This window comes from Acomys minous (genome assembly GCF_964271855.1).
Source record: "Acomys minous genome assembly, chromosome: 11".
Classification (NCBI taxonomy): Eukaryota; Metazoa; Chordata; class Mammalia; order Rodentia; family Muridae; genus Acomys; species Acomys minous.
The window spans coordinates 77,394,429-77,466,517 of record NC_140492.1 but is presented as its reverse complement, the minus strand read 5'-3'; the positions used below and the strand labels follow the sequence as shown (position 1 = coordinate 77,466,517).

Below are 72,089 nucleotides of genomic sequence, written 5' to 3'. Positions count from 1 at the left end.
TCCTGGAACTCCCTCTGTAGACCAGACTGGCCTCGAACTCAGGGATCCACCTGTCTCTACCTCCCAAGTGCTGGGATTAAAGTGTGCACCACCGCATCCAAATGCCTGTTTGAATTATAATGTGTGGAAATTTTGATTTATTAATGAGTAAGCGTTTTGCCCTGTATTTGTTTCCAAAGGTATCATTGTTAATGAAAGTTGGGATTTATTTATTTTTAATGGTAGGGCTGAGAGTAGTTAAGAGTATGTGTGTGAGTTTTTCTTTGATTAATAAATCAAATGGGAAAACAGAGGTGTTTTTGCAAGGTGAGGGTATGTGATTTTTCTGGAGCAGCAGCCACTGTCTAGAACCAGAACCTTAATGAACAGTTCTAGACTGGGAGAACTCAGGCTGTAAAGCTGATCCATGGCTGCCACAGAGGCTGTAAGGAGCCCTGTGCTTTCTAGGTATCTTCAGCCAAACTCTCAGTGCTAGAGCATCTGTGCCAATTAGCAGAAACACAGACAAGTACACAACCCCCAAAGCTATTCTCCTGGTTGACTCTCAGCTTTGGGCCTATTTTATGAAGGTGAACTAGAGCCTTGAGTTTATCTCTCCCTTTTGTGAGATCCTGTTACCATGAAACACAGGAGGGTGGACAGGTAGGAGGTATAAAGTCACAAATATAGGAGGCAGTTATCAAGGTGCTGAACTGTCAATGCTGAGGTTGAAACACAGGCATGAAGATCCACATGTGGAAGCAGACCTGTGAACTCTGACTCATGTTTTGCATTGTGTAGGAGTGGATTTGCCAGACCACTAGGGAAGAAGGAAACAGAAAACTGCAAAATTGAAGCTTTGAGCTATATTGGCAGCTGTCACACGTATTCTACTTGTAAGCATTCACTTGCCTCAAACTAGTGACAATTTAGCCAAATGCAGTGGTGCATGCCTGTAATCCAGCACTCAGGGAGGCGGAGGCAGGAGGATCGCTGTGAGTCTGAGGCCAGCCTGGTCTAGAAATCAAGTCCAGACCAGCCAAGGCTACACAGAGAGACCCTGTCTAAAAAAACCCAAAGCAAAACAACAACAACAGAACTAGTGGCAACCTGAAATAATAACCACAGAGGACGTGAGCCAGGTCCCTTTTTTTCAGTCAAGGGAGATGGGCTCCAAGCTCCAAGCTCCCATAGCGGTCCTTGAAGCTGCAGATTGTTCAAAGCCTTATTTATACTGTTTTTCATATACATTCATGTCCCTGATATGCAGTTAAGCACAGAAAGACATTACCAATAACTAACAACTAATAAAATGCAAGGAAATTATAATAGAAAGGTATGAATCAATGTACAAGCTCATGAACTTTTATTTTTCTCATAACTTTATTTTTCTCCTAACATTTTCAGAAAATATTGACCACAGGTACCTGGAACCATGGAAAATGAGCTACGGATGGCAGGGAGAGCTACATATCTATTTGTTTTCAGGTTCAAATGCTGGATCTCTGAAAGCATATAAACTCTATGGCGATGAGCCTTTTAAAAAACCAAAAAGCTCTTACTAATGTACAGTCCACTGATTCTGTTGGTCAGGTGGAAAAGGCCTTGAACTGTGCCGAGGCAGCTTTGTCCTTCGTTGCGTGTGGAAACGCAATGGAACAAGGTCCAGTGATCTAACTCTCTATACTTCATGTACTCAGACAGTGGAGCTCATCAGGGAAGCTCTGCTTCCAGCAGGAGGGTGTGTGTGGGGAGAAGAAAGTAATATACGTGAGTACATGCAGAGAATACTAAGTAAAGAATGGCAGCCACACTATCAGCCACTGGGAACTATGCCCCAAAATAGGAATGTTGAGTTGGAAATGACAGGATTTGTTCTGAAGCCTCACTGTGAGGGACACACACCTCTTCACTTCTACCTCAGCTACCCTACGCCTGAGTCTCCTACACTGGGGGATGTTCGAAAAGGGACCACACTGTAAAGTATTTGAAAGAACATATCCACTATTTCAAGGTCCTGTCTAGCAAGTTAGAGCACCATGGCTCCTTGTGCTAGGCTGTCTCCCTGACAGAGGCACCTCTGAGAGGCCTCATCCACCCATTGCCTTGAGGCCAAACCTGCCATCTCTGTTGTCCAGAATCACCCCATTTATGACACACTTGAGGCTTGCAAAGCTTGGAGAACAGGCCTTGAGAGCCTAGCTGATTGGTCCCCTGCCTTGTGTCCTTATAAATATTTATTTATTATTTTGAGATAAGGCTTCTCTGTGTACCTTTGGCTATCCTGGACTCACTTTATAGAATAAGCTTTCCTCAAACTCACAGGAATTTGTCTGCCTCTCTCTGCCTTACTGAGTACCCAAGTGCTAGGATTACAGGCGTGCACCACAGAGGCCAGCTGTGTCCTTACTTTTACCACCTCTAAACAAATAAAGTCCAATTATTCATCCCCAGTATCCCAGGGATCAGCTGGTGGTTTTGGTTTTGGTTTTTCAAGACAGGGTTTCTCTGCGTGATAGCCCTGGGTGTCCTGGAACTCTCTTTGTAGATCAGTCTAGCCTTGAACTCACAGAGATCTGCCTGGGTCTGCCTCCTGAGTGCTGGGATTAAAGGCGGGCACCACCACACCTGACTCCTGCAGCTTAACTGCCGGATGAATTGAACCTCTTATTGTTTATTACTTTCAGTAGTATGTAAACTCCCCAATTGCTTTTAGTTGTTGTATATTAATGAGTAATTGAATAATGAAAACAAGTCAGTTATTTTTGTGCCATGGTCTCACTAGGTTGCATGTTCCTACATTTCTTGCCCTCCTCTAATACCCCCCCTACCCATCATCTACAAACACATTATAATCCAATAGCGTCCACACACTTCCCCTGCCTTGTCCCCACAGAGTATAAAAATGGCATCAAGATTTGGAAGAAGCTGGGTATGGTGGCGCACGCCTGTCATCCCAGCACTCAGCAAGGCAGAGGCAGGCAGATCTCTATGAATTCAAGGCCATCCTGGTCTTCAAAGTGAGTCCAGGACAGCCACGGCTACACAGAGACACCTTATCTCAACCTGTTCCCCCACCCCACCCTCAAAGTTGGTAAAAGCTCTGCAGTCACAAAAGCAGCAGTGGCTGTTCTGGCTCAGAATGAACGTCTGCACCTGTGGCCCCAAGCCCTCTAGACACCTGTGTTTCCTCTTCCTGCTGCTGTGACACTGAGGTCCTAGAGCCACCCAGCTGTTGGCAGTAAATACAGTTCTTCCTTCCTTCCTTCCTTCCTTCCTTTCTTTCTTTTTTAAAATTTATTTATTTATTATGTACACCAGATGAGGGCATCAGATCTCATTAGATGGTTGTGAGCCACCATGTGGTTGTTGGGAATTGAACTCGCGACCTTTGGAAGAGCAAACAGTGCTCTTAACCTCTAAGCCATCTCTCCAGCCCTTTTGTTTGTTTGTTTGTTTGTTTGAGACAGGGTTTCTCTGTGTAGCCTTTACTGTCCTGAACTTGCTTTGTAAACCAAGCTGGCCTTGAACTCACAGTGATCTGCTAATTCTCTTCTTTCTACAATAGCTTTCCTACACCTTTTTTTTTTTTTTTTAGTCAAATGAAGCCTTGTCTAGAGCGTGCTATCCTTAGATCTGGCTGCTGCTTAGCAGACTGGGAGCCACTTGCTGTTCGGTTTGCCTGGTTCTTGCTTTTCTCATACAACGTGCATGTGTATTGAATGTATTTTGTTTTGAGGGATATTTTTCAAGCTTTTTAACAAGCTGCATACAGTGCAGGGAAAGTTATCCTTGTGATGATCACAACTCTGAGTAGCAACAACCAGAGTGTCTTGCTTATATCTTGTGCATCTGGTGTGTTTGTCTTGATCATGGTTTTTTTCTGTTTTTTAATTTTATTTTATTATTGAGTTTATGAACTTGGATTAAATATGTCTGCCTTTCTAAGGCTGTAAATGATACATTAAATGATTTATGTTGTATGCGACAGAAATTGAGTTGCATTTTAAAAAAAGTTAACCAGTTTCTGTTAATACTTTACAAGGAAACTTTAGAATTTAAATACTTTCAAAGCAGTATCCTGTTTCCCAGTTTGAAATCTCTAGAGGCAACCTTGTTTCTGGAATGTCCCCCCCCCTTACTTCCTCCTCCTCCTCTCATTTGTTCCTTTCTTTCTGTTTTTTTCCCCCTATCCTAGATATTGAGCCCAGGGCCTTGCATATGCTATGCAAGCTCTCTAACACTGAGCTGTATCTCCAATCCCCACTAATGTTTCAATGTAGCTCCCGTGGGATATCATGGCTAAGTTTAATATTTTTTCAATAGAACCATAGTTCAGAAAAAGAAAAAAAGAAAGAAAGAATTGTAGTTCAATTGAGCGAATGCGTGCATGCACGCACACACACAAACACACTTACTTTCTCCTCTCTTTCCCTATTTTGTATCCCAAAGACTGATGATGAGGAAACAGAAGGATGCTTGCTCAAGTAGCAGCCCTGAAGCACTGCTCTAATGGATAATCTTCAATGGCATAAGTCTGACTACTTGTGTTAGAGTTTTCCAACTTAAAACAACATATTGGAATAATGTTTGCAATGCTTGCTTAAGGAAGTAAGAGAAGTCTGGATGAAAGAGCAGAAATGTTAGAGCAGTGGCCAGGACATGACCTAGCACCTCTGTAGGTGACGGTCTGTCTGTCAGCCTTATTGTCACTCATCTCTCCCCCTCTTCTCCTTCCCAAGCTGTAGATGCAGAAATAACAGAAGTGCAATGACTTCTTGACCTGATGCAGTTTGTGTCCTCAGGTTCAGAAATCTTTTCCCCACTGACCATCTGACACAATCCACATAGTCTGGAGATAAAACAGATAAGGTTAGACAGTTGAGTTCAGTCTTTACAAACTAAGCAGAGAGCTACAGAATAAATTAGGTGGTTGAGCTCAGTCCTCATAAATTAAACAGAGAGCTACAGAATAGGGTAGATGGTTGAGTTCAATCCTCATAAACTGAGCAGAGAGCTACAGCAAAGGAGCCCACCTGGTCCCCAGAGGTGCCTAGGACAGGGCACTTGTCCTTAGTAGTTCCAGGGAACCACTGAGAGGATGCTCTTTCGGAAGTGGGCTAAGAAATACCCAGCAACCTTCCAAACAAGAAATGTCTTTATGTTGGATAACTTGTTGGCCACGCCTTGAGAGTCTATTCCTATCAAAATTGTGTTTTAAAATGCATTATACTTTCAATCAAGACTAGAACAACTGGAGTTTTTAAAGACATCTTTAATGAGGTGGGGGGTGATCACATAAACTGTGTCTCTACTGTTTGGATCCAGAATTTGTTTCCTGTTCCCAGAGAAGCACATACTAAGAAACAGCACAGAGATGGTCCAATCTGAGAACCCTGTTCTCCTTGTCCACATCATTGTGTGCATCTTCATATGGTTTAATTTGTTTGCTTGGCATGGCATGAGGTGCATTGTAAAACTGTATTCTCAAACTAATTAGGTCTGACCAATGTTTTGGTTATTATTACTTAATTGGCACTTTTAACACCAAGGGGTAAATTTGGGGTCAGCTGCAGAGGGACCTACAGTCACAGCCCTTGGTGGTAATGTTCATCAAGGTATTAAACCTGTTGTTTGGAAAGCTCAATCTCTTACAGCCAATTTCTGAGTCGTTTTCCAGTAGAGAGAGGGATGTCGACACTAATTATTCATCCCTTAGAGTTCCAGGGCTTCCAATCCAATTCCAAAATGTCCCCATTTGAGAACTGGATTTTGTTCTTATTCTTGGAGTATAAATACCCTAAGTTAGGTTTACTATCTTGTCCCTTTAGTAGAGCACTTCCAAGAGACAGTGAAGTTTAAAGAAACAAAGCTGCGAAGCAGGAAGTCACTGATGCTGGAGATGCAGAAGGGCAGTAACTGGTCCCTGAGCACTTTCTTCCAGCTACACACATCCCTTGTAGAAAGCTACCCTTCTCGCCTCACTGGCTCAACATATTAACTCCCCTGCTTAACAAGCATGAGGGTCAGTCACTAGATTGGGATGCACACGTTCAGGTCCACTGCTGTCACTCAGCAGGGTTCTGAAGGAACCAGGCCCCTTAAGGACCCCCATTAAGGCCAAAGTTGGGGAAAATGTAAAAGTCAGCCTACTCAGTCCTCCATTAAAGACCCCCATTAAGACCAAAGCATGTAAATTTCTAGAGGGTCCAGCTTGAACCAAGGGCAGACAGATATCAAATCAATGTGTGTGTGTGTGTGGCAGGGACAGGAAAAACCCTGAAGAGTCCAACTTGACTCAAGGTCTCAGTCTGTGCTCAGGGTCCAGCTGGACTCAAGGACAACCAGCTGTGTTTAAAATTTCCACTACCCCTCCCCAACTAAAAAAGTTCCTAAATGCCCCTTGTGACTACTTCAATCAATCTTTTCCATAGGCTAACTTGCCCCTCCACCCATTATCCAAACACCAAACACTAAGACTTGTAACTCCCTGCTTGCAGCTTTTCTGCCCAAATGCCAACCAATCACATACTGTAAAACTCATTTCTTTGTCTAAAACCTATAAAAGGCCCGTGCCTCTGTTTCTCGGGGTCTGCAGCTTGAAAGAGCTGGACAGACCCCATCGTGATGGCTCAATAAATTCCTATTCCTATGCATTTGCATTGACAACGGACTCTGTCTCTTAGTGGGGACTTTGGAAATAGACTAGAGATCCATCTAGAGGTCTCAGTCTTCCATTGGAGGTTCCACCGAGATCACCGAGTCCCCTCCAAGATCTGGACTCCAGTCGAGGAATTAGGTAAGGTGGCTGCCACTCTTCTTTGTCGGTCTTCTTTATCTGTCTCTCTGTCCCTCTTAGTTTCACTTCAGAGCTGGAGCATTTGGGTTAGTCACAGTGTCAAGGTGGCTCCTTCCTGTGCCAGGAGATGGTGTACCTCCTGTCGGGGAGGCTGGAAGACGTTCCGGACCTCCAGGAAGGGAGTCTGTCCCCCTCCACTTGGGCAGTGCCCTCGGCCTGCCTAATCACTGGGTCGACCGCTCATTTGGTTCTGGTTTTGGTATAGTCCGGACTACTATGACTTTCGGGGTGGTTTTCTGTCTTTGTTTATTTGTATCTATTTGTGTGAGTAAATGGACACTTGACAGCTGGATATAATCTGGGCCTCCATCCACGGGTCTGGTTTTCTTCCCCACTGCCAGTGGCAAAGGCTTTTCTGTATCTGTCTATTTGTTTATCTGTTTGCTTGTGGACTGGGACTGACAATATTTTTGGATATGGGACAAGGCAGGTTGCTCCCGCAGCCGGCATGAGGTCGGTATTATTTTATAGTTTATATTCTGGTGTAAAAAGGGCTAAATTTCGTCTGCTGGCCATTAGTTCTAACTCATTTCAAATATTCTCAGAAAAGGCAGTAAAAACTGATAAACTAGCTCTGTCCTTGGAGCCGGACTGGGAGTCTCCTGCTTAGATCAAACTGGCAACAAGCCCAGGGCTGCCTGAACTTCTAATGATGTGCTCCGAACTCTAGCAAGTCTAGAAGCCTCAACATGGTGAGTGCAGGGTCACTACACCCAACAGGAAAAATAAAAGACTGAACCGTGGGAGCTAATGTGATGGGTCTTTCCGGGAACTGGGTGGTAAACAGTGACCAGATAAAGCCACTGGTAAGGTCTTTTTCAGTCCTAGTCACTCCTTGGACTCCTTGGTGATGGGCTCTAAACAACTTTCACTATGAGGCTGTGCATTTTCAAAAAAAAATGTTTCATACACAAGAAACATTCTGGGCAAGATGCGAAACTCGGATACTCCTAGTTTCTCTATTATCTTTCACCAGTTCTGCCTTTAACATTTAACATTTAGGTGTAAGATCCTTTTAAATTATGCTATAAAATTAAGAAACATTTTGTCTCTTTTCCACATGTTAGTTTCTTATTGACTTTAAAGGTATTAAAACTACATCTCTAGCATATATCTGTAAACTTTTATCTAAGGATTAATGATTTGCTTATTGACTATGATGTTTAAAATTTAAGTTCAAACTCTTGCTTAAAATATATGAACACATGTGCATTTGTAACACAGATATTATATAATTCAATCCTAGTTGAAAACACTGTAAAAATCTGGTTTTAAGTTATAAAAATTATGGTTATACTCTATGACTTCACTCTTAAACAGATGTAACAGGACTCATTTGTATTAATTATGTTACAGTCAATATAAAGTATTAATAACTTAAAACTTCTATAAATTATATATTAAATATATTAGTAACACTGATAAATTTTCTTTAAAACTGGTGTATTCTATAATAATATGCCATATGGAAACCAAAAACATTTCCAACCCCTATATTTATAGATCTTGATGTTGAAGTAACTTTTCAAGGTCCTATTGTGCATCCTGGTATTATAAAATAAAATTATAAAAAAATTATAGTATATGTAAAACAGAAAATGCAAATTAATACAAGAAGTAAAATTGCTCAGCTGTTACTGTTTCCTTACATTAAAAGTAAAGTAGCCCCAGTAAAATAAATGGGTGCATTTAAAAATACAGAAAAATATATGTTCTGGCAAACAATGGTATATATTTATGTATAAGTAAATATTAGCCCAGCATAGATGTTCTCTGAGAGACTCCACTCAGTGTGGATTGGGACAGATACTGGGAATCATTGCCAAACTCTGGGCAAAGAGCTGTAAGTTACAAAAAAGAGTGGCCCAGATTAAAAAAAAAAAACATTAACAAGTATTTAAGATTGTAGATAAAAGGTAACTTAATAAAAAGCATTAAAAACAGATGGCATGGGATTGAGACAAGGATCCCATATCTGCCCCACTATTAAAAAAAAAAGTTTAATTAATTAATATCTGCTGTGACTCAGGATAACTAAGCCTATTTAAAAATAATAATAACAGGTGTCTATGTCTTGGTTGATTGCTAGTTAAAAATACAACAGTAATAATAATTATAGACATAATAATAAACATTCTTAAGCCATACTGGTACTTTAACTACAACTGGTATGTAAAGTTAAGAGCTACTATCACAACCTGTTTAAAATAATTAAAACGTATGGTTTTGTTAGGTATTAGCTCAGTTAATCACAGGTGTTCTTCCAAAAATAATCAGCCAATGTATAGCTAGAAACAAGCAATTCAGACATACTAAAATTAAACAGATGTGGTCCTCTAGCACTTATGTGCAGACTATAGTTTATAATATTGTTTTATGTTTATAAGATGTAAGTTAAAACAGACAACTGAAGATGGACAAGGACTGAGCACAGATATGCTGGTCCTCAAGCTTATCAGAGATCTGCTGAATATGGCATTAATTATATTTAAACTAATTAAGACAGATTCCCACATCTAGTAGTGACTTCCCAAGGTCTCTGACAAGAGTTTTGACATGGCAGATGACTACAATGCTGGATTCTGGTATTCTAACCACTGGGTAAAACTGCCCCATTGCTTCACCTGGTGCTAGGTCTAACATGTATTGTGGACAACAAACTGGACATCTGGAGAGTTATTGTCTCACGCTGCTGAAAACGAAGTGAGGTTGGTCGCTCATGTTCTTCATCCACAGAAACAGCCTCTCGTCTTCTGTGCCTGATGGCCAGACTGCCTTTGCCCATGATAACCAGGAAACAACAGGAGCCTGGGTGAGACAACTGTCTAGGTGGTGGACTTGCTAGTCATCTCTCTCATTTTGATTAATATATAGATTCATCTAGGTTACATTTTTTCCTTCTCAGGTCTCTGATTATATTGATGGCTGAGCTGATGGTAGCTTAATAGCTAAAGGACAATTAGATCAACTATTAGTACACTAGTCAATTCAATAGCTAGTTAAAACTACTAGGTACTAGGTCTCTTCTCTTATTTAAAAAGACAAACAGGCTTGCCTTGCTCACAGGTTTCATGTTAAATGATAAACAGTTTTTAGTGTAACTCAACTGCCTGTGTCTCTTGGTATATAACTAGATAAAAAAAGATATAGTTTATATAAGGTCTGATGATCTAAAAGTTTAAGTTAAGCGAGTCTAAAATATTTGAAAGTTTGAAAAAGCATTTAAAGGTTGATACATGTTAAAAGGTTAAAAGGTCTAAAAAACTGATCCAAGAAGGTGTTTTAAGGTTGTCTATAAAAAGTGTTTCAAGTTGATAAATGAAAGTGTTTAAAGGTCTGAAAAAATGTTTGATATTTGAGGGTGTAAGAAAGTGTTTAAATGTTGGTAAGCGCAAGTTACAGATTTAAAATAAGATCAATGGTTATAATAAACTGGTAAAGGACTGGCTGCTTATTAAAAACGAGTCTGTCAAATCTATATATCAAGTCTTCTGGACTAAAAAAGTGTTTATGGTTTTACTGAGTTTCAAAGACATAAGCCTACTCTAGCTGTCTTATGGACACAATTTTAACTTCTGTCCCCAGTCTCTATTTGTTTCAACAGATTTTCACCTAGCTAACAGATTCCATCCAAGGCTGCTGAGACACAGACCTGCCAAAAGCTGATGTAAACCAGTCCCATAGAGATGCCTGCTCCCTGTCTCTTCAACTAGATCAGCTGAACAGATGCCCTTGATAAGTGCCCCAGTGGCCTTTGACTAGCTTTTCAGCCTTTCTAGGTTCTGATAATGGCGCCCCTAATGCCAGTAGAAAGAAGCTACAGAAAAAAGAGTGACTCTGCCCAGTTTCCCACTTTATAGGCTGAAATGGTTAAGTCGAGGACAACTCTCTGACATAAGAGACAAATGAGCCTTTAGTTCTGTTTCTCCGAGTCATGCTTGTACCCCTTATATGATAGACTTTATGTTATGTCCGTTCAGTTGTTCTCCTTGACTGACTACCCTAGTGTCTACTGACTTTTGGTCCCTACATTCTACGGTGCAAAATATAGTACTAAGACAAAAATACAAATCTGTAAAAGACTCTCAGATCATGTAGACAATCTCTAGACCTGCTTCAAGACTGAAGCAGTTACAAGAAGAAGGGGAGAATGAAGGAACCAGGCCCCTTAAGGACCCTCATTAAGGCCAAAGTCTGGGAAAATGTAAAAGTTGGCCTACTCACTCCTCCCTTAAATATCCCCATTAAGACAAAAGCATGTACATTTCTAGAGGGTCCAGCTTGAACCAAGGACAGACAGATATCAGATCAATGTGTGTGTGTGGCAGAGACAGGAAAAACCTTGAAGAGTCCAACTTGACTCAAGGTCTCAGTCTGTGCTCAGGGTCCAACTGGACTCAAGGACAACCAGCAGTGTTTAAATTTTCCACTACCCCTCCCCAACTAAAAAAGTTCATAAACGCCCCCTTGTGACTGCTTCAGTTAATCTTTTCCATAGGTTAACTTGCCTGTCCACCCATTATCCAACCACCAAATGCCAAGACTTGTAACTCCCTGCTTGCAGCTTTTCTGCCCAAATGCCAACCAATCACATACTGTAAAACTCATTTCTTTGTCTAAAACCTATAAAAGGCCTGTGCCTCTGTTTCGCGGGATCTGCAGCTTGAAAGAGCTGGACAGACCCCATCACGATGGCGCAATACATTCCTATTCCTATGTATTTGCATCGACAACGGACTCTGTCTCTTAGTGGGGACTCCGGGAATAGACTAGAGATCTCTGTAGAGGTCTCAGTCTCCCAGTTCAAGCATTACCATATTCCAGAAATGCAAGGATAGCCCTATAATCCCAGCACTTGCAAAACTGAAGTAAGGGAATTGTGAATTCAAGACAAGCTTGGGCTCCCTAGTGAGTTTAATGTCACCTCAGATACACAGCAAAAGCATTATCATAAGAAGAGGCGAAGGAAATACACTGTGCAGCCATCAGGTGCATGATGAGGAACATAGGACTTTCTGATGGGATCGAGAGTTGACAGCAGGGTAGCCACCACCCCACACTCAAGCCCATAAGAGAACAGCAAGGACATCCAGGGAAGGCAGTTGCTATGGAAATCTGCATGTGTGCTGTCCAGATTAGGAATCCTTTCTGGTTGTAGGCAGTGCTCACCAGAACAGTAATAGGTGTTACAGGTGAGTTCCCACCCTCTCCATCACTGAGCTCTGGCTTTAGAAATCAGTGGTATCCAGAAAGAAAGCGAAAGAACCAACTTTATGTTCCTGATCTGACATCTGCCATGAAAACTACCTTAACCACTCAATGCTTTAGTTCAGGAATCGTGACAGAGCCCAAGATCCACTGGCCAGTGTCATACATACCCTGTGAAATTGGGCTTTTCCCCTGGAGGTGGGAGGTGGGAGGTGAGCTCTCTTTATGTGTATCTGACATCTCTAGTGCCTGACATGGATCGGGGGCAACAGCTCTGGGAGACCCATCCTCCAGAAAGCTCTGCCATAGGGGACTTGGAAAAGGTAAACTTCTCACAGGGAAGGGGATAGTTTTCTCTAGTAGTCTAGTGCCTGTTCAACATAATCACTTAATTGCAAGTGAAACCTTAGTAGGAGGCAGGAAAGAGAGGAGTGCCAACACGCATGAGAACTCACTGCTTTTTATGGCAGCCAATGAGACACCATTCTGCCCCGCAGCATCTGGGTGACCCATGCAGACCCAACTGGTACTTCACACCACTAGGGTCGAAGCCCCCAACACAGGGAGTTTTAGTTCTTCCCAAACATTAATTAGACTCAGGGCCAAAGTGTCTCCCATGTGTCTCTAAACTAATGCTTTGAGCTTCACCAAAATTGTCAGGAGCCAGTCATGCAGGGGTGGACTTGAGGCAAGCAAGTGAGCAAACTGGAGGTGGCCCGCTGCTGCAGTATCTGTGGTGGGTGTGACCTAGTAAGCAAAGACCCTAGGTAGCTCATCCCTAGATTGTTTCTTCTGCTGATTACCTTTCCATGCTAGTATTTCCTGTACCATTCATATAAATATAAATATATGTGTGTACATACATCTATACATAATGCCTGTGCTCTGATGCAACTGCTTTTCTCTGCCAGGAAGATTCTTGCAGAGACACAATGAGGATGAGATCATGATTCCTGACAATGACTCCTAAGTTGATTCAAGTGGCTTTTTCAGCCCTTCATGCAGAATAACTAAATCTGTCAGGAACTTTGTGTTTTTCACTCGTCACTGACACATAAACATCACTAGAATAGAGACAGGCCTGAGACAGGTTTATCACTCAGGTATGCTTTTACTCTAGCGCTAGAGATAAAGTCCTCGGTCTCTCTGTGCACAGACACAGACATAGACAATTAACTAATATTGGCATTAAAGACAAATAAAATTATTTTCCTGATGTCACCAGAAACTAAGAGATAGCTGGAAAATGTGTAGCCAGGTCAATCCTAATTGAAAAGACGTATATCTTGTAACGTCTTGGACCCTGTTAACCTTTATGCCTTGTCCACCTTTGTCATTCTGAATTTATTATGAACTTATGTAATGGATACATAGATAAGAAATGTTTAATTTGAATGAAAAACATGTAGCCTATTATCCTGTTGCATTCATCTGGTTTTTGTGTGTGTGAGTGTGTGATTAATTGCCTTTTTGTCTATGAGGTAGTTCCTTTTCTGATATAGAGAGCTTTTTCTCAGAAATATAAAACTAGTACCAGACCAAAAAAAAAATGTGGTTTGAAGTCCACTGGAATTTGCTTCATCCATGAGTTGTAAATATGTAAATATGTTTATAGATAAGTGAATGTGTCCAACTGTCAGATTTTTCTACATGTGTTACATACATGTATGCTAATTGTCTGTATTTAAGGAGCTCTTTTTGTATCATCCATTGAGTATAAGTATGAATATGTGCAGGTCTATGTCTGATCTTTTGTCTATGTGTACATACAGAGTTGAAGTTTTTAACTTCATTCACCTTTTCCTCTTGAATGTGTGTGTGTGTGTGTGGTCTGTTTTCTATCTCTCTCTTATTTCTTAATTCCCTGTAGATTCACAAATAAGTTAATAGACCTAGGGTCTTACCATCAGTCTTCTAAGGCAAGCAGGCCAAAGTTTACCATAGCCAGCATGCTCTCTGCAGTGGCCTGCTTCTGCACAGGAGCTGACCTCAGACCTAAGAGCCTTTTTATGACCCCCTTGCAGTTTGGGGATAGAAGCTGCTTTTACAGCTCTAGCTACAGGGAAAAAATGTGGTCGGTTTAAGTTTTCCTCCTTAGCAGTAGTGCAACCAGTCCCACATCACTAGAGAAGGAAGCCCTGTCTCTCTCCCCTCTTCTTTGTCCTTACTGGATACTTTTGCATCCTCAAAATTTAAAAGCTTTTGAATTTGGGTACAGAACTCAAGAAAAAGACACAAGTCAGACTGGCCCCAATCCTCAATCTACATTCACCTGCCTCAGTTTCTCCACCCTGGACAAAGACACAAAGTAAGCATGAAATGCTCAAGAAAGACCTCCTTTCCTCTTTCTAGGAATCCCCTCCCGGTTTTGCCCTCAGGGAGAACAGTGGCTGGAGGAGCTGGGAGACTTAGCCTGATTTAAGTTCAGATACATTCTGCGTTCTTTCCACAAGCCCAAGATGTCATCCCATGTGAATTTCAGACATGGGCTCGGTGTGGGGCATTCTGCGTATCAGCGTGTTCCTGCTGAGAGGAGTTGTACCAGTTGGGTACTTGGTTGGCCGTCACCTTCTCTGTGGCAGGATACAGGGAACGTATTCCCATGAAAGGAGAGCACTACTTGTTTTTATGGATCTATAAAAGTTTAACATTGTGCCCCTGAAGTTGGCCTTAGTGAAGGGATTAAAACTCAGCTCTTTCCCTAATTATGAGGTATCTGCTTATCTTTGAGAAATGACGATTCATGCTTAGTCATACCACACACACATATAATTATATATATATATATATATATATATATATGTACATATATATATTTTTTAAGTTGGTAGCATGTCATAGTCAATATGTTCTTGCTGTGAAGAGACACCATGACCACAGAAGCTCTTTTTTTTCCCCAGAAAATTTTAACAGGTTTATTTATAATTATTATAAAGTTGAACTGTTGAAATGTGTTCACTGAAACATTTTGCTTGCATTAATGCTTTACATCTTGCATTTATATTAAAAATTCACACACAAATGAAAATGGAAAACTGCCAATATCTGATTTCTGTCCCCTATTTTTCCACTTGCAATCATATACTTAGGTACATATACTTTTGACCCCATGGAAAAAATATCTAACATTCAGAACTACTGCTAACAGGAAGCTCTTATAAAAGAAAACATTGAATTAGGGCTGTCTCACAGGTTCACGCTAGTGCATTGTTGTCACAGCCAGAAGCATGGCAGTGTGAAGGCCAGCATGGTACGGGAGGAGCCAAGCCTTCTAAAGCTGGATCAGCAGGCAGCAGGAAGAGACACAGTAGGCCTGGCTTGAGCATTTGAAACCTCAAAGCATGCCCCCAGTGACTCAGTTCCTCCAATGAGGCCACACCTCCTAATAGTGCCCATTAGTGCCTGGTGACCAAGCACTGACATCTCTGAGCCTCTGGGGCCATACCTATTCAGACCACCACAGAGCATGATTAGAAATGGTAAGATGAGTATCTGTCAGACAGAAGAAAAACTCCTTCTTTCTTTGGAGAGTCCCCTCCCACCTGGCCCTATGGCGGACACCATGGAGCAGCCAGGACATTTGCTCCTCAGGCTTTTCCCACTAGATTGATTATGAGAGACTCATTCTGAAAACGGGTAGGTTGGCTCTGAGCCTCCATGTAGCTTCTGTGCCCCGAAACTGCTGCATTGACACTGAAGAGAAGCAGAAAAGGCAAGAGTTCTGGATGTGGACTACACACCAGGCAAGAGGACCAGACAGATTGCAATTCATACTCATGGCTTTGGCATGGAGACTGTCAGTTCCCCAGTACCCAGCCTGCAAAGGGTGTGCACTGTTGTGTTGTTGAGCCAGCAGATAACTGAACAAAGGAATGAGCTGATAAGTTCCTCCTGTCCTATACATTTTTAATATCCAGAAAACTTTTTTCTTATCGTAATGATCTGTTCTAGACTTAGCTTTTAGATCCAGTACTGATAAAGAAGCCTCTTGCCACGTGCAGAACTTAACAAAGCGTAAACGTGCAGGAGACAGAGGCAAAATCACTCAGCAAACTCAGGAACAAAAGGAGCCCTGACCATGGTGTGTTAAATCAAAAGCTGCCTTGATGTCATTTAAAAGAGTGGTTTTAGGTTCAAAGCAAAGCCAAACGGGAAGTTAAGCTATGTCCTATAGAGCCCCTGTGCACTGACTGCCGGAGCCTCTCTGTTATCAGCAGGCTCCGTCAGAGGCCACATTGGTGTGGACAAGGACATGACATATATGCCATAGGGACCACTGTCTGTGTTGTGTGGTCTACATGTCCCCACTGAAGTGTGATATGGAGCTCAGCTTCTAGTGTAGTGTTTTGTCACTTAGAGGATCACTGGGTGGCTCAGGACAATTTTTCCATTGACATTTTTCCGCAGTCCCTTTGCATATGAGGGTTATGTGTACCTGTTAACAAAGCAAGTCTTTGCAGTTTGTGATTTTTCACATCGGTTTCAAATTGAGTGTGGAGAATTCCTAGAACTTGAAACATAAAGCAAAAAGTAGAAGGTAAAGATGAGCTTTTGAAACCTAACAATTATAACAACTGACTATTTTTAAAAATCCCTTGTTGTTTCTTTGTATGTACAGGAGGCATCCGACCTCTCCTGAGACACCAGAAAAGGGTGCTAAGCATATCCCCAGCCAAGTCACCTTCCTCTCCCACCAGCTCCTCACATACACTCATATCACTCATATATTTGCATGCTTGGTTTCCTCTACCTCCCAGTTCCTAATTTAAAACTGCTTCAGGAATTACTAGCTGACATCTTAGTGGGCTATATCAGATTGTTAATTCTAGCTAATGAATTACTACAAATGGACGGGTTTTAAATAGCTCCACTCTATTTTCTCATCCCTCTGTGGGTCAGCCCCCCTCTATCGTCTCATGCCTTTGTGGGTCAGCCCCCCTCTATCGTCTCATGCCTCTGTGGTCAGCCCCACTCTATCGTCTCTTCCCTCTGTGGTCAGCCCCCCTCTATCATCTCATGCCTCTGTGGTCAGCCCCCCTCTATCATCTCATGCCTCTGTGGTCAGCCCCCTCTATCATCTCATGTCTCTGTGGGTCAGCCCCCCTCTATCATCTCATGCCTCTGTGGTCAGCCCCACTCTATCATCTCATGCCTCTGTGGTCAGCCCCCCTCTATCATCTCATGGCTCTGTGGTCAGCCCCCTCTATCATCTCATGTCTCTGTGGGTCAGCCCCCCTCTATCATCTCATGGCTCTGTGGTCAGCCCCGCTCTATCTTCTCATGCCTCTGTGGTCAGCCCCCCTCTATTGTCTCATGCCTCTGTGGGTCAGCCCCCCTCTATCATCTCATGCCTCTGTGGGCCAGCTCCCCTCTATCGTCTCATGCCTCTGTGGTCAGCCCCCTCTATCATCTCATGCCTCTGTGGGTCAGCCCCCCTCTATCATCTCATGCCTCTGTGGGTCAGCTCCCCTCTATCGTCTCATGCCTCTGTGGGTCAGCCCCACTCTATCATCTCATGCCTCTGTGGGCCAGCTCCCCTCTATCGTCTCATGCCTCTGTGGTCAGCCCCCCTCTATCATCTCATGCCTCTGTGGGTCAGCCCCCCTCTATCATCTCATGCCTCTGTGGGTCAGCTCCCCTCTATCATCTCATGCCTCTGTGGGTCAGCTCCCCTCTATCATCTCATGCCTCTGTGGGTCAGCTCCCCTCTATCGTCTCATGCCTCCGTGGGTCAGCTCCCCTCTATCATCTCATGCCTCTGTGGGTCAGCTCCCCTCTATCATCTCATGCCTCTGTGGGTCAGCTCCCCTCTATCATCTCATGCCTCTGTGGGTCAGCCCCCCTCTATCATCTCATGGCTCTGTGGGTCAGCCCCCCTCTATCATCTCATGGCTCTGTGGGTCAGCCCCGCTCTATCATCTCATGGCTCTGTGGGTCAGCCCCCCTCTATCATCTCATGCCTCTGTGGTCAGCCCCACTCTATCATCTCATGCCTCTGTGGTCAGCCCCGCTCTATCGTCTCATGCCTCTGTGGGTCAGCAGTCTTTAGAGATGACTGTGTTCTCTATTCATCATCTGGAATGCAGAGTCAGCTCAGCAGGACTGGAGAAGATGCCACTCCTAAGTTGTTTCCGGTTGTTGGCAGCAGTCTTTTTCATACACCTCTAGCCAGAGGCCTCATGTCCTTGCTGGCTGTTGATTACAGGTCACACTCAGCATGGAGAGGCTTCTCTCAAGCTCATCTTTCTAGATCAGCATCTTCAAAGTCAGCAAAGGCACTTCAAATCTTTCTTATGCTTTGAATCTCTCTGGTCTCTCTTCATATGGCACTAGCCATAGAGAATGCTCTGCTTTTAAAGGAGTGTGATGGGGCTGAGCCCACCTGCATGACCTCCTTATATTTGTAGTTTAAAACCACCACTGCATAGTATGAAGATAAAGGGGGCACCATCTGCTGATAATTTGACATTTATAACTTTTCTCTATTTAGAACAATGCTGGGTAGCAAAAAAAAAAAAAAAACATGAAAAAAGGAAATGATTTTACATAGTTAACTATATGATGTTTGGCTCTTTGTTTCAGGAGACTGAGTCCTGTTATATAACCAAGCTGGCCTCAAACAGGCCATCCTCCTGCCTCAGCCTCCTCAGTGCTGGATTGGATTAGAGGCATATATTTTAGTAATTGTATTGTCATTTTTCTTCTACTCCTTGGGCAATGAGACCCACCATTCCATTCAGTGCTACATCTTATAAGCTCAGCAGTCAACCCTGGTCTATCCACTGTAGAATAGTTAGCAGCAACGTTGATCTGCCTCACACCCACCCAAGGAGAACTCCTGCTTTAGAAGGAAACTCCACCTCTATTAATCTGTGGACTCCTAGCATTCTAACCCTTATCCATGAATCTCATTCCATTCCTCCCCTCAGAGGGCAACGATCATGCCGAGCCTGCTTGGGGTTCCTTCAACAAGCAAACATTTAGTGCTTTCTGGCCTCCTCCTACTCCCTAGATCACCTTTCTCCAGTTTTACTCAAGGAACTCCTTATCACCCACACCTGCTGCGGACTGTCTCAGTTGGGTATCAGTCTCTGGTTCGGGAGTTCTCGAAGTGTCGGTGGACAAAGATAGGAGAGTGACACAATAAAACACAAATGTAAAGGTGCTATTTGATTCTGAGTGTATTTTGGAGACCATCAAACCAGGTTTATATACACATTTTAAAATGGGGGCATTCACATGTGCTTACATTAGTTTTCCATACAAATCAAAATACAGGATGCTGTGTAATTATGTTGTCATTAATCTTGAACAATCATTCATAAGTCATCAGATTGACATCAAAGCATGGACTCTCTTTGTCAAACGTCAATGTTCTCTCATTATGCCAACCATCTGTGAGTCAAGACAGTTTTCTTAGCTCATCTGCCACTATCCGGGGTTTTACTAAAAACTTTTTGTAAGTCATAATGTAAACTACTCATTGGTGACAAATTCTTAGCCATGTTTACATTAACAAGTGGAATGGAACTTAGTGGTAAGCTTGACTGAATGACCCCTAGCTGCAGTTTCAAGTAAAGGGTTGGCTAGCAACACAGGTACGTCTGAAAAGTTCTTTGATAAGACAAGTGAAAACAAAAGTGAAATGTTCCCAAAACAAATGAGGAAGAAAGGAGGGGGCTGCAATCACCACTCCTGGCAAGAACATCAGACCCGCCTTCCAGGAGGCTCTCCCAAATGAGTAGGGGTCGTCGCCTCGGTTCTGCGATAACATTTTGTCACACAGACTCCACTGGAGGGGTGGTGACACACACCCACACTCAACACAACCGTCCTCAACTGCTGTGTCTACTATCTGTGTGTATCAATTACATTTCTCATTGCTGAGACAAATACCTAACAAAATCAACTTATAGATAGATGTTTTTCTTATTCTGCCCACATGTGTGCCTGTCCACCACAAGAAGGCACCACGTCTCTTTACAGGTGGCTGTAAGCCACTACTTGGTTTCCGGAAATTGAACTCAGGACCTTTGGAAGAGCAGATGGTGTTCTTAACCTTTGAGCCATCTCTACAGCCCGAGATATTCTTCTTAAAGTGTAGGCATGACCTCATCTAGAGCGAAAAGTTGGATCCCCTGGACCTAGAGTTGCAAGTGGTTGTAATCTGTCTGCTGTGTGTGCTAGGAACTGGACTAGGGTCCTCTGCAAGAGCAGCAAGCATTTTAACTAATGAACTGAATCTCCAGTCCCAGGAGGATTTATTTTGCCTCATGGTTTAAAAGGGGGCATTGTTCAAATTATGTGACAAACATTTTGAGGGATATGTGTCTACTTACCCCAGATAGGGAACCCACCAACAGATGAAAATATGGGTACCATCAAAGTCAAACTTGCTGAGCCAGTGAGTTTTATTGGAGTCATTTCTTACAGCAGTAGAAATGACACGGAGACAGTTGTATCAGCAAAGCCCATGAGGTCATGGTGACAACTCACAAGAGCTGGAAACTTGGAGCATATCACACAACCTGCAGGCAGCTCAGCTCAATGGGGATAGAGTGTCCTTTCCAAGCAACTCAGTTGGTCTAACCATGTTCCAGGCAGCTTGACTAGTGTCTGCTTCTACCAAGCAGCTGGTGTAGCCTCAGTGTACTTTGCAGCTTGACTTGTCTGAGAGTAACCTAGGGGCTTCTTTATTATTCAGGCAGACAGGGGACTAGAGAATCTGGTCAGTTTCTGGGACTTCCTTAAGCCATATTGAGTCCTTCACCTCCCTGCTTCCCTAGGGATGGGATGTTTCAATCTCAAAGGAAAGTGTTATACAACAGTCCATCGTGATTAGGAGGGAGTCATGGCAGCAGGACTGTAAGATGGCTGGTCAGATTGCATCCACAGTCAGGAAGCAGAGAACAGACAGCTTCTAGAACTGTTCAGTCTAGCAATACAGATCATAGGGAGGGACCAGCCATACTCAGGATGAGTCATCCCTCCCCAGTTAAACATCTCAGGAGGGATACTCACAGACGTGTCCAGAGAGGTACATGTTTCCTGGGTGATTCTAAATGCAGCCAGGCTCAAAAAGATTAACCTCCACACTGGTAAGGTGCATTTGCTCACAAGTTCATCTGCCCCACTCCTGTGCCCACTGTGTACAAACTCTGGGTGCTGTAAGGCTGATCTGGACTCTGAGTGCTTTCTCTTGCTTATTTGCATTTCTAGCCCAAGATCTAGATGGTCAGTAAATGAGTCCAAGGAAAGACAGAGGACAAAGGAGGATGCAGGAGAAAGGAGAGGAAAGCAGCTGCGACTTCTCTAATGTTGCAAGAGTAGTAGATGTAATAGATGTTGCTCTCTGCATTCCATTTTTGCTTCTAGAAGTCCACTAATTACACCCTACAAATAAATGCCAGTCCACCCTGACTGTGTAGGATCTCCTTCTGGCCATCACTATCAGAGCTCGCCCTCCCCCACACCCTCTCCTGACAGCAGACTTGTGCTTGGCTCTCAGCCTGGCCCCTTTCTTCACTGCCCTCTGAGCTGCATTGGCAGTTCAATGTCTCCACCAGTTAAGTGGACGCTACTACAGCAAAGTGATCTTTCCTTTGCCTGCACACCATCCCTGTGGGAGTAGGGAGCTGTCAAGGGTGTTCCTGGGAGAGCTGAATTTAACAGAAAAGCGACACTTAATCCCCTGCCGTCCCTGAGCAAGAGTCACCTTCCTGTGAGATGTGATGTAGTAGAAAAACACAAGCATGGAACTCACGAGACAATGTTTGCCTAACATGCGTAAGGTCTTAGAAGTGATGCTCAATATCACAAAAAATACGGACAAAAAGTATGCAGAAAACCAACAATGCATTAGATGTAATCATCCCTCCATTCTACATCCATGACTCAGCTAAGTGTGGCTCAGTGGTCAGAGCGCTTGTTGCACAGACATAGGACCCGAATTCAGATTCCAGCAGTGTGACCCTGTCTGTGGGTCACCCCAGCAGTATGAGACTCCAGCAGTGTGGCCCTGTGTGCCAGTCACGCCAGCACTATGGGATTCCAGCAGTGTGGCCCTGTGGGCCTGTCACCTCAGCACTATGGGATTCCAGCAGTGTGGCCCTGTGTGACGTTCACCCCGGCACTATGGGACTTCAGCAGTATGGCCCTGTGCGATGGTCACCCCAGCACTATGAGATTCCAGCAATGTGGCCTTTTGTGCGTGTAACCCCAGCACTAGGGTGAGGCCGAGAAACAAAAACTGATGAGGCTTCCTGGCTGGCAGCCAGCCAAACAGTAGTGAGTTGCGGGTTGGGAGACTAGGAGGTCAAGCCCAAGAGTGATAGGGCAGGACCCTTAACATCTTCTGTCCTCCTCACGTGTGCAGATGGACACTAACTGGCAGGGTAGGACACTCAACATCTTCTTCTGTCCTCAAGTGTGCAGATGGACACTAACGGGCAAGAGCAAGAGTGGGGGTTTTTGGAAAACAATCACTTCTACTAGAGACTGAAAAGTATCCCAGACTGTCTGAGGAAGGATATGAGTGTCCCATTGTTCTAGAGAGCAAGCTCACAATCAGTTGCAGATCAGAGCCCCTCACCCACATGCAGCAACAGGGAAGGGTGTAGAGGCCCAGAAATGACCCACAGACAGTCCATCGCCAAAGCCCAGCCCAACATGGATGACAGCTCACAAAGCTGGAGACTGGAGCACACTGCACAGCCTGCAGGAAGCTCAACAGGTTGGAGAGTGTCCTCTCCAAAACGACCCGGTTGGTCTAAATCTTTTCTGGGCTAGTCTGAGAGCCTTCTTTGCAGCTGTTCCTCAGGTCTAAGAAGGACTCTCAGATTTTCTGCTTACTCTGACTAGGAGGTAAATCTGGTCAGTTTCATGAACTTCCTGAAGCTATTTTAAGTTGTTTACTTCCCTGCTTCAGGAGCTTCCCTGCCTGATCTCTGAGGAAACTGTTACTCAATAGAGGGCAGGGCTGGAGTGGGTGTGGCAATGCTCAGCAGGGTTTAGAGTGATGAAACAGAACAGAGAAATGATGTGATTGTAATCTCAAAAAAATTGTAAAGATATGAACAATTACTCATCAGTAAGAAAGAACCAGCTATTGAAACATGCTACAGCTGATAAATCTCCAGAGAATTATGCTGAACAAAGAGGCACTGGTTTCAAACACACATAATTAGGTTTCATTTGTTGCTTCTTAAAAGATTATGTTTTAGATACGGGGAACAAGTTATTTGTTGCCAGAGGCTAGGAGATGTGGGGAACCCCCCTCTCTAACACAGACGTTTACTAGCACCTTTTTATTCCCACCCCTTGGTATTCAGGGATGTGCTGGAGAAACAACCATCTCATCTCAACTAAAATGGAAAAAAACCCCGCTAAGTGTGGTGGGAGAAAACAACAATGCCAGCAGTGTTGAGGAAGCTGAGGCAGGATGAGTGAGAGTTTGGGGCTAGCCTAGGCTACGTACAGTGAGACTCTATCAAGAATGGATTAGAAAGATGCAGCGCCTGTGCTGCAATTACCCCAATGTATCGAGCAAGGGACTGTGGGTTGAAGAATACTCAAGACAGCAGTTGGTCCATTCTAAGAGAATGCCATTTAATGAGGAGGGGCCAAGGCCTTTTATACAGTAGAGAGGCAGGTGGAAAACTACAAGACGATGTAGATGGGAGGTCCCCAGGACAAGAGAAACCATGTAACTAAGGTAACCAGGGTGCAAAACAGGAACTTGTGGTCAGCTTAGTGAGGCACAATGTTCATAACAGGAAGCTGCCAGGACAGAATAACAATTGTGTACTAGCCAAGGCATGGCCCCAAGGGGTTCAAGCCTAACAGTTCCCAACAGGTCCCCCCTTTATATAAATTAAATGAGCTTCTGTATTAGGTTGCCAGGACATTAGCCCTTTGCCTTGCCTGTCCTTGGTATGGCTGTCTCAAAACACAGTAGCCCTGTCTTAGGTTGGCAGGGGCCTCCATGGTCTTACCTGTTACTGGACACTCATTTATCAAGGCTAAACCAATTTTTGGGCAGTGGGATTATCCATTGCCAGGGACACAAGGACCTGTTTGGTGTGGAACTGTTGAATGGCCTGTTGTTTTTTCATGTAGAAGCATTGGTCACCTTAGCTGGGGTAACACAAGCGTGATGATACATAGGATAACAAGTAAGCATATGAACATCCCACAAAATATCACAAAATATCTATTTGCTCTTGCAACAAGGCTGTCTGCTGATTAAGATTCTAAACAGCCAAATGAATCATGAAGTTCAATGAATTTTGAGTAGATAGGGCACTGGCCACCTCCTCAAAAAGTTTGTCCAAAGTCTAAATTCTGGGAGATGGCAACTCTAGTAGCTGTTGAAGTGGTGGCAGCTAACGCAATGGCTCTGATAATGGCGGCAGTGAAGTCAAAGTCTCTCTTCTCTCAAAAGAGGATCAAACCACTCTCTCCTGTATGCTCCACCGGAAATGGAACTACTCCAGGTACTCATACTTGTGATCCTCCTGCCTCTGCCTCCTTCAGCAAATCCAAACCAGCATGCACCACCACAACTAGCATCAAGATCGGAGGATTTTTCACTAGTGCCCATACTGTCTCCTGAAGGCTGGTGGGCAGATGGATGAGAGACAGGACACACACAGCACCCAGGAACCCAAATGGGTACCTCATTGTCCAGTGGAAAAACACAAGCAGAGCCTCGGGCCCACACCAAAAGAGGATCTGGACCCTTCCATACACCAGTAGGCAGATCCTTCCACTTCACCATTCCTTTATGTCTTGTAGGAGGTCTCCAGTGCCTTTCTGCCCAAGGCTATATAAAAAGACAACCCTCCCTCCTCGCTCCTCCCTCCCTCCCCTGCCCCCCCCTCTCTCTCTCACACACACACACACACATACACACAGACACAAGTTCACATTTTCTTTTTCAATGATAGTAAATCATTTGAACCAAATGGTCCCTATTTGTTTCATTCTTCTGCATTGGAATTCTTTTTAAGTGTTCAATCTGTATGTGGAAGAAACTAGCCCTTACTACTTGAAATGGAGGTTGAGCCTGACGTTCACAGCCAGTTCCCACCCAGCTCTTCAAGGGTCCTGGGAGAAGGATGAGCATCACACAGTGCCAAGTGGCTTATGGTGGCGCTCTCCATTATACCAGATATAATGCTAACAATGTAAGTGCCAGCAGTTTTCAGAAAAACCTTTCACATAACTACCGAGAGCACTGGAGTAGTCCTAGGGTACAATGTATGTTGCCAATCTGATGTCTTCCCTTAGTATCCCCATAACATTTTAGATTTCTCTTCCAAGGATGACTAGTAAAACCACATTATAAATATAATATAAATTTTAAGTATTGCTTGTTTCATTTTATGCCATTTTAATTCAGATTTCATATGGTTTATAATCTATATTTTTCATTATTAAGTCAAATGCATGTATTGAGATTCATAACCAAATTAAGCTATAGCCTGAATTCTTCTATCCTGCCAAAACTTCATCTAATGGAATGTAAAGCCCAAAGTGTTGATATTAAGAGACAAAGTCAGCTAGGCTACTGTGAATGGGACTAGAGGCCTGAAGAAGCAGGCTTGTCCTTGCATCCTGTACCATGAGAGGATGTACAGAGAGCACCATTTATGCAGAACAGGTGTTCTGCTGCTAGTAAATCTGCTGGCATTGTGACCTTATGCTTCCCAACCTCCAGAACTCTGAGGAACAAACTTCAGTTGTTAATAAATTACCCAGTGTAAAGTCTGTGTCATAGCCATTGGAACAAAGAGAAGCGGATAATCGGGAAAGTTCGGAGATCACCGTTCTCATGTTATAGAAAGGCGTCTCTTTTCCAGAATCTTGTACAGTAATCAGAAGACAAATGTCACACCAGCAAAGTCAAGACACAATTTAAATAACAAGACAAAACAACAATGGATGCAAGGCACAAAACAGTTAACGTGATTAGTTGCCAAGTTAGTGGTTAAAGCCTATGAGCACAATTAGCTTTAAGAGAGCAGCGACACTGTTTTCAGCTGGGTAATCAAGGAAGGCTGTCTGAGAAAACAGCCTCTCAGAAGGAGTTGGATGTGGTCAAGAAGGGAATTCAGACCACTCCCTGCAACTGCCCTGAAGCAGGAACAAAACACAGGAGGAGACGGGCTTGCTGCAGCTGCGGCTCAGTCCAGCAGCCATCCTCCTGGGACACACCAGACAAGGGGCTGCACAAATACTGTCCTGGAACAAGCTGCAGGGGGAGGGTGCGCACTCACTCAAAGCACACCTCAAATAAGCCACACAAGTGTCGCAGATATGCATGTTACAAAGGCTACTAGGGTCAGCTGACATGTGACTTGTCTGCATTTAATGTACAATATAATTGTGTAAAAAATAATAAACTATTTTCAATAACAATATTCTTATAGCCACTTTAGACCATTTTCACCCCAAACAGGCCCTGAGTAGACACCCATCCTAACAGTGACCTCTGGAGCTTTCCCTTTTGTATTAATTTCACAGTCCATATTTGAACTCCTGGCCTTATGGGCCAGTATTTACCCATGGAGGACATTTCCTGTGACATGCTCTGGGAGCCTGCTCCTGACGGGACTAAACTCCAGGGTGTTGACCTGCTTCCCTCACTAGCTTTCAAGCCATATGCTTTCTTTATGCCGATTATTTACACAGTGCCTCACACCAGGTGCTTAATATAGGTTTTTTAAAATCATTATGAGGGGGGATCTTTTGTTTGTCTGTTTGTTTGTTTTATTGTTTTTCAAGACAGAGAGTCTCTGTGTAGCCCTGGTTGTCCTGGAACTAGCTCTGTAGACCAGGCTGGCCTCGAACTCACAGAGATCCTGCTGCCTCTGGCTCCCGAATGCTGGGGTTAAAGGTGTGTGCCACCACCACCTGGCCCAGGTTGGGGGCGGGGGTTCTTTTTGAGACAGGATCTCATTGAGTAGTCCAGGATGGCCTAAATCTGGGACTCTCCTTCCTCAGTCATCTAAGTGTGCCAACCTTCTTTATGCTATTCTTACAAAAAGGAAATATAAGTGAATACAGACAGTTTAGTACAGTGTTTATGAAAGACTGAATTGAAAACATTCTTTTTACTCAAAAGCATGAATGCATGCTTGCACTTGGGAAAAACCCAGCACCTGGGAAATATGAGCCAGAGAATCAAGAGTTCTAGGTCAACGGCTGGAGAGAGAACTCAGTGGTTTCCAGCACCCACATGGTGGCTCACAACTGTCTGTACCTCCAGCTCCAAGTGATCTGATGCCCTCTTCTGGCCTCCTCGGGCACCAGGCACACACATGGCACACACACACACACACACACACACACACACACACACACACACACTCATGCAGACAAAACACCCAGACACATAAATTAAAATAAATATAATTTTAAAAAAAAGAGAGTTCAAAGTTCATCTCTAACATATAGCAAATTTGAGAGCTGGGCTGCACTAAGACACTATCTGCACACAAAAAACAACAACAAAAGCCACATGTCTTAGTAAAATCCAAATGCACAAAGTAATGATGCTTTCTTAGGTTTTCACTTAGCTAACTAACCAAACTTCTGAGAAGGCTTCCTACTTACAATCATCTACCATGCCTGTTTAAGATTCATTGATTATCCAGTTCTGTCTCTATTCTAATAATTACATTATCTAGTTCTGTCTCTAAGACAAAGTCCTAAAACGGCCAACTTCTAGACTGTCAGAACGGCAAAGTCTTTCTCATGCAGTACTGCTCTAATTAGAGTCCACAGAGCAGCTCTGGTGTGTAAGCTGTTACTAAACACAGAAACTCATGTAAGAGTGATAAAATGCCAAAGCAATGTGTAAAAACAATGTGAGTCTGATGAATCCAATAAAGAAAAAAGTAAAGACAAACCTGGTGGCTGATGGGGTTTCTCTCACTTTGTTTTTCTTGTAATTCATTTTTATCATATATACTACAAAAGTACCAGTAAGAAGCTAGATAATGATTTTCAATTCTGCTCTTTCATCAGAAACCTCCGAGAAACATTTCCTGACTGTTCTTCAATGCCCAAAGTGGCAGGGATATGAAGATGACTTGCTTTTCTTTAATGTCCCATCTCTATTCATTTGGCTCTCTCTCAAGAATCACAAATGCAATTCCTTTATTTCCCAGCTGGCAGCTATATCAGCATAGTCCACAGGACTTACCACCGGATTCTCTGACTGACAGACCCAAATGCAGCCTCCCTTTTAGCACATTCAACACCCTGGCTCCAGTGAGAAGACAAGCACTCACGGGTGACTATTGGAGGAGTCACCAGACCTTACAGTATGTACGCTGGCATCATTCACGGGAATATGTTGTCAAAAATTCTAAAGCTAGCATAGAATCGTGCAGACCAGTACAGACAGTTTAAACTCAGCGCTTTTACATCTTTCTTAAAGTCTTATTAGTCCTCTGAGAAGTCTGTGCACCATGGTTGGATCATCCTCACCTCCTCCCCGAATGGTCCTGGTCCACCTGCTTTTCCCTACCCTCATAGCTGTGTCCTTTCTTTCTGTTGTTTGTGCACCCATCATGTCCAGCCTGGGCTGCCCATGTGTTCTTGAATGTGTCAACTTCACTGGAACATGGTGACCTTTCCAGGGGCTACACTTTTCAAAACCACTGACCCCACCCAGTGGTTGTAGATTTTCAGTAGTTTCTCAGCAGCAGGTGTAGGGAGGCAGTGTGTGATTTTGGGCCCATTTCCCCTCTCCATGCTAGGATTTGGTTTGGCTTGAGAACATCCCCAAAATAAAAAATAACAACGATCATAAAGTAATGGCCTGTGACATCCTGAACTTATGACCAAAATCCTGTTATCTCATTAATTCTGATAATCTAGCTATACTTTTAATTTTCCATTTGAACTATACAACTGTCCTGATTTACAAATTCCTTTGGTTTATTATACAAGTATGCACAAAAGATACGTAGTAAATATATTTATTGAAAACCTGCCAATGATAATTCCAAAAGGTATTTTTATTTCAGAAAAATATAATAAATACTAAGGTACTATGCTCTGACATCACTGTACTAATAACCCGTGACTAGCAAGCCAGCCAACTAGTGATATTGTAAGAAATAATTCTACAATGCTGATAACTACATCATACTTTTAGTTAAGAGCTGCAATAACTTTCACTCTTGTAACTGTTTAATGACTTGTACAATGAAAAAAATAATTGGGATTTAAAAGAGGAAAATAATAGCAGACATAAAATAAATTTATTTGATTTCTGCCTTTGTTCCAACAATAATATTAAATTCCTTCCCCAATACTGCTTAACTTTTAGACATTTACAAATCCTTGTCAAACTACCTATTGCTGAGATTTAGCCCAAATGCAGTAAGCTATCGCACCATCATCATCATCATCATCATCATATTACTACTAATAATAATTTAGCCAGCTACTTCCTTTGAGGTATTCCTTTCTTACATTTCTTTTATTTTAGGGGATGCACCTGCCACAGCGTATGTGTAGAGGTCCGAGGACCACTTGAGGGGTCAGTGCTCTCCTTCCATCAGGTAGGTCCTGGGAACCGAACTCAGGTCTTCTGGCTTCATGCCAGTACCTTAACCCACTGAGCCGTCTCCCCAGCCTGTCCTCAAGTCATTTCTAATACTGAGTTAGTCTTGATCTTTTAGTGTAGATCTCCTAACAATTTTCTATTTGCCTTTTAACCAGTTACTCAGTTTTCTTTAAGTGTCTATACCAAGATATGCCTCATAAATGAAGGTGGCTAGAACCCACTGGACAGTGAATCACACTGAGTGATTTCTTGGCCAATGTTTTCCTGTAAATATAAATAAATAAATAAAAATGTAAAGGACATAGCATTTGGTAGAGAAGACCTGGGCTCTAGTCCAGGCCTCCACCACTTATCAGATGAGTAACCTTCAAAAAGTTTCATTAACTTCTTGGAGACTAATGTCCTCCTGTGTTCAAATTTTTTAAAGAGGGGGATTAGATTCTACAGAGATTTATGGAGAGTAAAAATAAGCCTAAGGAAAGGAGATTTATGCTACTCACAGCACTGAATTCTCTTTATGGAAAAACACATGCACAAGCAATAGACATCAAGTTCACTGAGTGTTCTGCCCACTGATAGCCTTGGTCAGTTTCCACTGCCAATTCACAGTAAGAGTAACAACTGTATACCATGTATAGGGTGTGCTGTGTGGAAAAAAAACCAGGCAGTATTCTCAGGGAGTTAAACGTCTTCAATAAATATTAAAACAGAAACAAAAACAAAAACAACTAACAGCAACTGTGATGGCTTCCAGGAGACTAAAACAACACATTCTGTGTGATTCTGAACCAACATGGGCTACAAAATGCAGTTCTCTCCACATCTCCAGAAGAAGGCAATCAGCAAGGTGAAGAAATGAAAGAAATTGAGAAATTATGGCTCATCCTGAGGATACAATCCAAGACATACACATCCCAGTGGATGCCTGAACCCCTGGATATAAGTGTTATTATTAGTATTTATATTTTTAATATGATATTTTTATTAATTCTTTGAGAATTTCACACAGTGTGTTTTGATCATGTTCACTCCCCACTCTGTCACCTAACTCTTCCCAGATCAACCACTACACCCGGCTCAACCCTACCTCCAAGTTCCTGTCATCTTTGTTTAAACCCACTGAGTTTAACTTATGCTGCCCATGTACTCATGGGTGTGGGGCCATCCACTGAAGCACAGTTGGCCTATCAAGGGCCGCACCCTTACAAAAGAAGCCTGACTGTCTCACCCTCAGAAGCCATCAGCTGTCAACAGTTCCTAGGTTAGGGAAGGGAGGCTGAGGAGCACCTTCCACTTCATGCTTACTGGCTTGCACAAGGACAACAGCTGCTGTAAGTTCCTGAGTCCAGAGGTCCTCCTGTGTCCAGAAAACATGGCTTTGCTCTGTGCCTCCCTCACCTCTGGCTCTAAGCATCTTTCTGCCTCTCTTTTGTGATGCATCCTAAGTCTTGCAGGAGGAGGGAAACACAGATACTCCATCTGTGCCTGAGTCTTCCACTAACACTCTCTGCACTTGGATTGTAAGTTTCTGCGTTAACCCTCGCCCAGTACAAAGAAGCTTCTCTGATGAGGACTGACAGCTGTACTAATCTATGGGGTGGGGAGACGGGAATTTAGAGGGTAGTTTAATACCATGTCCATTTAGCAGAATAATTGTAATAGGTCCACCCCTGGGAAACGTCAGCTCCTAAACCATAGGTTATTAGTGAGATTTACACCACCAGGCATGCATTTTGTCATGTGGTGCAGGGCTTAAATTCAAACACAAAGCATATTCCTATAATATTCATGCCACTACTGTACCCACAGGCATCTTGTCACTCTAGGCATTATTGTACCTTACAGTATTCAAGGCTGAAGAAGACTGCTGATGACTACCCCTGCCCCCCAGCAGCTTACACAGTACCTGGTAGTCCCATGAAAGCTAAGACAGCTGGGAGCAAGCTTCCCTGGTCAGTACTAACTCAAGTTCTCTATTTCAAAACTGAAGCATGTGCTACCTTCAGCAATAACCCAACACTATTAAATCCTATGGATACATAGATATAATAAAGTTCGGTTTACAAAGTAGACATTTTAAGAGATTAACCATGACCAAGAATGAGATGGAACAACTGTAACTACATACAATCATAAAGGCCATGCGAACAAGGCTGCTTTCTCTTTAGAGTTCCAAGGAATATTCATATCGTTGGATTGTGGGTGGCTTCAAAATAACTGAAAGTAGAGAAAGAGAAACTGAAGATAATGAATGAGTGCTATGTAAAGATTACAATAGAGCCATTGGAGCCCTCATATTGCAAAGGCAGCATTACTCACGGCAGCTACACACGATGTCCTTCCTGTAGACCTGATATTGCTCCAGTTAACCCATGACTTGGCATGACCTACACCCTACTCCATAACCATAACACTCTGATCACTAACAGAACAATGTACTCACTAACCCTCCATGAAAACTCCTCTGCTCTGGAGGGAGCATGTGCATTGGTGAGGTTTTCCTCTCTCTTAGAAAAAAATGTCAGTAACATAAAAGCCTAGCCCAATTTCAATATAGCTCTTTCTAGTAGTGTGTGTGTGTGTGTGTATGTGTATAGTGTGTGTATGTGGTGTGAATTCAAGTAGATTTGTGCATGTGGGGGTGTGCATTTTCAAGTTTATATGCACATGTGCACCTGTGAAGGCCAGAGGTCAATGTCATTTGCTGTCTTCGATGGCTCTCCACCTTGTTTTCTGAGACAGGCTCCCATATAGAACCAAAGATCAACAGTTTGGCTAGGCTGACTTACCAGTAAGCTCCAGATATTTACCTATTTATGCTGCCCCAACACTGCTCACTAAGTCTGGGATTACAGATGTGTGTCCCTGTACCTGAGTTTTGTGTGGATGCCTGGGAATCCATGCTTGCATTTGCATGCTTGTGTGGCAAGCACTTTACTAGGTGAGCCATTTCACCAGCCCCTTTCTAGCTTTTAAACAAAAACAAAGAAAGAACTACTGATGAAGGAGGCTAAAGGAGTGATTTCAATCTCTCAAAGGTCAACTTAACAAAGTAAACAATATGCTTTTCTACCACTCCTATTATAGAAAACCATATGGTAAGTGATCAAAACTCAGCACAGAACTGCTATACAACACACACACACACACACACACACACACGTGGGGGAGATATTACTCAGCATTAAAAGGAAAGAAAATTTTGATACACTCTACAATATGGACTAACCTTGAATATACAATGCGAAGTGAAATAAGCTATTCACAAAAAGATAAATACTTCATGATTCCACTTACTACCTCATGGGGACAAAGCAAATGGCAGTGGCCACGGGCTGAGTGAAAAAGGGAAGACTAGGAAGTTACTGTTTCACTGTGACAACTGAGTTTGCAAGACTGAAAAAGGATTGGCCACATGTACTACATCTCCATAGGCCACACATTTGGGTAGCCTTAATGCCACAGAACTGTATATTATGAAATGATAAATTTTATGTTAAATATATGTATCGCATTGAAAAGTATGTGCAAAGATGACCAAAATTCAACCACTGAAAATAATACTTTTAAATGAAAACATCTAGAAGTCCACAAATGAAAAAAAATCATGGAGGACTTAAAAGAAGATGAAAATGTCCTCCAAAATGCCAATCGGATTCACGCCTTGCTGTGCATAAAATGATGAACAAAAGTTGAAATAAAAACCTTTTCAGAAAACAAAAGGTCAAGCGCAGCAAGGTCAGCAGGATAATTTTCACCGTCATGACGTGCCATGAGAAAGATATGTCCCTTACAGGGAGGTTATAAAACCATTTCTCAAGCAGCCTGGCACAACAATCAAAATTATCAGAGCAACATGCTAATCTAGGGCCAGCAAGATGGCCCAGCAGTGAGCAATGGCACTTGCCACCAAGCCTGACAACCTAAGTTCAAAACTCATGGCCCACTTGGTGGAAGGAGAATCTGGCAAGTTGTCCGTTGACCCCAATATGCATACATTCAAAATAAATAATTAAGGTATTCCCCTTTCCACACAAGTATAAGGCCCTTTCAACATATAACATGATAGCATAGAATAAATAATTTGGAGCTTTAAAACACAGGTGTACCAATACATACATGAACCCACCAAAAAGCTCTCACTTATCTTCTAAATGCAGAGCGAAACAAAAAGCTGTCTTAAAATTGTACAGAAGAGGGGCCGAAGAGATGCTCAGTGGTTACAAGCACATATACCTCTTAGAGGGGACCCATGTTTGGATCCCGGCACTTACCTCTATTAGCTCACAGCCATCTGTTATTCCAGCTCCAGGAGATCAGATGCCCTCTTGTAGCCTCCAAGGGCAATTGCATTCATGTGCTTATAACACCACACAGACACTCAGACAGACACATAACTAATAACTAAGTGTGGGTGTTTTGTTTTACTTTGGCGCGCGCGCGCGCGCGCGCGTGTGTGTGTGTGTGTGTGTGTGTGTGTGCGCGTGCGCGCACGCGCTGCAGTGGTGCCCCAATGGTTAAGAGCACTTGCTGTTCTTACAGGGGACCCAGGTTTGGTTCCCAGCTGCCACATCCGTAACTCCAGTTCCAGGAGATCTGACATCTTCTGGGCTTCATGGGCACCAGGCACACACATGGTGCACTTTCCTTACATGCAGTCAAATACACAAAATAAAAATAAATAGTTTTAAACTGTACAGAGTAGAAAGTACAAAAGGCAATGGTGGAACACATTGGTTGTTCCCTTAACCAACGAGAAGCTGAGTCAGGCTTTGACTAGAATCTTCTGCACTCTTTTCTTTCCACATAAAAATAGTTACTTCCCTTCAATCTCTTTCCCCCACCTCAACCTGTATACAAAATATTTTTAAATCACCCTGAAATGAAGTCATTGCAGGACAGGAGAAGCCTCAGGTCCACACTACGTAAAATCCAGCCCATGTCTATCAAGGGTTGACTGCTCCAGATTCTGGAATCCCAACAGTTCCCAAGTGAGTGATGTCAGGGTCTGCTGACTCAAGGCCAATAACTACCACTTACAATCCTAAGTACAAAATATAAATTAAAGGCCACAAGTGGTAGGAAAGGCTCTTGCTTTGTCTGGCATTCTGGTTGGCTGTATCTGACCACTGAACTATCTCACAGCCCTCTGCCTACTTCTTAACCTTGTGATCCTACTAAACTGCCCACCCTAGCCTGCACGATCTCCATGCCAAGCAGGGCCTTGAAGTGGCCTTGAGATGCTCCTGCCCCACTTAGACCTGAGTTTACAAAATTACATCATCGTGGCTATGGCAGCACCTTTAAGTATTAACAGCTCAATAAATGGCTTACTTCACATTGCATGTATTATTCTGTCATGTGACTATAATCAGAAGGGAGCTAGACAGACAGCTACTGGGGATAAAGATCTAAGGGAAGAAAAAAGCATGAAACATACGGAGGCCATGTTTAATCTGAGTAAAAACACCCAAAGAGTATCCTCCTAAAGGGAACTCAGAATAACAGCAGTACTACAGTCTTGAGTGTCCAGCTGTCTGTGGAACCCAGCTAGCACCATGAGCTCTGTAGGAACTCCTCCCCTGTAGTGTCTATGACCACATCCAGTGCCCACACTACCATCCTCCCACTTATGTCTGCCATTGTTGGTAAAACTCCCTCCTCCAATCTACACACTATCTAAAGAGGCCTTGGCTGAAGGTGAGTATGGAGCTAACCACAGCTAGAATTAATGGGGCATCCTCTCTCAAGGAGCCCTCATGTGGGTATGTCAATAATGGTATACCGAAAGGCTAGAAATAGAGCTGCAAGGCTCTTAAGGCCAAGACTCCAAGGCCAAGTACAACTTTCACATATTCTATTTGTGAAATTCAAGTTCACAAAGAATCCCATACTAAAGAGTTAAGGAAGCGGCTAGAGAGATGGCTCAGCAGTGAAGAATGCATGTTGCTCTCGCATATGACTTGGGGTTCAGGTTCTGACATGTGTATATAACAGACTGCTCACAACAACCTGTAGCTCCAGTTGCAGGGGATCTGACACCCTCTTCTGTCCTCTGTCTGAACACACACAATGCACATGCATACACTCACTCAGACCCACACACAAATACATAAAATATTTTCTTAGAAATTGTCAAAACAAAACAAAACAAAACCAAAAACAACCCTGGGCTGTGATATCACATGCCTTTAGTCACAGCACTTGTGAGGCAGAGGCAGGTGGATCTCTTAATATGAGGCCAGCCTCATCTACAAAGTGAGGATAGTACAGCCAGAGCATCAGAGAAACCTTCTTTTGAAAAAAAAAAAAAGAAAGAAAAAAAAAAAGAAAAAATCAAAAGAAGTAAGGAAACAGAGTACCTCTCAACCAAAGATAAGGCAAGGTCACATTCTAAGGACAGTGGCAATGGATAAAGGATGGCAGGATGTTCAGGGGCCGTTATTACAGCCATCCAACATGCCCACTGCTTTACCTAGAAACCAAGGCTTACAGACACAGAGAAAACCTTTAGACGGAATAAAAGAAAGCAGTGAGTGCAGTGGCCTCCAAAGACTAAAACGAAGTAGACACCCTTGATTCCCCCTCAAAACCTACCTTTAATGTCTTCATTATTTTACCTTCTAGAGAGCTTATTAACTTCATCTCTTTCTGTCTTCATCGCCAGCACCACATTCTGATTTCCACCATCTCTCACCTATTGTATGGCTGGTTAACTCGTGTACTACATGGCAAGCAAGAGGTTCCTTCAAATCAGTTCTTTTATTGTTAAACATAGTAAGATCACTCACACTACTTAAAAACCTTTAGTAGCTCCTCACTTATAATAAAGCACAGCTCCTAACCTGCTCCCTCAGCCTCTACTTAACCTGGCCCTCAACCACCTCCAGAATCTCTGTTCTCTGTCTCCCATCTCTGTCCCAACCACAGTGGTCCTTCAGCCGCCAGGACATGCAAAGCTTCTTCCTGCCTTTGCACATTTTTATCTTTTAACATCATATTCCTTAACTTTCACACTAAATTATTCATGTGGCTCATGACTCACGTTAAATGTCATCTCAGAGTTTTCCTGAACATCAATTCTCAACCAATCCCTGGCCAAGTCACTCTTCCTTTATTTCTTTCTCTTGGTGAATTAAAAAGAGGAAGTTTTGTTAACTGCATTATAAAGGTTACCTGATACTGCTAAATAATAGGTAGAATACATGATTCATATATTTATCACCATGCACAAAACTCAAGTCAAAGTAGATTAAAGACCTCAACATAAAACCAGAGACACTAAATTTGTTAGAAGAAAAAGTGGGGAAGAGCCTGGAATACATTGGCATAGGAGACAACTTCCTGAACAGAACACCAACAGCCAAGGCCTTAAGGTCAACAATTAATGGGACCTCACGAGGCTGAGAAACTTCTGTAAGGCAGAAGACACTGTCAGCAGAACAAAGTGACAGCCTACAGACTGGGAAAAGATCTTCAGCAACCCTACATCTGACAAAAATCTAATATCCAAAATATATAAAGAGCTCAAGAAATCAAACACCACCAAAAGAATAACCCAATGAAGAAATGGGGCTGAGAAATAAACAGAGGAATATCAAACGGCTGAGAAACACTTAAAGAAATGCTCCTTGTCCTTAGTCATCAGAGGAATGCAAATCAAAATGACTCTGAGATTCCATCTTACACCCAACAGAATGGCTAAAATAAAAAACTCACGTGACAGTACTTGCTGGAGGAGATGTGGTGTGGAGAAAGGGGAACACTCCTTCATTGCTGGTGGGAATGCAAACTTCTACAACCACTTTGGAAATCCATCTGGCGCTTTCTCAGAAAACTGGGTATAAGTCTACCTCAAGACCCAGCTATTCGACTCCTTGGAATATACTTAGAAGATACTCCACCACACAACAAGGTCATATGCTCAACCATGTTCATTAGCGGCCTCATTCATAATAGCCAGAACCTGGAAACAACCTAAATGTCCGTCAGTCGAAGAATGGATAAAGAATATGTGGTGCATTTACACTATGGAATGCTACTCAGCTACTAAAAAACAAGCAAATTCTGATATTTGTGGGCAAATGGATGGAACTAGAAATGATCATACTGAGTGAGTTAACTCAGACGCAAAAAGAATCACATGGCATATACTCACTTATAATTGAACACTTGCCCAAAAGGGATGTGCCATGAAAGTCTTCACTTACCAGGAGGTTGGGATAGATGTGAGGACTTCCTATTGGGAGTCTAGGTGAAAGAAGTATAGGAGAATGGGGAAATAGAAGGATCCAGAGAGTCCTAGAAACCTACAAGAAGAACATCATGATGGGTGCATCTGGACCCAAGGTGGTCTCCTCAAACTACTGCACCAACCAAGGACAATACATGCAGTAAACACTGAGCCCCTGCTGAGATCTAGCCAATAGACAGGACATTCTCCACAGTTGTGTGGAGAGCGGGCTCTGACTCTGACATGAACTCCGGTGCCCCATATTTGACCAGTTCCCCCTGTGGGGAGGCCTGTTGGCACTCAGAGAAAGAATAAGCAGGCTACCAAGATGAGACTTGATGGCCTGTGACCGTATGGTGGGGGAGGAGGTCCCCTTTGATCTCAGACCTAGGGGAGGGGAATAGGGTGAAAGCGGGAGGGAGGAATGGGAGGATACAAGTGATGGGATAACAATTGAGATGTAATCGGAATAAATTGATTAAATAAAAAATAAACTTAAAAAAGAATACAATATTCAACAAGGCGATCTTTAAGCATTAGGACAGGGTAGATGGGGAGAATTTGCTCTACTGGCAAAGCATTTTTAATAGATATGGCAGCATCAAGTGACACAAAGACAGTGAGGTTGGCAAAGCAAATGGAAAAGCCTAAAAATAAGACCATGTGTGACATAAATGACACCTGAGATCCACTTGAAATGACACTGCAGGAAGATGAGCAAAGAATGATGGCTCAATCAATTATCTATATGGAAGGAGATCTATGTCTGGATCTTGTTCTACATTCTATATGGGAAAAAAAACCTAATTTGTATATAAATATCAGGAAAAACAAATTTTTAAAAATTTTAGAAAGGATGTATGGCTATTGAATAGACCAGAATTTATTTGTTTCTTTTAATTTCCTTTTCTTTTTTTCTTTTTTTGGAGATAAGGTTTTCCTGTGTAGCCTTGGCTATCCTGGCACTCTGTAGACAAGGCTGGCCTCTAACTCAGAGATCCCCCTGCCTCTGCCTACCAGCAAGCTCCACCACCTCCCAGCCATAAGCAGTCAGTACTCCTTTTGATTTTTTGAGACAGGGTTTATCTATAAGCGCTGGGTGTTCTAGATTCACTTAGTAGAGCAGGCTGGCCTCAAACTCACAAAGAACCACCTGCCTCTGCCTCCCTGAGTGCTGGGATTAAAGGTGTGCGCCACCACAGCCCAACCTAGACTAGAATGTCTTAAAACTCTCCCCTTTCTCTATGTATATTCTTTTTCTCCTCTTGTCTTCTTCAAAAATGAAAAATGTTAACAATCCTGAGTTCCTTAAAACTAAATGTTCTCCATAGTAGCAGCACCAAAGAAACGCGGGCCTTCTCTTGAAGAGGCTAGTTCTCTGGCCATACTCAAGCATGGCTCTCTGCGCCACCCGTGCGACTGCGATCCAACCTCCCTGCACTAGGCCTGGTCCAGGTACCTGGAACTTAGTCTGACCAGTAACCCGCAACTAAACAGGATATAGGTTACCGGAGCGCGCCCCCAACTGACGCACTGACCTGTGCGCCAACCGCTGGACTGAAGCTTCAGCACTGCCCTGGAAGTCCCGCCCCCTCCGGAGTGGGACAGACACGGGCGTTCCCTTGGGGAGTCTAGCCAGAAGCTGGGGAAGGCGCCTAGGGTAGCACCTGAAGGTTTCCCGGAGCTCCCGCCTCTAGCTTGGCCAGCTACGGGGATGCTCACCATGGCGGCTGGTCCCTATGGTGTGTCGTGGGGCAGGAACACCGGTCCTAGAGGAGCCAGGACCAGCCAGACTTTTCCGGCATTAAGGTGTGGAACTGCCGCGGAGGACTGAGCAGTGCTTCACTACATACATGGAGTTAAGAAGTTAAAAAAAGTCATTTGGTAAAAGTGCAGCAATAACAAAACTACAAATAATTAAATTTTACATAATTTTGTGTGAGACGCTGAAAGTTGAACTCGGGTGTCTTGCATGCCAAGTGAGCCCTTTACCTACACTCATAATCTAGATTTCGAGACAGATTCTCACTAAGTTCCCGATGCTGAACTTGTTTGATTGTAATTTAGGGACTTGACCTTGCTACCCTGCTGCAGCTGGGATTACAAGCCTACAGCAGCAAGTCTGTTGTCTTGTTTTTCCAGACAGGGTTTCTCTGTGTAGCCCTGGCTGTCCTGGAGCTCATTCTGTAGAACAAGCTGGCCTTGAACTTACAGAGAGCCTCCTGCCTCTGCCCCTTGAGTGCTGGGATGAAAGGTGTGTGCCACTACCACCTGGCATCTCTAACATTTAAATTGTACTTCTTCGGAAATAGTTGAGCAGCTAGCTCAATATGTCTTTAGTTGGAGATGTCTGGTGAGGAGGCTTATGCATCTTTTTTCAGCGGGAAAAGTCAGCATACCTTACTCTAAAGCTCCACATAATAAATGTCTTAAGTTTGGTGAGTCATACGAGGTCTAGGACTCACTTTTTTTTTAAAGCAACCTTTTAGAAATGTGAAAAATCATTCCTGTCTCCCAAGTCATACAAACAGCCTGCAGACAGACCTCTGTCTATAGACCTCTGTGTGTAGTATCAGCCTATCCTAGTTAACTGACACTCCCAGTGGTGGTTCTTCAAGAGAAGATAAAATGTGGTGGCCGTTTTATATAAAAATAGGGGGGTATGTTTAACTTTAGGAATAGTTCAATCAAAAGCATACAAAGTTTAGGGGTTGTTACTCAGTTATAGGGTTCATGCTTGGCATGTGCTAAGAAGTTCTGGGTGCCATGAAGCACATGTAAAGATCTGCCATCAGATCCTACAGACAGCTTAGTGCTGCCTAAGGCAACTATCTAGACTTTAGAGTATGTGAGATAAGCAGTGGTGAAAGCTAATTTTATGATGTCAGGATTTAAAATCTATTCCCGAGGTAGAGAAACTTTAGAGGATACTGGCCCTAGCCCTTCAGTTTATAGATAAGCAAGCCAGGAATTACAAGATTACAATAAATGTCCTAATTTCCCTTGCCATTTTCTTTATAAAATATTTGAATTTCCATTATCATCTTCATTACTAAGGATTTGAGGTCATTTTCTTGTATTTCGATTGTGTTTGAGTTCTCATGGTTGCTTTCCTTGGGAGATGGGGAAATAGAAGGACCCAGAGAGTACTAGAAACCTACAAGAAGAACACCGTGATGGGTGGATCGGTGCCCAGGGGAGGCTATTGCACTAACCAAGGACAATACAGGTAGTAAACTTTGAACCCCTACTCTGATCTACCCAATGGACAGTACATTCTCCACAGTTATGTGGAGAGCAGAGACTGACTCTGACATGAACTCTGGTGCCCCATAATTGACCGCCTCACCTTGCTGGGGAGGCCTGATGGCACTCAAAGAATAAGCAGGATACCAAGATGAGACTTGATAGCCTTTGACCATATAGTGTGGGAGGAGGTCCCCCTCAGTCATAGACCTAGGGGATGGAAATAGGATGAAAGCTGGAGGGAGGGAGGAACGGGAGGATACAAGTGATGGGATAACAATTGAGTTGTAATCTGAATAAATTAATAAAATTTAAATTATAAAAAAGAAAAAAATTTCATTTTAGAGAATAACAGAAAAAACAAATCTACTATCTTTCTCTACTCAAAATAAAAGAAAAATAAAATCCAGACAATTAAAAAACAAAAAAAAAAACCCGTGAGTTTCTATCTTTCATATGAAACACTATTAAAAATCCATTTCCTTAGAGTACTTATTAACACCTATTTTTCTTAAAAAGTTTTCGTGATCTGTTTTTGTTTTTGTTTTTTCTAATGCCTACAAAATACTTAACTTTTATTCAGAACCTTGCATAAAATTGGGTCTGGCTCTGTCGGAAATATATGTTATAGCTGTATTAGTTTCCTATTACTGCTGAGACAACTTGCCATAGATTTAATTGACTTAGTAGTATTACAGCTCTGGGAGTCGTAAGTCTGGCTTTGCACTCACTGAGCTAAAACCAGGAGTCAACAGGGTGGGGTTCCTTTCTGAAGGATGTAGAGAAGGATCTGTTTTCTTAACTTTTGTAGCTTCTCTATTGCCTGGTTAGTCAGGGCCCCTTCATCTTAATAGCCAGCGATGGCCAGTTGAGTCGTTGTTGCACAGCACCAATCTGACTCTTACTCTACATGCACTATAAGAACACAATGCGATTCCATTGTTCCCAGCCTGATAATTCAAGACAACCTCCTTCCTTTACTGTATCTTATTGGCCTGTTCACCACCGTAATACTCCCTAGCTGTATACAATGTATTTGGAACTTGTAGAGATGAGAGTATGAACATCTTTTGAGAACATTTTATGCGGACTGTATATTAGCATCAAATAACCATATAATATCTCTTAGGGAACCTCTGGATTTTTGCAGTCCATCCTCCCTCCCACTTACAGATGAGGTGACCACGAGCTTAAATAGCTCACCCCTGATCACAGAGCCAGTTAGAGGCATAATGCAGCCTGGAACCCAGGTCTCCCAGACTTACCTTTCCTTCCTGTCATTCTGCCTCTTAAGAGAACAATAATCCTGCCTTTTTGTATAAAACCGGTGTGGAAACTTATAGTCTCTGTATTCACTGCTTATCTTCAACACTGAGAAGGAATAATAACTAAAGATCTTCAGATATAAAAATAGTATCTTCAGGGGCTGGAGAGATGGCTCAGAGGTTTCAAGCACTGAGTACTCTTCCAGAGGTCCTGAGTCCAATTCCTAGCAACCACATGGTGGCTCACAGTGATCTATAATGTGATCTGATGCCCTCCTCTGGCTTGCAGGTGTACATGCAGGCAGAGCAGGGTATACATAATAATCTGTTCTTAGAAGTATCTTCATTACTCTCATTTTATTCCTGTGTTTAACTCTAGCCAGCCTAGACATCATGCCTGTGCTATAGAATTACTTATTTCTAAATCTGCTTCACTAAGCCTTTTTGGAAGGCATCCAAGTCCAATTTACTTTGTATGTTACTGTGTGCCAGACACTACTAATTCAGTCAGTGAGCAATTTTTTTTTCATTTTTAAATTTTAGTTCTCTGTTTAGTAAGCTCTATGTAGTAATAAATTTTAAAACTCATTAGCTCATCCCTCTGACAGAGTTTAATACCCGTGTGTATTTACCATTATCCTTTCTTCTTAGAGCACAGTTGTCTAAGGGTTTGTGTGTGTCAGGCCTGATGGCGTATGCCTGTGATCCAGTACTTGGGAGTGGGAGCACAAGAATCAGGACAGGAAGGCCATCCTCAGCCACACGGGGACTTGAAGGCCAGCTGGAGCTACAGGAAACCCTGTCCTTAAGCAAGGCTTCATGTTACAGAGGAAAAGGAATCAGGCCTGCTCTTAGAAAAGGTACAGTTCTGTGAAAATACATGGTCAATTTTCATATGCTCAACTTATAAACTTCATTAATCATACTGCAAGTCCCTATTCCTTACAACATGTATTACCCATTCTTTTCAGTCATTCAACTAATTTTTACTAGATTTACACTATGCACCCTTTCTTCTCCAGATAGAAAATATACAGGGACAGAGATTTCTGCTTTATCAAGCTACAGAAGGAGAGACAGCATCAATAAAAATAAATGAATGGCGTGATATGCTAGGCCAAATGCTAGAGAAGAAAATCACCAAAGGGAGGACAGGAGCCCCAGCTGAAGAAAGCTCCACCGAGAAGTGTGATTTTACATAAATACCTGAGGTAGAAAAGATGTGAGCCATACATGAACTGACCAACACTCCAGGCTAAGGGAATGGCATGTGCAAAGGCCCTGAGAGCTAAGGGGTCCACAGTGAGTCATTAAAGAACATTGTTTCATACTGGATAGATAAAAGGCCACTGGATTTGAATGGAAGAGTAGCATAATTTGGCTTAGACTATAATAGGGTCACTGGGGACTGAGGACAAGAGTAAAGGCGAAGTTAAACAAAATCAAAGTTAACCTCACTAACCTAAGTCAGCCTAGAAGCACTGTGAGTAGGGAGCAGCAGGTATTTTTATTGTATTTGGAACTGTTGGAACTGAAAAGATTTGTTGAGGGTAACAGGCCAGAGGTGACTCCAAGTCGTGTGGCTCTGCAGCTGCAAGGGGGGAACTGACCTTTGCAGAGAAGTGTGTCAGGAACCCAGGGTCGATGTGTGAAGATTGGAGTACTCGTTACATATCTGACCTATTAGATTGAGGAGTCAAGGAACAGATACCAGGGCTTGGCAGTCAGAGAAGTCCAGTCTGGAGATACAACTCTATCAATGTGCCATTGCTGTATAAATAATACTTTAAGCTGCGAGGCACAATGAGATCACTGAGCTCTGGACTCCAGGGGCACTTCACTATTTCTAGGATGTATTTTATTTGCTGCCTCCCTTTAAGCCTCTCTGCACCCCCAAACACCTGCTCCCAGACAAGTTTGATACACATTCCCATAACAATCGACTGTGGTGTCAGCTAACACCTAGGATGTCTTCTTACATGCCGCCAATGAAAAGGGATGCCTTCAGACCAAAGGCTCAAACATGCAACTTTGATCCTTAGCAAATCAGAAAATGATTGCTTAATTCTCAAAAGACTTTTAAGTAGGTACTAGAATAAGTGAGGCAGTAATGATGGATTACTTTAAATTAAAAAAAACAAAAAAACAAAAAAACCTGAGGCTGGAGAGAAGACCCAGCAGCAAAGAGTACATACTGCTCTTGCTTAGGACCCAAGTTTAGTTCCCAGCAACCACGTTAAGCGGCTTACAAACCATCTCCTCCCCCACTATATGGTCATAGGCTATCAAGTCTCATCTTGGTATCCTGCTTATTCTTTCTTTGAGTGCCATTAGGCCTCCCCACCAAGAGGAGGTGATCATATATGGGGCACCAGAGTTCATGTCAGAGTCAGTCCCTGCTCTCCCACACAACTGTGGAGAATGTGTTGTCCATTGGGTAGATCAGAGTAGGGGTTCGAAGTTTACTACTTGTATTGTCCTTGGTTAGTGCAATAGTTTGAGCAGACCTCCCCTGGGTCCCGATCCACCTGTCAAGATGCTCTTCTTGTAGGTTTCTAGGACTCTCTGGGTCTTTCTATTTCCCCATCTCCTATATTTCTCTTACCTAGAGTCTCAGTAGGATGTCCTCACATCTATGCCACTCTCCTGGTAAGTGAAGACTTTTGTGGGACATGCCTTTAGTTGTCGTTTCTAATGTCTAAAGCTGATGTGAGCTACTGAAGGACAGTGCTGCCTACGTGCTCCTTGTATCCCATTAAGAACCTAGTTGTGTCTGCTCCTTGCACTCTTTCCCCATAGAAGGCTAGGGTGATGGCTGCAGTGGGTGTCAGGTTGTTATAAAGGTTCTGATTGACACAGGTGGAGTCATCCCTTCACCCTTTTGTATACAGAGCACTGTCACTTGTCTGCAGTGGCCTGCAGAATACATCGTCTTTGGACTGGCTGAAGGCAAGGTAAAGGAGGGAAAGGGAAACACGCAGTGGGTGCTAGGTGGGGATAATAGTCCTGGGTGGGGAGTGGGGGGCAACATAGTTCATCCTTTCCCCTTAAGTCTAAGTGTGTACTGCAGAAGAATGCACCGGGACCAGTTTTGTACCCTTTGGGTTTTTGTCTTTGTCTCAGGGCCTGGGTGAAACTGAAAGTAGTCTAGCCAGACATGTGTGTACTCTTTAATTTTTTAGGTTTGATTAGCAAACACTAAAAGTAACAGGTCATCTACCACCTATGGGACACATTCTTATGTGTTGGCATTGACAACCAAGTGAGTACCAAAACGAAGACTTGGAAATGTCAGGAACGAGCTGCATTTGACAGAAAGTGGCCTTTGAGCGAGGTCAGTCTCTGGCTCTAAGTTTTGCCTTTCTGCCTTTACTCTTCAGCTGCTCTGGGAAAGGGATCCTCTCAGGTCACACAGATGGCACCACTGCCAGATATTTCTTTGATGATGAGGGCTCTGGAGAGGTATGAATAAAGGGTACTGTGGGGTGGGGTGGACATTCCAGGAGCGTTGTATGAGCACCATGACTGAGCTACTGGGGGAGGAGGCTGGAAGGGTGGGGTCTTGGATGGAGGCATTTAGATGCTTCCATAGAGAAGACTGTGTTTAGGAGGCTAGAGGTTACTATTTATAGGGAGGAGTGGGTGGGAGGGACCTTGAGAGGGGGAAGACTCTAAAGGGGGAAATTATTTACATTTATGTAAAGATATACATATATACCATATATACATGTTTATGTAACACATAGACATATAAATTCATAGGGGAAAACATATCAGCAAGATAGCTCAGCAAGTAAATGTGCCTAGTGCCCAATATGATAGAACCTATGTGGTGCAATGAAAGAAGTGACTTCTGCAAGTTATCATTTGTCCTTCACCCCTGTGTACACACACACAAATGTACACACCACACAGACACACAGACACACAGACACACACACACACACACACACACACACACACACACACACACACACACAGTGTTATGCACATGCACACACCAAACACGTACAAATAAAATGTTGAAAAGTCAACTATATTCTTGGAAAAAAGGTAGCAAAACAGAAAGCGAAACTTTGCTGTTTTACTCTGTATAATTAGGTACTGTATAAATCATTAGTCTCTTTGAATAAGAAGCCACACACTCTCTTGGGCCTAGACAGTGTTGGTTACCATGTGCTGTCTCCCTTTGGGTGGCTTTGCTAGTATATACCAGAGATCCCCAACATACCACTCTTGCCATTTCCTTAGAGTACAAAGTCAGCACATGCGTGAATATGGTATGTGTGTGTTCACGATGTGAAGGATAATTTGTGAAGTCTTTAGGATTAGGGTGTGCTGGTGTAAAAAAATATTGGCAGGAAGATTTGTTTCCTGCAGGGTAGCATGGTCAAGAATGCATGGATCATTCTTGCTGCTAGGAGTGAGGAGTTTCTTGGGTATAGAAGTTGGTTAACCATCCATGCCCACCCTATGCCTTGGCCTGGGCAACCAATAGCATTGTGGCTGCTGGCTGTGACCAGAGGATTGTGGCCTATTGGAAGGAAGGCCATGTGCTAAAGACATTCAACCATAGTAGAGACCCTCAGGAGCGAGAATTCACCACAGCTGCAGTAAGTCCTAGAGACCAATCTGTGGTGCTGGTAAGTTATGACAGGTAGGTCCCCTGCCCGCTGTATCTTCTATCGTCTCCTTCTGTGAGCTCTCTGTGCTGGCCAGGTTGTTCCAAACAGCAGCGGGAGTCTGTTGAAAGGGATTCTCAGATTGTCACTTGGCAGCTTCACAATGCAGTGTAGTGCTTAGCCCGGAACCCCACAACAGAATTCATCACCTTCTCTATGTTCCTGCTGCCTTTGACTTTGAGATCATCCTGCCGCACCCTAGTTATCGCTCATGTTTTGAGGGGTCCTTGAGAGGAAGGCTTTTCATCTCCAGTGCCTACACTGCAGCTAGTTCCAGGTCCCCTCTCTGTCAGTCCTTTGTGTCTTTCAGTCTTGTGTGTCTCCTGATGTTCCTTTCTTCTCTGAGTCCTATATTTTCTTCTTTCCTTTCCCTGTATTCCTGGCAGTTCATTTATCTCATTTGTCCTCCTTTCTCTACTTCCATCCTTTTGTGTTGCTTTTTATTTTCAAGATAGGGTCTCACTCTGTAGCCCTGACTAGCCTGGAACTCAGTAGGTAGATTACAGGTGTTCAGCATCACGCTGGCATCCATCATCTCACCGTTTCCTTTTGCATCTTTTTTATCCTCTCCAGCTAGTCTGTCTCACTGGTCTGTTGTTTTGTATCTGCTTCCCTTTCACACAGAATGAGACTGGTTTCTTTTAGGTACTAGCTTATTTTCACTCTTTTGCTCATCCTCTATCTTTTCTAGAAGCCACATACCTCTCTAGATTTTGGGTGTTCAACTTGAGTCTTCGAAGAAGCATCCGGGAAGAGGCTAAGCCCAAGGAGATTGCCAACATCTACACCGTCACTGCCTTGGCCTGGAAGCAGGATGACACACGACTCTGTGCAGTGTGTTATCAATGGTCCCTGTCTGTACTGGTGGTTGCCTCCAACCTACACTAAAATACTCCCTATGCCATGGCACTCTGCTGTGGCACTAGAGAGGCCCAAATTGCCTTGTGACTTCAATCCAAATGTCTGCTGCTAGAGGCAAGAAAGGGAAACATACCTCCAATTATTATTATTAATACCACTACTATACAGCCTTCTGTCTTAATAGGTACCTTTGTACTAAGAGCTGTGGGAACAAAGTGAATGATTGGTGTTATTCAGTAAAACTTTCAGAATTATGTGTACCATGAACAGCAAAAGAGAGATGTGAAATCATTTCCCAGGTAGCGAATCCCTGTGTGAGTGTAAGGTACTGTCACTATGAACACCATCCTCAGCCAGGTGCAGACATAAGGTATTAGCTGAGCTCAGCATCATGGAGGTGTGTGAGGGGTGTGGCACCTTTGCAACTCTTGTGCTGGGAAAGCCTGAAGGTCTCAGACCTGTCCCTTACAGGTGACTGTGAAGAACCTATCTTCGGGGACCAGAGTGGTGCGCAAATCACACTGTGGCTACGAGGTAGAATAGGTGAAGATCCTGGGGAAGGAGCATTACTTGGTGGCCCACATATCAGATACACTGTTGCTGGGAGACTTGAACACTAACCAGCTCAATGAGGTGGGAACCGAGAATGGACGGATGGGTAATGGGATGTCTTGGCTTGCTTTCTGGGGACCCAGGACCCCAGGAAGCAAGATTCCCCAAAGGAGGCCCTGCCATTCTGATGCTGTTTCAAGGAGAGAGAGGTCTGGAATCCTGGAGTATGGATTTCCCTAGTCACACTGTATTTGTGCAGTCATCTCTCAGAAGTGTAGAGATCAGGGCAAGAATCTGATGCAGCGCATCTTTTGTGTGATGCCAGACCTCCCTGAATGCCATCTCTCTTCCTTCCTACCAACATCCTTCCAGCCTAGTCTTGGGTAATTGTCTGTTGTTTTCTCCTCACTTTGCAGATAGCCTGGCAAGGATCTGGTGGCAATGAGAAATATTTCTTTGAAAATGAGAATGTGAGTAGAGCTTGACTTCCTGCCATCATTTGGATAAGCCCCATTCCAGCTCCTAGTCAGAAGGGTGAGTGGCAAACTGGATCTTCTTTTTCTTTCTTTTTTTTAAAAATTTATTTTATGTAAGCAAGTGCTTTATCTACAGAAGAGGGCATCAGATCACATCATAGATGGTTGTGAGCCACCATGTGGTTGCTGGGAATTGAACTCAGGACCACTGGAAGAGCAGGCAAAACTCTTAACCACTGAGCCATCTCTCCAGCCCCGGCAAACTGGATCTTTGTGGGGCTTACGATGGGCTTTAAAAAAATCCAACTCTGAGTACGGGACAAAAGCAAGGGACTGTGTGTTCTCAGTTCCACAGTTTTATCTCTAAAGTATAATGCTCACACCAAGAAATTCACAGCGGTGACTGCACTGAGTCTGGACGATATCACGCCCCCTCCACACCTAATAATTTCACCCAAGGGCTCCAGCCAGACCAACACTTCTGCTATCCTCCCCTCTACAGGGTGTGGTCTAGCCCTGTTCTGAACATCTACTTCCACCTCGCTTCTTTGGAGGGGGCTGCAGCGGGGAAGGAGTCACGTGATCACTGGGCTTCCTCTTCTATTGAGACCCTGCCCTCCCATCTCCACAGCAGACTAGGGAGGCCACTGTGTGTGTGAGGGGGGAAGGGTTGCAGCCAATAGGAGAAGTCTGAAATTTTAAGGGGTCCTCATGAACACTGACTTGAGTTCCTGCCATTTGCACACCTAGTCCCAGCCATCCCACAAGTGGTCTTACAGATGCAAATGGAGTTCAAGTACTGCCCCTTTATTGATCTCAAATTACAGACCCATTCTCACCCCCCTCTCTCCTAGATTGCTCTTTCACTGTAGCAGTGGCTGAGCAGGAAGGGGCAGCTAGGATGTACTTACTAGGGGCACATCTCTCCTACCCACTAACTCCATGCCTGTAAACTTGCCCAGCTCTTGAAATGTTTGGTATGGTTGTTAGGATTCTGCTTCAGTCTGCCTACCTGTGATGTCATTGCCTATCTGCCACAGGGGTGTGGCCCTGCCCAAGGCTATATAAAAAGACAGCCCTCCCTCCTCGCTCCTCTGTCCTCCCCCTCCCTCCCTCCCTCCCTCTTTCCCTCCCTCCCTCCCCCCCCCTCTCTCTCTCTCCTTCTCACTCTTCTTGTCTCTATTTGTCTCTTTCCCTCTCTCTCTGGGGTGCCCCTTTCCCATTGTCGCGAGCAGAGAGTTTACACTCAGAATCCGGAACAAAAGAGTCAGGCCAAGAGCAAGTGGTACGATTTAGCAAGAGAGGTTTATTAGCAATACAAAGGCAACTACAACAAAAGGCAGCGGCTAAGGCTCCAAGGCCAAGCCACCAATACCATTTCATTACACTCTTAAAACTATCTTAATTCTAATGGGAGTAGCATTTAGCATCTTATAATATCAATGTTCTGGGAGCTTATGCCATTAGGGTATACGACCTGATATCGCGAAGTTCTGTCGAACAGGTTCGCTGCTGCGACTTGAATCGGTTCTCGGGTTGTTATCTGACAGCATGTCTGTCTGCTCCGTCCTCGGGGGGGGGGGGGGGGGGGGGGGGAAAGCGCCCTGTTGGCTGGCAGCATTTCAAGTGATCATGGTGGCAGCGAGAGAGAGAGAGAGAGAGAGAGAGAGAGAGAGAGAGAGAGAGAGAGAGAGAGAGAGGGCGAGCGAAGAGAGCTGGCTGCTTCTTCTCAGGGTTTTTATACTTACTTTAACCTTACCCTCTCTAATTCACACATCTAGCTTTCTGCGGCACTCTTATCACCAACTTGCAGTCCTGGCTGCTCCTAGGTCAGAACTTACTACTAAGGTTTTATCTATCACTCACACATCTGGTCAGACGTCAGCTTTTTGGGCTGTCAGCTATTTTCTACGCTGGGCTTTGAAACAAGCCCTGACATGTAGCTGCTTCCTGCACTGGGCTTTGAAACAAGCCCTGACATGTTTATTACACCCCTTTCTTCCTCCCCCATGCTCATTTAATAAACTCCTCCGTAACAATATCTTGTACCTTATCTTATTGCCTTATATCTTTATTATTAATTATAAAATTGGTGGCCCTGTATGAAAAAGGCTCTTCCATCACTAACAAGTCTGGAATCCTTTATAGTGAACTCCATTCCTCCAAATTTCATTCTAAATCTCCATTCATTCCCCTCTTAACCCCTCTCTGCCTTCCCTTCAGACTACGATTCTAAGCTGAGATAAATTTCTACTGCTTCACTTTCTCCCAAGACCCAGGGCAGAGTGCAGACTAAGCTAGCCTCACTTGCTCCAGGCCAGCTGTGGATAACTCTTCCTGACCAGCCTTTCAAGACTGCCACTGAGGTAAATGGATGCTCTCTTTGTCTAGGTTCACCAACCCTCAGGAGCCTAACCTTGGCTCCAAGAGCACGCAGGCACTGGGCTTCCCATCCCTACTGCCTGCACAGAGGAGTGGTCTGGGAGCTAAGCCTAGCCAGATAAGAAAAAAAGACACTGCTGCACTGTTACATTACATGGTGTTCATTAGAGGATGCTGGGAACAGACAATCACATGGGGTGGCCAGATGGCACCTGCTACCGCCACTCCCTGCTTCGTGGCCAGCTTGTGCATCCAAGCTGTTCCAAAGCCAGCTTCTAACTTTATCAGTGCGACGGCTCTGGCTCCTCTCAGAGTGACTGCTGAAGCGATCAGGACTGGAGTGAGCCTGTTCAGGACTGCAGATGAGTCTGGAAGAAGGCCTGTGTACCGTGTTACTGCAGATAATGTAGGGTGTTCTTTCAGAAGAGGTATGACTTTTCCTGCCAGAGGGACTGGAAGAGATTTTTTCAGAGAGACGACCATGGATCCTTTCCAAAGAATTGCCTCCTGTCCTCTGGGTGAGATTAACGTAGAAGCTTTTTGAGGGACTGGGACACCTCTGAGGAGAGGAACTCTGTTGGCTCCTCCCAGAAAGACTGTGTGGACTCTTTGCAGAGGGACTGTGTCCTCTTCTCTCTGGAGGACCACAAAGGCTCCTCCCTGAGGGACTCTGAGAGCATCTCCTTGAGAAAACCTGAGTACTTCTCCCTGAGGGACTCTGACGGCTTCCCTGAGAAGAACTAGGATGTCTCCTCTCTGATTGACTGTGACCTCTTTCCTTGAAGAGACTCTGATGGGCGGGACTGAGATGACTCCTGTCAGAGAAACTTCTGAGGCTTCTGTCAGAGGGACTGCTGTGTTTTCTCTGAGAAGGGCTGTAATGATTGTAATGTCTCCTCTCAGAGACATATCGACGAGATCTCTTAGAGGGGCTGCGATAGCGTCTTTCAGATTTATTACATAGGTCTCTCTCCCCGAAGAAGCCATGATGTTCCTCCCGTGTGGGCTTCTCTTTAAAATACCTCTGCAGGATTCTCTTCAAGAAGGAGTCAGGTACTGCTCTCTCTTGGGCCCGAAATTGGGCTCCTACATTCCACTTAGGCTCTGAGCTGTGGATGTCATCACTGTAGTTTTTCTTTGCTCGACTCCTGACTTTAGCCTGGATAGAAATGTCTCTTTCAGAGATCATGGTCTTCTGCAACTGCAAAGGTCTGGGTTGGAGAGCGTTCACTTGTTTTGACTGTTGAGCTCGTGTGCATTGGTCACTTGTCTCCTGCAATTTGTCCTCTCGCTTAGGGATCGAACCTGTTGCCCTGTGCTTGACAACTGGTGTGCTGGCCCGTGTTGGGCAAGAGTCCTTGCCTTTTTGTTTGGGGTGCATATTTTTGCTTGAGGACAAATTGTCTGGTCTTGTCCTGTCCCCACGTTTCTGTCTAAAAATACGAAAAATTCTAAGTGATTTTTGGAGTATCTTACGCCTTAGACCCTGAAAAAGCAGTTGGATAAACTTGGGCTTGGAGGATTTCTCAGGCTGTCTCTTTGAAGAAATGGGGCTTGCTTGAAAGGGTTTAATCCTCTTTTTTTTTGACAGATCTGTCAGTGTTCCGGAAGGATTCTCTTCTGTCATGCCACTGTTTTTGTAGAGGGTTGTGTTTTCTGTTTTAGGTTCCTTAGTGGTTGTCTTCTTTGGGTATTTTAAGGGAGAGCTCTTTCTGAGCCTTGACTTGGCCCGTGTTCTATCCTGACAAATTTTATAGTCTTTGGCCTCTGTCTTTCCTCCCACACCTCTGCTGCCCCATTGAGTTTGTCTAATGTGGCCTTGGACAGAAGCAGCAGATGGGGATGAACTGGACTGGAAATCTCTTTTAAGAGCAGGACTTCTAGAAGCCACCTTAGAGGTTTTAGGTTTCCGTTGTGGTGATAATGTAGTGCCCTTCTGTGGACCCGCTTGGTTTCTTCCTCGGTACTTTGAGACTTGAGGTCTTTTCCCAGGTTCCACTCTAAAAGCAAGATGACACTGAAACTCACTATGGCCTTCGGGGGTCTTTAAAAGGTGGAGCTTTGGATAGACAAGAAAATAAGGCCCACCACTAGGCTGGAACTTTTGACAGCAGTTAATCCCTGGCCATCCGCCACACTCTGGGCAAATAGGATATTTTAGGACAAGACCTGATGATAGAGGCAGACGGACTTTGTTGGGTATTTTACTCCTTAGGAGTTTTGCTGCTACTTTTAGATTCAGTTCTTTTAGCATTTTGAGCTTTTCTGAGATATCAGGGTTGGCCAGGAGGAGAGAGTTTGCTGTGAGGGGCTCACAAGTCCTTGCCTGTGAATCATTCTGTGAGGTTTTACTTTGCTTCCTGGAAAGAGGATGATCGTCCATATTATAAAGTATCCCAGGAGTAGGTGCTGGGCTCACTATTGCAGGGAACTGGGGCCCTGTACACGAGGCAGGCTCCTGCTGAGGGACTTCCTGGAATGTATGACTGAGCTTCGAGTCTGTCTTCTTTATTCCCAATCTAGTGCCAGAGTATTGCCGTATTATGGAAGAGGTGGAGCCGCGTGTCCACATTTTCAAAGGTATTCTCTTCTTGTGACAACAAATATGTCTCTGAATATAGTTTTTAACTGAATTCTGTGAAACAGTTTTTGGACCCCTCTCTAGCAGGCTCTGGGAAAATTCCATCAGTTCATCTGGAACCCCAAATAAATTCTGGATAGATCGACAGATCTCCATAGTGGATCCTTCTGTTAAAAGTGGCTGACAGCAAAACTTCCTTTCCATCGTGCTTCCCAGAACACTCCCCAGCATTAACATACTGGAGAGATATTTCCTAGGTAGTCGCTGCTTGCAGACGTGGCTTTCCCAGACATTCTGTCGTCTGCCCAGGAAAGAACGGAAAGGGCTTCTTCGAGTCCCTAATCCTGCCTGAAACTCCTCTGGCAGTAATCTCAGTGGATACGGAGAAGCACTCTGGAGTGAACCCCCAAATTCCTCCATGTGCTTATTTTCATCTCCTTCCTTAGACATGAGGTCCCTCTCCCAGATTTCAGGATATGGGGGTCCCATGGTGTTCTCTGCTTTTTCATGGGGCTGATTATGGAAAGCCGAGAAAAGAGCTGATAATTTAAAAATGATAGAGTCTGTATAGGGCTCTGCAGGCTGTAAAATACCAACCCCAAGGTTTTTCATAGACAAAGTTCTTGATACTTTTGACATCCCAGATCCCTGAAGGTGCCCAAATTCTGTCAGTTTGACAGAACCTGTAATAAATGGGGTTGAAGGGCTGTGTATGAACCTAGAGAAGTAATTCTCTGCTTGTAATTTTTCTGATGTCATCACTTCTTTGTTGCTATTCGGACATACCAGTTCTTCATTCAAATCCTCAATTTCCACTGCCTTAGGAGATTCTGATTGGAGCCCTAGAGGTCTTTCAGCATGAAGCCTTTGCTCGTGAGTTAACACTGTTGGTTCCTCAAGTGGAGGTGTTTGCTGTAAGATGAACTCTGCAGAATTCATTTCAACAGTTGCCCTTGGCGTTAACTCCATACGTGTTTCCTGCTCTTGAAGACGTGGTCTTGGGAGTAAATCCAAACACTCCTTTACTTTAATGCTTGATCTTGTGGTGATTCCTATTGGTTCGATAACCTGAGGACATGGTCCTGGTGCTAATTCTTCAGATTTTGCCATCAGAAGCAGTGGTTTGGGAATCAATGCAGATTTTAACATTTGATCTAATGTTAAATTTGATTTAACATTTGGACTAATATTTAGATAATTTATAATTTGATCCTGTGATTCTGTTGGAACAGATGGAATTGATGTCGAATGACTCACACTTTGCAAATGTGCTTCAGACTTGCACTCAGCAGAATTTGCGTCTTGGAAATGTGGCTCAGAGTTGCACCCAGTAGAATCTATACCATGCAATTTTGATCCTGAAAAGGTTGTGGAAGAATTCATTCCATGCAAATGTGGTGCAGGGGTGCACACTGAATTTATACTCTGTGGCTTTGGCTCCGGAATGCATGCAGATTTACTAGCTTGCCAGTGTGACTCAGGTGTACACCCGCTAGGATTTATATATTGAGAATTTCTATTGGGAGTACATGCAGAATTCACATCTTCGAAGTGTGGCCCAAGGCAGAACACCTTAGATTTTATACCTTGAAGGTCTGGACCACGGTGCAACTCTGAGGACTCTATATCCGCCATCTCAGTGTTGGATGACGTAACATTTTTACAGTGACTCCAGTCACACGATTTCCTACCTTGCAATCTAGGCTCATGCTTGAATTCCAGAGATGAGTCATCTACAAGCTCGGTCTCTGAAAACACCTGAGAAGGTTCTATCTTTGTTCCCTGAACCAACTCAGATGGATTTTTATTTAGTGTCTGTGGTCCAAAACTGAAGTTCACTGATGTTCCACTTTGGGATTTTGTCTGTGTTCCCACTTGAGAAGATTTTATACTTATAAAGTGTTGTCCCACAGCATCTGCACCTTGAAGTTTTGTGCCCATGACCAGCTCAGGGTATTTTGATTCTTGCAAATGGGGGCGTGAATCAAGCCCTACAGACTTTGTGCCTAAAAACAATTTCTTTGGGGTGGAATCGGGTTTCTCACCTTCTAACTTTAGACTAGGTTTGATTTCATTTTGTATTTTGGTCCCCATGGTTAAGTCAGTAAATGGCTTACCTTTCAGTGGTGAGCTGTGACTTAGCTTGACACATTTCATATTTTCGGACTTTGTTACAGTTGTCAAGTCAGGACATTTTGCACTTTGCCACTGGGACCCAGACTGGATCTCAGGTTTCATACCTTGAGGCTTTGTCTGAAGTGCCAACTCAGAGACTTTCACACTTTTCAATTCTGTGTTTTTATCGTTTTGCGATTGTGGCCCTTGGCTAAACACCCCACATTTCACTTGTGATGACTGTGACTCTGGTTTCAACGCTAAAGATGTCACATCTTGAGTTTGTGTTCCTGGGCATGACCCTAGGGGTTTTACTTCCTGTGGCTGTATTCCAGGGGTCAATTCAGCAGAGTTCCTATCTTCTAAATGAAACGCTGGTTTTATATCACTGACCTTTGACCTTAAGGCTGGCTCACATGCTTTTATCCTTTTAAATTGCAGCTCAGATGTAAAATCAATACTTTTGAACTTGTGAAATGAATATTCCTGGGCTGGCACGGAAGGTTGTTTGCCTTGTATCTTGGACCTTGTAGTCAATGTATCTGGTGTCATCTCTTCTATTGGTTGTACTGAGGGTTTTAATTCTTTGTGTGTGGTGCCTTCAGATTCTAACCCAAGATTCGGCGTGGATTTCTTAAACTGGAAGGCAGACAGTGGAATACACTGAACAGGTTTCGTATTTTCAAGCTGTGTCCCATGCTGTAATGGCACAGTTTCCACTCCTTGAGGCTGTGGCTCTGAGGTTGATGCACAGTTTTCCCTCCCTTTTAGCTCTGGTCCTGGTTTAAAATCCACAGATTTTTTCCCTTGAAGTTTTGGCTCCAGAGTCACTTCAGGTGGCTTCCCAACTCCCAACAGTGTGGATTTTTCCCATTCTGTAGACTTGCCACCCTGAGATGATAAACCACAGTTTAGTCCTAAGAACTTTGCACTGTGGAACTCAGGTCCTGGTAACCACTGAATAGATCTTACATTTTCAACCCGTGTCTCCTCAGTTACCTCCGCAGTTTTGAGACCCTGAGGCTGTGGCTCTGAAGTTAAGTTAAAAGTTTTTGGTTTCTGAAGCCCTGTTGCTAGCAGAGAGGTTCTTACTTGCTGCAACTGTGGCTCAGGATGAAATGCCACAGATTCTTCTCCTCGACCTTTTGACCTGTCAGTCAATTCAGATGACCTCACATCTCCCTGTTGTGTAGATGGCTCCAGTTCTGTAGATCCGATACCTTGAGACTGTGACCTTAAGTTTGACTCTCTGCATTTCTCACTTTGAAACTCAGATATTGGTATCCATTGAGTATACTTTGTGCTTCTGGTCTGTGATTCTGTAGTTAGTAGCACAGTTTTCACTCCTGGCCACTGTGGCTGGAACGTTGACTCCAAGGCTTTCACCTGGTGAATCTGTGCTGCTGGAGTCAACTGGCAAGGTTTCACACTTGGCACCTGTACGTCATGTTGCTGCTTGCTACCTTCTACACTATGCACAGCTGGTTTAGGAGCCAATTCAAATGACAAATCTTTGAACTGCACCTTAGAGTTAATCTCTGTGGATTTTCTATCTTCAGGTTTGGGTTCTTGGTCAGTGTCAAACTGTTTGTTTAGTTGGTTGAAAATCCCACATTTCCACTCAGGTGAGTTTATCAATATCTGGCCATCCAGTCCAGGTACAGGAGTTAAACCAATGGGTCCCATCCCTTGACACTGTTGTCTTGAGGCTAGTTCTATAAATTCCATTCCTTGGATCTCTTGTATTTTGGCTACGGCCCCAGGTTTTAGACTCTGCTGTTCCAAACATGAGGTAACCGCATGGTTCCTATCTGTAATTTGAGGTTGTAAGGTCAGTGCCTCGGGCTTTATGCCTTGCAGTTGCGGCCCTTGAGCGCCCTCCATAGGATTCTCTTGAGACAGCAGCCCTGGGACAGAGGTCACAGGATGCTCCCCATGCTTCTGTGGTTCAAGTCTCAAACCCATGGCATTTGCATCCTGAGCCTGTATATCACCAAACAAACCCACAGTTTTCAAGTCTTGAATCCTTGTACCTGGAATCCTCACAGTTTTTATATCTACTGCCTGGGAACTGGTTGGGGATACCACAGTAGATTTTGTCCTTCCTAAACATTGTCCTGGGGTTAAGATCAGAGATTCTCTATCTTCTGACTTTTGCGTTGAAGGTAGAAACTCAGGTTCTGCGCCTCCTGAGTTGGAGCACGGAGGCAGCTCCTCAAGTTTCCTATCTCCTGCTTGTATCCCTGCGGTTGACAGCACACATTTGACTTGTCCCAGCTCTGAACTTGGCCTTAGCTGCATAGATTTCATAGCTCCCAAATTTGGCCCTGATGTTATTTCTACAGCTTTCAGCTTTTCTTGCTTTGCGACCTCCACAGGGCCTTGGATCAATTCATAAGATCCTATCCCTTGGACCTGTGGTCTTCTGATCAACTCAGAATGATCTGCGTGTGCTAAGTGTACCCCAGAATTCAATCTCATCGATCCTGCATTTGCTATGTGTGGATCACATGGCCCTCTATACGGCGTTTTGTCTTCAAAGCCAGGTGCTTGATTCCCTGTAACGTGTTTTATGCCTCGAAACAGAGACTCTTGTGCTGTCAACTCTGGCTTCATCCTTTTCCTCTCTGGCTGTTTGGTCCATTCAGAAAATGTTACACTTTCTAATGGTGGGCCCGAGTTTAGCTCTGAAGTTTTCACACCTTGAAGTTGAGTTCTTGGTACGTCAAAAAATTTGACATCTTTTAGGCATGGCCCTGAGTTAAAGTTCGCCTGCCTCGTATCTTGTAACCCTGGAGTCGTCTTTGCTAGTTTGGGAACATGAGTCACTAACTGTGGAGTCTCAGAAGTTACACCAGTAAGCACCAGTCCTGTGCATTGCTTCCCAAATTTGACTCCTTCAAGATTTGGCCTTGGAGCCAAATCAGAAAACTTAGTATCTTGTTGCCACAGTCCTGGGCTTACACCCAGAGACAGCCCACTTGGATATAGCACTTCAGAGGCTTGTGTTGCAGATTTCCTTCTGCTGAGGTCCCATCCTTCTGTAGGCAGAGCAAGCTTCCTGTCATCCAATGGTGGCTCTTGCCTTAGTGGCCAAAATGATTGTGGTGTAAATCCCTGAGACTTCCTCTCCTGAAGCTGAATACCTGGGATAAACTGTGTATTTTTGAAACCATGGTGCTTGGGCTCTGGGTTCAGATCAGAAAATTTCACGGTTTGCAAGTGTGGCCCTCGGTTTACCTCCACAGGTGTCATGTGCTGTGGTGGTGCTTCTAGGGCCTTTGGATCTGAAATAAAATCTGTTAACCCGATTTCCAGCCATGGAGGACATGATGTCACTTCATCAGGTCTCACCGCATGATATGCGGGGTCTGAGATGAAATTTACTGGAGTTTCCCCTCGAAGGCTTAACCCTTGATATGAATTTTGAAATCTAACACTTTGTAATTGTGGTCCTGGAATCAAGTCTGACTTGACAATTGGCTGTTGTGGGCCTACATTCAAATTCATGAATTTCACTTTTGGAGGTTGTGTCCCCTCAATCAATTCCTTTAGTGATGAACCCTGTAGCCCTGTCTCTGGATTTGCCTTTTCAGGCTCTACCACTCCTCTAGATGACAGTTGTGTTAAACTCACAGATTGCTCATTTGGCAACTGTGATTCTGTATCCAGTTGCCTAAATCTTACTTTATGGAGCTGTGGCCCTGGGATCACATCTTTAATATGAGGTTTGGGTCCTGTAGTTAACTCTGTAGGTTCTACAGCTAGGATAGATGGTTCAGAGGTTAATTCTGAAGATTTCAAATTTTGTGCCAATGACTCTGATCTCTTGCATTGTACTCCTGGTTCTAGAGTCAAGCCTAGAGACCCCACTTCAGAATATGTTTCTGCAGTGGTTCCCTGATTGTCACCCAGTTCAGACAATATCAATCTGATATTTACTGTGTTTTCATATTCTGATCTCAGAGTTATTTCTGATGAGTTAGTAACTTCTGAATGTGATTCTAGAGTCACATGAGCAAACTTCACATCTGGGGGCTGTGGCTCTAGGGCCATCCCTTCTGAGTTTGTGTTCGGCACTTCTGATTTTGGTAGCAAATCCGGAGTATTTCTGCTTGCGTGTTGTAACTCTGGAGTCTCTTTCATTCCTTTTACAGCTTGGGTTTCAGGACCCTCTTGGAGTGGTGACAGGCTCATTTCCATAGATTCTGAGTTTGGGGTCAGTGGTGCTGGAGTCATTGCTAATGATGACTGTGCCAACTCTAAAGATTCTAACATCTGATGACAGGTAGCAGATGTCACCCTCACTTTTGAGGCTTGCTGTTGTAGGGTCAGCCCTTCTGGTTCTGGGAAGTGATGACATGAGTTGGGGATCACTCCTAAAGATTTTACTGCATCAAGGTGTGTGCTTGGGATCAACTCACCAACTTTTATAGTTTCCACCAGGGCCTCAGGAATTAAACTTGTACCTTCTACCAATGAAGCCTTCATATCTTCAAGCACCGTGGTGTGTGCTACCTTATCAGAGTTGGTGTTTTGTGAACATTGTTTTGGGGCCAAGTTTACAGATTTTGTATCTTCTAGTGATGGTCTTGGGGTCAACTCCACCATATGGATATCCCCTTGCAAGTCCTGTGGTGGTGCTGAATGAATGTGTTCCATACTTTGAGACTGTGAACCAGAAATCAAATTTACTGATTTATTTCTTTGTAACTGTGAATCTGGGGCCGACCCATCAGGTTGTACATATTGGGGTTGTGCTCCAGCTGTCAGCTGGCCCGACTTCACACCTTGAAGCTGAGACTCTGGGGCTGATGGAATGGAATCCTTACTCTGTGATTGTGGAATGGGGGTTAATTCCTCAGGGTGTACATTCTGCTGATGAAGTTCTGGGCCCAAATTGGTAGATACCATCGTTGAGGTCAGCAGTCCATGTTTTGCCCTTTCTGGGACTAAATCTGTGGGTATGTCCACAGATTTCATACTTTGCAATTTTGGATCCAGAACTGGGTTCTCATATTTTATATCCTGTGAGTCCCAGGGCAAGTTCATTGAATCCCTGAGCTTAGGTTGTGGGATTGTGTGACCTCCCAAATATCCCATTTCTTGAAGTGGCGGTGTAGCTGGCACTTTGGATTCTGTAACTGGATGCTGTTGGCTCATTCCTATAGGTGCTGCCCCTTTATCTGGTGCTCCTCGGGTTGTTCTTACATCTTGGTGATGTGACGGTGCCATCTCTAGAGTAGTCTTCATTTGTGGCCAGGTCCTGGAGGTCAACACTTCAGTCTTCACGACTTTGTGACTTTGCCATGAGCTCACCTCTGAATAGCCCAATTCTTTGCGCCATGGGGTGAATTTCGAAGGGTCCATGTCCTGGTGAGGCTGTCCTAGAGTCGATGGCTTTGGGGAAAACCTCACAGATGTAGTCACCCTTGAGTGTGCTTCTGGGCTGATTCCCATTAACTCCATAACCTGAAGCAATGGCAGTGGCGTGACCTTTATGCTGGCCTTGGCTGAACACGGCATCTTGGGTGTCAGCTCCACGTTAGGTACTTGTGCCTTTTGTGGCTGTGCCCGTTTTTCTGGAAAACCTATGACCCTCTGTTCTATACTCTGTTCTGACAGGTGCTTTGGATCCTTTTCCAGTAAATGAAGTGATGAACCATCTGGAGATCTGTATGTATTTTCCTCATCGCTCTGAGGAATGGGTATAGGCAACTGAGTCTTGGGTCTCTCTTGTTCAGAGAACCCTGGTACCTCTGCCAGGTCATTGAGCATGTCCCAGGATTTCTTCACAGGCATAGGTACTAGGTGTTTCTGCAAAGCAGAAACCTTCCGAGATATATGCCCTTCAAGGTCTCCTCTGGCAGAAGGAGAGAGCTGGAATGGAGACCATACTAGGGGTCCCAGGCTCTCATTCAAAACAGAATTTGGCTCATGTAAGGGATGAAGAACTGACAAATCCTGAAAAAGACCTGAATTTTCAGGATCTGTCATCGTAAAAGTTGTCTGGGGTGTGCCTTGGTTCCTGGACACATAGGGTGCCTTTGGCGGGGAAACAGGTCGACTACTGCTGTGGGATTGCAAAGTTGTTCCTTCAGAAAGGTCAGGAAAAGAAGACAGGCTCAAGCTGATGTTGGAGTATCGGGAGGATGGGCTGTACTCACAATAACACTTTCCCTTTCTACACTGGCAGCCAGGTGAGACAACCTCCTGAGCCACAAAGTCAGAGACAGAGGAAGTAGACACAGTTTGGGAGTCACGTAAACTTTGCTCCATAAGTGCCTCCCTGAAAAACAAGAGAAATGTTTTCATTTTCATAGGAGCCAGTAAGGGAAAATTAAGAAGAAGAAAGGGAATAGTCATTGCAAACCCAAAATATGCTTGGTCTAAGGGAGATGTTAGGGGGATAAGGAGTTGCGTTCACAAACATCAATTATTTACATGAAGAACTCCTCCATCAAGAGCAAGATAGACGAGTCAGTCAGTCAAGTGCGTGCCACACAATTAGAAAAGCTGAGGTCCATGCCCATAATCCACATGATAAGGAAAGGACAGGGTGCCCTGGTGCTGGGGAAACAGAGACAAGTGCATCCATGGGCTCACGAACTGGCCAGCCATGGCCAATCAGTGAATCCAAGTGGGAGACTCTATCTCAGTTAAGCAAGGTGGATGGCACCAAAGAAGTGACACACTCGGTTTACACACACACACACACATACACACACACACACACACACACACCTACGCTTGTCATTAAGCCAGAAGACCTGAGTTTAATCACTAAGACACACATGTTGGAGAAGAGAACTGACTGCCTTGGCTTGCCCTCTGACTGCCTTGGCTTGCCCTCTGACTTCCACATGCATGATATGGGACAGATGCATGCACACACAGACATGCACACACACACACACACACACACACACAAAAAAAAAAAAAAAAAGAAAAAATATGGGTAATACAAATGTACTTTTAACAAATAAACAAACAAACAAAACCTCACTGCTAAGGGAGCTGGATAGATGGCTCATCAGTTAAGAGCAATGATTTCTCTTCCAGAGGACCCAAGTTTGATTCCCAACAAACTCATGTTGGTTCACAAACTTCTGTAACTCTAGTACCAGGAGATACATATACTCTTCTGGATGCTGTGTGCAGCAGGCATGCCTGTGGTACACAGACATACATGCAGGCAAAACATTCATACACATAAAACATAAATGCATCTAAAATTTTCTATTATTCAAACTTTTCTCTTTTTCTCTCCCTTTTCATTCTGTTTTCTTCCTTCCTTCCTTTATTTTAAATCTTTCTCTACCCTCCACCCAGAAACTCTTGTTTCCTGACCTTGCATTTTCTAGTTGTCGTAATATCCATTCAAGACGCTTGTATATTGTCCGTAGTATGTAATCCTGGGTCCAGTCAATATTCAATCCTGAAATACTGGACACAGCAAAGAATGTCAAGGGAATTGAAGTGATATTAAAGTACCAGTAAGCCAACCCACTATAAATAGTTAATCTAGGAAGGAGATAATTGCTCTTACAGTAAATGAAGTACAAATATTTTACTTATAGCATTTACAATTAAGATGGTGCCTTCATTAGGGTTTCTATCACTGTGATTAAACACCGTGACCATAAACAACTAGTGGGGAAACGATATGTTTTATCTTACTATTCTCAGATCATATTCCACTGCTGAGGGAAGCCAGAGTAGAAACTCAGGTCAGGATCCGTGAGGCAGGTGCTGATGCAGAAGCCGTGGAGGAACTCTGCTTACTGGCTTGCTTTCATGGCTTGCTCACCCTGCTTTCTTATACCACCTACAACCACCAGTCCAGGGTGGCACCACCCACAGTGAGCTGGACCTTACCGTACCAGTCATCAATTAAGAAAATGCACCCTGTCTTGCCCACTGGGCAATCTGGAAGGGGCAGTTGAGGTGCACTCTTCAACACAACACTGGCTTATATTAGGTTGGCACGAACCAAGCCAGCACAGGCATTTTGTCAGTAGGACAGACTGAAGTCAGATTCTGCTTACCCTGTCACTTCGTCACCACTAATAAAACGTAGCCTGGCTTCTTCCACCTGTGAAGCTGGTTAACAGGAATAAAGAAGATGCCATTTAGCATAGTGCCTGCTGGTATCATCTAAGAGAACCCCCTTCACTGAACAATCATGAGGGCAAAGGTGAAGTCGTGCCCATCACGGAAGCAATTAGTGGCCCAGCACAGCTATCAAGTGTTTTAAAAGTCCATGCTATGCTCTCTCCATCATGTTCTGTAAGAGCCCCATTAGAGCACGGGACTGGGAAGTACGTGGCAGTGGGGGACACAGAGATCTTGATACATTTTTCCCTCAAAGATGTCTACCCTAAATCCATGCTAGAGGAATACAGGTAACAGACCTCCTTCATCAAACTCTTGGGGGTCATCTTCATCCATTCTCCTGACCCACTGAATTTCCTTCCCACACTTTGGGATTTGCATAAAAATACATGGACAGAGAAGCATGAAAAAGGGAGCTAAGGGGGAATATGGACTATTTGCATGATTTTGGAAGGAAAGGTGTTAGTCACACCCCCTTTCCCCACTTTCTTCCACCTGCTGTTAAAGACTAGAATGTTAAAGCAGATCTGCCATCAGCCTTGAGGTAGCAAAAAGGGGTAGAATTGTTCTGACCTGTGAGCTTCTGGGTCTGTTGCTTCGAAGCCTAGCGAAACACAGAAAGAAACATTAAGTCAGGTTTACACTCTAGGTTGGAGATTTTATTGTCAATACATCTCATCTCATCTATGGATATTCTTATGTCCCACATCAAGTATCAACTCAGTTGTCTTCCAGAGCCATATCATTAGTTACCATCTCATCTATTTATTTGTGAATGATTTATTAAATATACTAAGATACCAGCAAGATAATATCTGTGACACCATGTCTGATGACATGAGTTCCATCTCTGAAGCTCACGTAGTAAAAGGAGAGAAGCAATTTCCACATGATGTGCTCTCACCTCCCCATGCACGCCATGGCATCTGTGCATGCATGCACACTCATACAAATAAGGTGTTTTTTTTTAAACTAAGTTCTAGATTATTGTGTACTGACTCTAAAGATAAATATGAGCCATGTACTCTAGAGACTTGTATTAACAAGGGAAACAGCCACCTAAACAGTGGTCAGTGGGTAAAGGTGCCTGCTGCCAAGCCTTGGTAGCCTACATTGAATTCCTATGGATGGATGGAAAGAACTGACCCTTGCAGCTTGTCCTCTACTTCTACCTGCTGCCCCATGACATGTGTGCATGCGTGTACACACACACACACACACACACACACACACACACACACACACATTTTTTAATGCGGTAAACGTAATAGAAAGATGTCAGTGAACAGAGAAGACCTTGATTAATTTCCCCATGAGTTGCCATTTGTGCTAGAGATAAAGAGTCATCAAATTTCTGGATGAAAAAGAACACGGTGAGCAAGTGAGACTGTCACTGAGAATGGCAAATTATGATTTTTGTTGTGGGGTAGTCACTGGAGAAGACTGGACAGACATGGGTTTAAGCCAACAGAAAGTTTTTATTAGCTGGACAGCAACTACACTGGGTGTTTGGGATTCCACTTGTACCCTCAAGCCTTTTCCAGGATAAGATTTAAAGCCCAAAAAAAGCATGTTCTGTGTTGGCAATGTTTCAATTAACAAGAACAGTTACCCAGAAGCAGAACTACAGAAGCCAAAAAGTGAGGTTGGTACATGTTGAGGTTTCCTCAGAACTTTTCAGACGTTGATGGATCAGGCCCTTGTCTAAGTCTCGGCAGGAGGTGCTGTCTATGTGCTGAGTTCTACAGCCTGAATGGCACTTCCATCATGGAGTCAGTTGTGCTAAGGTCTGGGCCCTGTTCCATCATGGAGTCAGCTGTGCTAAGGTCTGGGCCCTGTTCCATCATGGAGTCAGCTGTGCTAAGGTCTGGGCCCTGTTCCATCATGGAGTCAGCTGTGCTAAGGTCTGGGCCCTGTTCCATCATGGAGTCAGCTGTGCTAAGGTCTGGGCCCTGTTCCATCATGGAGTCAGCTGTGCTAAGGTCTGGGCCCTGTTCCATCATGGAGTCAGCTGTGCTAAGGTCTGGGCCCTGTTACACTTTTCAGGTGCACTTTTGCTGAGCTGTGGGAGATGGGGCTGGGAAGGTGAGAAGCCGAGTGATGCTTGAAGATAGAGTTTCAGTTCTATTCCCTAAGTCCTTAGCACACAGCAAACTCCTGGGATTTCACAATGATGCCCTGGTTCAGTTTAAGGGTATTAATGGTATTTGTCGCCATTAAAAATAAAGCAAATAAAGCCGGGCATGGTGGCACATGCCTTTAATCCCAGCACTTGAGGACAGAGTCAGGTGGATTGCTGTGAATTCAAGCCCAGCTTGTCAGGAGTTCAGCACAGCCAAGATTACACAGAGACCCCTATCTCAAAACCCAAATAAGTAAGTAAGTAAATAAATATAAAAATAAAACAAGTGTTTATTCCTTTTCTTTGAACCAAGGCATCAGTGTCCTGGAGTGCATTTAAAGAGCCTAAATGGTGCCAGGAGTGGTGATGCACCCCTTTAATCCTAGCACTCAGGAGGCAGAGGAAGGCAGATCACTGTGAGTTAGAGGCCAGCCTGGTCTACAAAGCGAATTCACGACAGCCAAGGCTACAGAGAGAATCCCTGTCTGGAAAAAACAAAACAAAACAAAACAAAAACAACAAAGAGCTCAGTTATGTTGTATAAACATGTTTTTGTTTTAATCGCAGGGTTGGGATATAGGTCTGATTCAGAATGTGCACAGCAGCAAACTCTTTGCCTCCTGTGGCTCTGAGAGGCGCTCTTTGCCAGCTACAGATAGTTTAATTCTGAGGACTCTAGAGAGGGGGATGCTCTGAGAAGGAAGAAAGCTGATGCTCCCCCCTCCTCCACCCTGCACTCCCCTCCTCCACTCTTCCCTCCCCCTACTCCACTCTGCATTCTCCCTCCTCCACCCTGCACTCCCCCTCCTCCACCCTGCACTCCCCCTCCTCCACCCTGCACTCGCCCTCCTCCACCCTGCACTCGCCCTCCTCCACCCTGCACTCCCCCTCCTCCACCCTGCACTCCCCCTCCTCCACCCTGCACTCGCCCTCCTCCACCCTGCACTCCCCCTCCTCCACCCTGCACTCCCCCTCCTCCACCCTGCACTCGCCCTCCTCCACCCTGCACTCCCCCTCCTCCACTCTGCATTCTTCCTCCTCCACCCTGCACTCTCCCTCCTCCACTCTGCTCCTCCTGGTTACTGTTGATGCAGTTTGAAAAGAAGTTGGAGATATCCTGTAACAAAGGATGGACTTGCCCCACAGATCCCTACAACCCTAACCAGCAGGAGAGAGCTAAAGGGAACTACACCCCATCTATCCACTAACCTTTCTCTCCTACCTTGTATTGGGGTGTTGGAAGGTATTAGGAGGGATTTGCAGTAGGAACCAAAATAAGATAGGATTAAAAAGGGTGCTACACCTCTCAGTATCTAGTACATTCTTCCTCAGTGTCTTAATATATTCCTAAAGCTTCTGCTGTTGCTATAGCCACCACTACTACCACTCGCTCCTCCTCCTCCTCTTCCTCCAGCTCCTCCTCCTTCCACTTCTTCTTTTCTTCTTGTGTGTGTGTTTTTTAAGACAGTAGTCCTTGCTGCCCTGGATCTCCACATGTTCATCAGGCTGACTTTGATCTCAGAGAGATCCCCCTGCCTCTGTCTCCCAAGTGCTGGGATGAAAGGAGTGCACTACCATGCCCAGCCTAAAGCTTCGAAAGTGAAGAGACATGCTGTCTTAACTCTCACTTCCTCCTATGGCCCAGAGGCTAAGCATTTATACAAACCTATAGGGGTCCAGCATGTTGAGAAGTGAGTTCCAAGATAAAGTGGCTATTACCTACCTCTGTCTTGGGTGTCACCTTCTTCCGGCTCTGACACCAAGAAAACACCTCCAAAATTCCACTAACTAACACAACGAGAATCATAAAGCTGAGACTGGCAGGCAGTGGGATACCCAGCTCCCAACCTAATGCCATTTCTCAAAACTATGTCTCTCTCAACTGAAGAGTTTCTGTCTCCAGGCTGAGATTCCATGACATCACAACAGGCACATAGTATGGCACACTCAGGTCACAGCCACACCCTTCCCTGTGGTTGCCCTCTGTACTGAGATGTCTGAGAGCCAAAGCTCAGGGAAGAATCCATCCAGGAATCTTCTGGGGCCTAGCTACACAAACTGTCATTAAGGGAGGAGTGATGAGGCAAAGTTTCAAAGGGCCTCCAAAATGGCTTGTTCTGGCTCACATTTTCTTTGGAGCTGGCCACTGTACTAAGTTTGGACTGGGTACACTGCCATAAATTCCACACTGTAGCTTAGCACACAGAGTCAAGTAGAATCAAAGAGAGTTAGGACAGTTGAAGTGGGAACCCAAGGAGACTTTGACGTGCTTGGTTTTCTAAGACCACGGGTCTCCATGTTCTCTAGTTTCTGTCGCCCTGAGACACATCACAGTGAGTAGTGGCCTTCGAGGAGCACCCTCACTTAGGACCTACTTTATTTTGGAATAACTACAAAAGCTGAAATAATAGTACAGTAAATCCCATTGACCCTTGCTCATGAATCCTTAACGTGGGTATTTTGCCTGCACCTGTGTGCACCACATGCATGCTTGAGAGCCAGAAGAGGGCATTAGATCCTCTGGAACTGGAGTTGCAGACAGTTGTGAGCCACCAGGGGGCCTAGGACAAGGCTCAAGTCCTCGGCAAGAGCAGCCAGTGCTCTTAAGCACTGAGGCAGCTCCCCAGCCCCATTCTTAACATCTTATATAACTCTAGCAGACTTGTAAAGACCACGAGACTAACATGGGAGATGGAGGTGGGATCCAGAATTCAAGGTCATCCTTGGCTCCACTGCAAAGCCAAAGCCAGTTTGAGCTACACAAATCCTATCTAAAAAAAAATGCCATTATATTAAGTAAATTCCAGCTGTTATTTGGATCTCGTATTTCTCCACAAAAGTTCAGTATCTAATCCATAGTACCATGCTGGTGAACACCAAGCCCAAAGTCCTCTGAGTCCTAGCCAAGAGCTTTATAACTTTGAAAAGAAAAGAAAAAGAAAAAGAAATAAGAAAAAAGAAAGGAAAGAAAGAAAGAAATTAAGAAAAAGAAAAGAAAAAAAGGCCCTAAATTTGAGTGTCTGTGATGTTCTCTTTATGTTTAGACGGAGATTATGTGTTTAGGATGGATGGGGATGGGGAACACACAGCAGTGGTATGGCCGTCGCATTCCAGCATATCAAGACTGATATGCTATCAATTTCTGACCCCAGTACCAACTACTGTTTAGGCTGGTGTGTGATGCATTTCTCTACCTGAAGTTACCATTTCCCTTTGTTTATACTTTGCTCCTGGAAGTGGTCTGTAGAACTCCTGTTGGGGGTACAGGGGCTAGCATGACTAATTCCCCGTGTCCTGAAGGAACAACATAACACACATATTACTTGAAGTTCTTGTGCATGAAACATTTGCCTCCCCTCCCCTCATTCTTTGTTTGATTATATTTGTTGCTTTGGATGTGTGCATATTTCTCTTGTGCTTTGTATTATGGCTCATTACTGTCATTATTTATCTTGGTGTTCCTTTTTTTTTTTTTCAGTTTTTTCTGTGGTAAGTTCTTCTGCCTGCTTGCTTTGGATATATGCCATCACTGTGTCATTTGGAGCCACTAAAACAGAGCTCATTTTTGGAGTCGGTCACCAGCTAAAAAGAGACCAGTTCTTCCCTCTCCCATGAGGGGAGTGCTTTATAACTAGTTTCTATATGCCACACTAGATTTAATCCATGTGGATAAACCCTGCCTTGAGTTTAAGTGGGACACTGGGCATTTAGCTGTGTGTGTTGAGACCATTTGTGGAATCAGGTTGGCCCTTTCATCCCACACCAGGTTCAAACTCCCTTGACCTTACACACTCTATAGCATATTCAAGATCTGTGCTAGCTGGCCTAAGTTGTGAAAATAACAATGGTCATGAGTTCCATTTTTAATATATTAGACTTCGAACATGTTCAGTATCCAGCTGTCTCTTACCTAGGTCCTCTTGGTTTTGATCCAGCAAATGGGTATCAGAGAGATCATTTTCTTCATCTTCTTCAGTCCTGGAGTCTTCTGGGTCAGCTCCCTGTCGTCACTGTGTCATTATCACTGCCTACTCTCTTGATGTTTTCATCCCCTCGGATGTTCGGTTTCTCCAAAGAGTGCTAGTATTGAGAAGCATGCTGTAGCCCATTTGTCTCTGAGGAATTTTTTAACAGGGAGAAAATCTTGCTGGGTAGCCTCCAATTCAATCTCCTACCGCATCCTCCCATGTGAAGGGATCAGAGGTGCATGCCTCCACACCTTACTCCATTCTAACAAGTTTCTGAACATCTTTAGCTCTTTTGGAATCTCCTGACAAAGACCCAACTCTCTGTTATTCACTCTGTATAAGCCCTGTAAGCCTTAAAACATTTCCAAGTTTTATTTGTCTCATTTTTCCTTTGTTGTCCTGGATTCTCAACCTCCCCTGGTAACATTCCAAGATAGTCCTAGCCACTAAAAGTTCCTGTAACTCCATGGAAGAAGTCCTGGGGCATCTATTTGTTGGCTATTTCTCTGCCACAAAGGGGAGCCAGATCTCAACAGTGAGAGCCTTCGTTGTAGACACCTGAAGACTGGTGCCTTTGATATATCAAAACTTATGACAGCTTAAGTCTAAGCTGTTCAGACACCTTCCTAGTGTTTTTTGGGTCCAACCACCAAAGGGTACCCAGCACCGGCAGAGTTCCTTATACTCTTTCTTGCAAACACCAGGCAAGAGTGTAACCAAAGCCCACTGGTCTCTGAGCGGACGTGGCACTCATTCTAGTCCCAAGGAGGCTGTCTAACTGGCATTGTCTTTCTCTCACGAACACTATCTGGAACACAGCTGCTCTCTTGCCTGGAATACATGAAGCCCCCACTTTCCCGTTTTCTGTGTACTGAGTTTAATTACTGACTTTTTGGAGGTTAGGTTCCAACCAAGACATTTAGTTTTATTTCTGAAACCAAAAGACACCAGTAAAATTGAAAACGGTCCGGCCCAGACTCTTCTTTTCCCAGACCTTTGTTTTGTTTTGTTTTTTTTCGAGACAGGGTTTCTCTGTGTAGCTTTGGCTGTCCTGGACTCACTTTGTTGACCCTGCTGGACTAAAACAATGAGATCTGTTTGCCTCTGTTTCCCCAAGTGCTGGGTTACAGGAATGCGACATAGTGCCCTGCTTCCATTACCCATCCTTAAAAGAGATGTCACAAGTACTTCATGGCTTGCTAACCTCTATGCTATTGGCCAAAGACCACATTATATTCTAGGCCTTTTAGCTGTAGAACCACTCTCATAATGCCTGTAAAGGAGTTTCTCTGTAGATGCACCTTACGCTTTAGTGTGCATCTGGAAGTGGAATGATTGTTGCCCGGAAACCTTTCCTCAGATTGTACTGTGTTTCAAATAGCTGACAAGAAACTGCCTGGCACTAGACTCCCCATGTCCGATCCAGCCTCATGAAGTAGATCTGCACAGGGTTTTCATTCGTTATCTCTTCAATTGGTTCACTTCCCGTATGACACCTTCAGGGACCCCCTCAATATACCTGTGTGTGCACACATGCAGACCACAGGATATTCCTAAGAAAGATACACCTGTGGAGAAAAAAGCCCTTAACCCTACACCCCTCCCTGACTTTACAAAAATACTTTCTGTGGCAGTCTAGGCTTTGGAGCCTCTCACCACATTCCTACCTGCAACATGGCCAGTGCCCTTCAAATAAGCTTGGAATTGGCGATGCAGAGGTCCAGCCTGTGGGTCTCTAGGATCTTCCCCAGCAGCACGTGGGCCCCAGTGCTCTCAACTTGGTACTTAGCACACCCTGGAACTTATAAAATGCAGACACACAGGGGCATCAAGAGTTAGCGGCTGGCAGAGCACCAGGGTG

At 44.0% G+C, this 72,089-nt stretch overlaps 1 protein-coding gene across 3 annotated transcripts; it reads right to left on the bottom strand.

Annotated features, from left to right (window-relative positions):
* Window positions 1-51,081: 51,081 nt before the first annotated feature.
* On the bottom strand, window positions 51,082-69,748 carry LOC311608309 (uncharacterized protein). Of its 3 annotated transcripts, none has more exons than XM_084800706.1 (5): window positions 69,484-69,748; window positions 64,712-64,742; window positions 64,072-64,126; window positions 63,374-63,469; window positions 51,082-62,312 (listed from the first exon to the last, which is right to left on the bottom strand). In XM_084800706.1, exons 1-5 carry the CDS (start codon window positions 69,535-69,537, stop codon window positions 51,473-51,475), a joined length of 11,076 nt encoding a protein of 3,691 aa, XP_084656832.1. In that variant the 5' UTR covers window positions 69,538-69,748; the 3' UTR covers window positions 51,082-51,472. The 3 variants fall into 3 exon arrangements, with proteins under 3 accessions (XP_084656832.1, XP_084656831.1, XP_084656833.1); XM_084800705.1 differs by lacking the exon at window positions 69,484-69,748 and adding an exon at window positions 67,984-69,466; XM_084800707.1 differs by lacking the exon at window positions 69,484-69,748 and adding an exon at window positions 67,483-67,709 and having other exon boundaries at window positions 51,083-62,312.
* Window positions 69,749-72,089: the final 2,341 nt, after the last annotated feature.

Excerpts from the sequence above, each read along its gene's own strand:
- LOC311608309 (XM_084800705.1), bottom strand. The coding sequence starts at position 68,118 with ATGGCATTAGGTTGGGAGCTGGGTATCCCACTGCCTGCCAGTCTCAGC. Across the intron at positions 64,743-67,983 it reads AGGTGACACCCAAGACAGAG|GCTTCGAAGCAACAGACCCA; the intron begins GTAGGTAATAGC and ends GTGTTTCGCTAG. Across the intron at positions 63,470-64,071 it reads AGTGGTGACGAAGTGACAGG|TATTTCAGGATTGAATATTG; the intron begins GTAAGCAGAATC and ends TGCTGTGTCCAG.